At 41.5% G+C, this 72,089-nt stretch overlaps 1 protein-coding gene across 1 annotated transcript; it reads left to right on the top strand.

The window, feature by feature from the left end:
* Positions 1–26,660: 26,660 nt before the first annotated feature.
* On the top strand, positions 26,661–67,102 carry LOC108708721 (fibroblast growth factor 9-like). Its single transcript, XM_018247733.2, has 3 exons — positions 26,661–27,739; positions 53,174–53,277; positions 65,287–67,102. The coding sequence occupies exons 1-3, from the start codon at positions 27,463–27,465 to the stop codon at positions 65,530–65,532; spliced, it is 627 nt and encodes a 208-aa protein (XP_018103222.1). The 5' UTR covers positions 26,661–27,462; the 3' UTR covers positions 65,533–67,102.
* The last annotated feature ends 4,987 nt before the right edge of the window (positions 67,103–72,089 follow it).

Genomic DNA, 72,089 nt, shown 5'->3' with positions numbered 1-72,089 from the left:
ATGTTTTCACCTGACTCTGGTTATAAACATAGAATTGCAACACAAAGCCACAAATAAAGAGAATAATGCTGACTTTAGGAAATGTATGCAGGGATGCATTCAAAAAGTTAGATCCATATAACTCAATGTAGCAATAGACATTTTGGATCTTGTTAAAACCCATCTCCTGTTACCTGCTCAGGCCTTTAAAATCAGACATGTATTAAATGCATATTCTGCAGGGCTTCAGTAGCTTTAATTTAGTTGCCTAGTTTGCAGAGAGAAGGGAGTCCAGCCATGAGTTACAAAACTTGCCTCAGGCCATACTTCTGCAAGGAGAGTCAGCTCTTATGGAGCACGAGAACTCAGCAGTGCCCCTACAAGTTAGGTGAAAAGCTAATGGGGGATAAAAAGGTAAGTGGTGTATTCAATGTTGCTGGCAAGGGGGGTTAACAACTCACTTCGTACAATTTCCCTTTCCACATTCCATTTTCCACAACAGGGAAATATCTGCACCCAAAGTAGCAAAAAAAAAAAATAAACAACCCAAAACAGCTGGAAAGGGAAAGTGCCAGAGGGGTGAGGTAGCAACCCTAATCTCAGCAGGGTATAACAGAGGCAAAGGTCTACTTAGATGTAAGACAATGTGTAAACTCAAAACCAGTGTAAAGACACGGCAGACCTGATGTATAGATTTTTTTTTACCTTGAAACCAGAATGTGTACGGCTGTTGAGGATTTTGTGATTTGTAGCTGAACAACAGCTGGAGGGTGACAGGATTTGCCTGCCTGTTTTATGCTCTTTTTTTCTCTCATTTTCAGGGTCTCTGGGTTCCTACAGTGCCTGGGGCCTGAGCAGTGGTGTAACTATATGTTACTGAGCCCCACAGCAAATTTTAATTAGCACCTCAAAATAATTGACCTATTGTACCAATAAATGACTCATTAATATGGGTCTCACTGGTCCCCCTACACTCCTGAGCCCCCCTGCAGGGTCCGCTTCCTCTGTTTTTATGCCCATGGGCCTGATAAACCATGTTTTTGCTGTTTGTATTCTTTCTCCTTCTAATTGTAGCTCCCCCCAGCCTGGGAAGGTTGCTGCTGACAGCAGACAGATTAGATCTGGACATCTCTGCTTGGGTTGCAGGCTGACTGACCCCTGATGCCTGACACTGCTCTGCCCTCTATAGTCAGCCACTGGACAGCTAAATAAACACTGGGACAAATCATTTCTGCCGCAGAGCTAAAACAGGTTGCAGGTTAACCCTGCTGGCTCCATAAAAAAAGTCCCTGTGTCTCCATGTCGCTGCCTTTTCATGTTGTGGATGTTATGTACACTTCACCTCAAGCGACTCCTCCTCAGCATCTGCTAATCTTTCACATTTCGCAATGCTGTCTTCCCAGAGCCGTCACTGCCTCATTCCACTGCTATGTTTATATTGGACAATAAATTATTCAAGCTATTTCATATAAAGTCCAAGCACAATTAAAATGGGAAAGTGATAAGGAATGTAATCACTTAGGCACATAGCAGTAAAATGCACACAAAATTGTGCGCACCTGGATGCTATTCACAAAGATACTTTGCTCCAATACATGTTCCTTATAACAGGTGCCTACCTTCTATGCGGCTGTTTAGCCTGCTCTGAATAATAAAGGGTGCAACAGACACAAGGGATCCCTGAATTAAACACCTGCCCTGAGCTGCCTATAATTCCTGGGACCCCTTACTGTAGTTGTTGCTGGACCTTTTCAATTTAAACCTCATCCCCCTTGAAGGTCCACCTTTTGGACTAAAGGAGATCCAGTCACATAGTTGGGGACCACTGCAGTGGTGTTGAGCCTAGACACGCCTCTGGTTTGCCCCAAGTTATGGATACGAATACTACATGTGCTGCTGCTCCAAATGACGCCATTAACACTTAATAAACAGTTATTCCGCAAATTGTAAGAAATCAACCAAAGTAATAGCTGATTTTGCCCACATTGTTTACCTGCGTGCAAATTGCAGTGAGGCTGGAATTCTGATAAAAGAAATGCAATGTCCTATAAAGAGCATGGAGATTAGAGTCCACATTTTTTTCCAGTGTGTTGCTTAGGTAAAGCCTTATTTTCTCCAAATTTAGGACTGTGCTGCCAAGTATATAGGCTGGTTATGGTCCATCACTCCATTAAGCCAAGATCAGAAGCCCTCAACTTAGGGACCAAAAGGCTGACTCCCTTGAAGGTTTGAAGAATGAGCACTGGGGGGTTATTATAATCACATACCTCAAACCCCAGGCTGGTGCTACTCTTCAGTAAAACAATTTAACAAATATATATTTTTTATATTAAATACAGATGGCAACATGATCTTTGGCTTTTGAATACCTGTTTTGTGGAAGTCAACTACCCCATCCTGCTGCACGCAGATGCAGAAGACCAACAGCAAGAATAGAGTTAGTGCGGCTGGGTCATTTGAGATCACTAGATCCAGAATAACATTTTTTCTGGTTGGCTCCTCAACAACCTGTGCCATAAAATTGTCATTGTCATAAGTTTATAAACGTTTTCCCATTAACTGATCTGGCAATGCTGTTGCTCCAGTCAATATTTGGGTAATTTAAATCCCCCATTGTCATTATTTTACCCAAAATAGCAGCCTTTTCTTTTTTTTTTTAACAAAAGTTTCTTTATTTAGTTCAATACAGTACATTAACATGGATGAGATACAAGTTTACTCAGTGTATTCATGTAACACAGACATTATTACAGCATTGTACTCAGTTTACCATAGCCATGACATCCTTATACCACGTTTGTAGCTTCTATACCTTGTATGTACTACCCTAATTACTCTGCTACTAGATAACCAATAAACCTAACCAAATTTAACTTTGCACTGCTTCATTATGTTTGTATTGCACTCTACCTATGGTGGGGAAGGGTCTGAGTAGGCATGTATATTTTCCATTTCTGTTTAGGTTATCCTTGGAAACATTAGGGTAGTTGCCTTGGTTCTAATTGTGACTATCGTGTGCGTCAATCCAAGGGGACCATATTTTCTCAAACTTTGCCGGGCAACCTCGTCTTATATAGAGAAGTTTGTACAGTGGTAATGCATGTGCAACCTGCGTTTCCCAGAATTGTATAGTTGGGGCCTGAGGCGCCTTCCATTGCATGGTGATGGATTTACGGGCATAAGCAAACAGTATGGAAATCAATGCTTTCTCCGCTACCGTGGGAGCTAGATCCGCAACCTGATTCAGAAGCATACCCCTGGGTTCCACCATAATTGGTGTATCCAGCATGTCAGACATATACTGTGCTATCTCCCTCCAGAACCTTTGTAACTTATTACACGACCAAACCATGTGCATGAAGTCTGCTGGAGAGAGATGGCACCTGGGGCATTCATCCACCTGAGTTGGGGACATTTTGGCTAGCACACTAGGGGTAAGATAAGCTCTGTGTAAAAACTTATATTGTATCATTTTATCCCGGGAAGCAACAATATGGTCAAAAATAGAATCGAGGACCTCTTTCCAGGCGTCAGTGTCTAACTCAGGGATATCATTACGCCACTTCTCAAGTAGTTTACCCAGTGGAGACTTCCCCGCAATAATCAAGATGGCATAGAAACTGGACAGGTGTTTGGTGTGTACGTTAGCTAGTGCCCTTTTTTCTATCTGCGTAGGCTCTGTGTTCATTATCACCCCTTTGAACTGGGCTTGTGCGGCATGCCTCAGTTGGATATACCTAAAAAACATTTTATTGGGGAGATCGTACCTCTCTTTCAGGGTTTGAAAGTCCATTAGTTTACCATCTGACATTATATCCTGAATATACTTTATTCTGTAGTTTGCCCAGGCTTGAGGGTCCGGTACAGTTTGCATATGTGGCAATTTGGGGTTGCACCAAATAGGGACGAGCCCTGAGCAGTGACCCTCCGGTTTGGGGAGAAGACCATGAGCAGTGTTCCATGCCCAAACTACTTCTCTAACAGGTGTAGTTGCTTGTATTGCATATTTACAACCTCTATAGAGGAGATTCTTGAGTTCCTCATATGACCCAATATTTTGTGCCTCTAAGCGTGTGGCAGGATTGTCCAAGCAAGGGGTCACCCACCCTTTTGCTGTAGCCAGCTTCGCTGCTAGATAATACAAGAAAAGATTCGGGGCTGCCAACCCCCCTGCATGTGTTGGGAGCTGTAATTTTGCCATGGCAATCTTTGGTGTAGATGGGTGCCAATATAGCTGCGTAAGTAGACACCTGATTTTTTTGAAGAAAGTATTTGGGATCCTTACAGGGGATTGCCTAAATATATATGTAAACTTGGGTCACATTAACCTGGGAGAACTAGACGGAGGCCAATTCTTAGACTATTGGGCTTCTGTAGTGATACACGGGCTAGTGTCTAGAGATGAAACTTAGGTGCACCTGATATTACAATGTCTCTATGCATTTGTTACTTTGTGCTTCTTGAATATGCTATGATTTATGTACTGAGATGTGGTTTGCTATTTTTTTTTTTTTTTTTTGCCATTACACTGTGTTTTGTGGACTGTGTGAATGTACCTGATACCCCCCCCTTTTTCTTCTGTACCCCCCCACCTTGAAAACTAAATAAACACTGTTAAAAAACTTGGGTAACATTACCATTTTAAATAAATTAATGCGTCCAATCAGGGATAAAGGTAAGCGAGTCCATACTTTAATTTTCTGTTCCAGACCCTGCATCAAGGGCATTAAGTTTAACTCTACGAACTTGTCTGGGTCCTTATGGATGTTAATACCCAAATATTTGAAGCTATCTGTCCAGTTTAAGCCTTCTGGCAGTACCGGTAAAGGGTTTGGTAAGGGGTCTACTGGGAAAAGAGCGGACTTACTCCAGTTAACCTTAAGACCTGAATAAGAAGTGTGGACATTAATAATATCCAAAGCTGCCTCAAGGTCACGGCCCGGATTAGCTAGGTACAGTAAGGTATCATCTGCAAACATGGATATTTTTTCTGTTATCCCCCCCATCTTGAGCCCCTCTATCCTAGCTGATTGTCGTATCATGCAGGCCAAGGGTTCCATGGCCACTGCAAAGAGTAGGGGGGAGAGAGGGCAGCCCTGCCTAGTTCCCCTATAAAGTTTAAATGGCTTGGAAGAGTTGGAATTCGTGCGAATAGAGGCTTCCGGAGCACTATATAACATTTGCACCCATTTCATGAATTTTTCAGGGAACCCCATACACTTCATACCTGCCCACAAATATGGCCATTCAACTGAGTCAAACGCTTTTTCATTATCAAGGGTCGCTATGACCCTAGCGTTGGAGTTGCCATGATCTATCATGAGATTTGTGTAGAGTCGTCTGATATTGATGTCAGTGGTTCTCATGGGTATAAAGCCTGACTGATCAACATCAATGATTTGATAACTGTGTTGAGACGCCTAACCAGGACCTTTGCCAGTATCTTGGCATCACAGTTCATTAAAGAAATCGGCCTATATGATGCACCTTCAAGTCTTTGTTTGGTTTCGGGAGAACTATAATTAGGGCCTTATTCATGGATGCAGGCAGAGGTGTGCCCTCCCTAACGTCATTAAACAGTTTAACCAAGCTGGGGGTCAACTCCTTTTGATATGTCGAATACCATTCCATTGGGAGCCCATCTGCCCCCGGAGTTTTCCCCCTCGGGAAGGAAGCTATGGCATCTGCAATTTCGTGGGCTGCAATAGGAGCGTCCAGCAATAGCCGTCCCTGCATATCCAAGGTGGACATGTCCACCTTCCCTAAGTACCTTAGAATGTCATCGTAGTCAAACCTAAGTTTTGAGTCATATAAAGCTGAGTAGTATTCCCGAAATGTGTCATTTATTTCCCTAGGGACCGTTGTAAGATCTCCCGATCCCATTTTTATTACAGGTATTGTTGTCAATTGGTTGGGGTCTCTGCTTAGATATGCTAGTAGTTTACCACATTTGTCCCCTGATTCCAAGACATTAGTTTTGTGATACAGTATGTTTTTCTTAACTGCTGCGGTTTGGGCTAAAAGGAGTGCTGCTTGCGCCTTTTTCCATGCTATCATATTATCTGCGTTTGGATTAGCTACGTATTGGGCCTCAGTAGACTCTAATTCCTGCTGCTTCCCATCAATATGTGCCGTGGCCTGATTCTTTACCTGTCGTATCATCATGGAGTATTCACCCCTAACATACGCCTTTAAGGCATCCCATACTATGGGGTCACTTGCAGTACCTGAATTTAGGGACAGGAATTCCGTTATTGAAGTGGTCATAGGAGTTACCAATTCTGGGTGAGTAATCCAATGTTGGCTCAGGCGCCACACATTGTCCTGGGGTTCAGGACTGACCTGTAGACACAGACTAATGGGAGAATGATCGGAAATTCCCCTGGTCAGTATTTGAATCCCCGTAGTTGCACGGGCTACCTCAGGGGAGCCTAAGGCTAGATCAATGCGTGAGAGGGTATTGTGGGCAGAATTAAAGCAGGTAAATTGTGTAACCCCTTCATTTCGGGCTCTCCATAAATCAGTTAAGTGAAATGTATCCATCCATTTCCGCATTGCCTGGTCACTCCTAGTGGGTACAGGCAATCTGTCAAACTCCTTGTCAATTACATTATTGAAGTCTCCCATAAGTATTATAGGGGCCATAGGCAGTGTGGAAATTTTGTTCATTACGGTATACAGTATATTATCTACGAAGGGTGGTGGGATGTAGATATTGACAATGGTCCATTGTTTACCCATAATAGAGAGATGCAGTATTAAAAACCTTCCCCCAGGGTCTGATATGACATTATGTAGGGTATACATACATGATTTAGCTATGAGTATGGATACCCCTCTGGAATAACTGGAATATGGCGCATGGTATGCAGCCGCCATCCACGGTTTTTTTAAAGTCATGAGTTTGCTCCCATCTAAGTGTGTCTCTTGAAGCATTATGATCTGCGGGTTCTGCTTCCGCATGAATTTGTTAAACAGACCCCTTTTTATCGGATCTCCCAGACCCCTAACGTTCCAAGACATTATCTTAATGTTATACATTGACAACAATACAAAATAGAAGATGCAATATACTTTCCCATGCCCCGTCTGACCGGCCAGACCTCATCAGCTTCCTTTTTGTCCCAACCATAAGTAGATGTGCAGTGTGTAGAGTCTTTTCCCAGAGTTTTACAGTCATGTTCATCAAAGCAGTGCCGAACTCCCATTGCCCCCACCCTATCCACCACCACCCCCAACTCGTAGCAGATCTGAATCCCAGTAACTAAATGAGTGAAGAAAAGTGACATAACCAGAGTCTCAATGGGTAAAGACATGTAGCTCAGTGACGGACTTGGATTTGGTCCCCGTGCCGGCACCCTCACAGGATAAATGTGTGTGCATCCTAAGAGAATAGTCTACAGGTGTTATAGGGCCTTGTGAGCCCGCAATGCGCAGCGTTCATACTTATCTGCGGGGAGATCTCCTGGCATTATGCTACAGCCAAGTGTCCACCTCCTGAGCCGATGAAAAGAAGTGGGTGTGGCCATTCTCTACCACTCGCAGTTTTGCAGGATACAACATTGCGTAGGGCAGTTGAAGTTGTCTTAAGCGTTTCTTTACATCCGTAAATTTCATCCGTTGTTTACGGACTTCAATTGAATAATCAGGATATATGGAGATCCTGGAATTTTCAAACAGGAGATCACCTTTAGTGCGGGCCTCCCGCAGAATTTTATCCCTGTCTCTGTAGTTGAGTAGTCGAGCAATCATAGGTCTCGCCTGTGAGCCCGGTGGAGGTGGCCTGCCTGGCACCCTATGGGCACGTTCAATCAGGGTCGGACTGGGGGGACCGGGGCCCACCGGGACTGCTGGTCCAGGGCCCCCGCCCCCCTACTGCGCGCATGCGCGAGCGCACTTCTCGGCGCGCAAGCGCCGATGCGCATGCGCAATCGGTGATGCGATGCGCATCGCCGAAAACTTTTTAAAATTTTTTTATACTATTAGAGGGGGTCTGGCCCAGGGCCAGTCCGACACTGCGTTCAATTGTAAAGGTAGGCGAAGAAATTGCAGGAAAAGTGTCCTGTAGCCATTTTCTAGAAAAGCCTCTGGCTGATAGCAGCCTTTTCTATTTGCATCAGGAGCTTCGCCTCCTTCTCCTCACTTACACTAAGGGGACTAAAGAATACAATTAATTTGCTGGACTCTTTACAATTGGTGATGAACTCCACCCACAAGACTTCTGCCCCCTCATTTCCTAACATAACCCCCTCCTTTATATAAGCTTTTAAATCCTGCCTAACAAACAGACATACCCCTCCTCTGTTTCTATTGCCTCTGTCCCTCCGAAACAAAGTATAGCCACTGATATTTACTGCCCAGTCATGTGACTCATTCAGCCATGTTTCAGCCACACCAATCACATCATATTTTCCCTCCAGCACCAGCACCTCCAGCTCTCCCATTTTATCAGTCAGACTCTTTGCATTTGCAAACATACATTAAATACTGGTACCATATTGAACAAATGACATGTGGTCCTCCCTATCCTTAACAGTACCCCAACCAAATCTCCTCCCCCATTTTCCCTTCCTTTGGCCACTATCTCATCTAACCTGTCTTCAACTGAATCTTTTACTGAACCCTCCCCCCCACACCTAGTTTAAAATCTCCTCCAACCATCTAGCCATCTTCTCCCCCAAAACAGCTGCACCATCACCATTGAGGTGCAGCCCTTCCCTAGCAAAGAGCTTGTTGCCTACTGAGAAATCAGCCCAGTTCTCCAAAACCTCAAAACCCTCCTCCCTACACCAATCTCTCAGCCACACATAATCTCCCTACGCTCCCGCTGTCTTATCGATGCTCGTGGCACAGGTAATATCTCTGAGAAAATGACCTTGGAAGTCCTCGCCCTCAACGTTGCACCTAGTTTTTTTAAATTGTTCTTGAGGACTTCACCACCTCCTCTAACTTGGTCATTGGTACTTATGTATACCAATACTGCCAGGTCTTCCCCAGTCCCTCCCAATAATCTGTCCACTCGTTCCACTACATGCTGAACCCTAGCACCAGGCAAGCAGCAGCCTGTTCAGCATGAAGGGTCCTTATGGCAGATTACCCTATCCACCTTTCTAATAATTGAATCCCCTATAACTAAAACCTGCCTTTCCTTCCTTGCACTCCCCCACCACCCATATTAGAGCGACTGCCTCCCAGGGTGCTCTGAGAGTCAGTCTGCTCCATACATGTCAGTTCAGAGCTTTCCTCCCCAGCATCTTCAGCCAAAATGTTGAATTTGTTGTTTTGGACAAGCTGTTGACCAGTTCCCCTACCCTTCTGTCCCCTATTTCCCCTCCTGACTGTCACACGCCTTCCTCCCTCATTAGCCTCCATTGCCCCTTCTCCTCCCCCCACTCCACTAGCCCCTGCCAGTGGTTGCTCTGTGAGCCTCCTTTCCTCCCCCATGTTTGTCACTGCCCTCAGTGCTGCAAGTTCCCCCCTTAGAGTCTGTAGTTCAGATTCCAAGATGAAATCCCACCAACATCTCTCACATGTAAATACTGCATGGAACTGCTGCTCTAACACCACATACATGTGACAAGACACACACTGAGTAATACCAGTTTATCGTTACTCTGGTGGAAATTGCCTTAAAATGTTTCCTTGCAATCACTAACTGGACTTCTTAGCTTTTTCCAAATGATGTTTATAACCAAGCATGCCACGCATGTCTGGACTGAGAATCAAAATAGGCCCTGGCATTTCATGTACAAGGCACAATCAGCCCACACAGAGGCCCAAACAGCCCCCCACCAGCCCACTAAATAGTGACTGTCTATGGGACCTTATAGCAGCCCCTCTGGCATTTGCCAGAAGCCACAGATTGCCAGTCCGGGCCTGATGCCACGTAAAAGCAAACTATTTATAGTGTCTACTTAACAACACGGTGCACATGGTCAATTGCGTTAAGTGTATGTAAAAGCAACAAAACATGTTGTAAACAGAACCAGGGTAGTACAATCATCTATGTCGCTAACCCCATTCAGCATGAAATGTTTTATTAATCATCTACTGAAGTGTAACAGTTAAAGTGGAAATATGCTATATTTATATGTAGGCTGTACCTTCCAGTAAACATTAGAGCATGAGTGAATAGCTTATTGAATACACACATTACATTTTATATGAATTTAAATACGGGTATCGGATCCATTATCCAGAAATCCTTCATCTAGAAAGCTCAGAATTACGGGTAGGCCATCTCCCCTAGGACTCCATAATATTTAACTTATGGTGATCCAAATTACAGAAAGGCCCCATATCCATAAAACCCAAGGTCCTGGGCATTCTGGATAACAGGTTCCATACCTGTACTATCATTGCTCTACATTGATGATGGTGTCAGTGTCACTATTGTTTTTGGAGATTTTCTGATTTTCTGCAATTGAGGCATGGAAATGTTATTACCCATGTCAATATCCTTATGTATTTCATTTCATTGTTTGGATAAATAAGGCAGGTCATTTCTGGATGAGTGACACGTTATACAGCAGGAAGCAACTGCTATGGGCACTTTCTGGTGCTTCTCCTGTGCACAGAGTTTCCAGTAAAAAATAGAACTTCTATAATACCAAGAGAGGAGATGTGCTTCTCCTAATAAAGTAGTGCTATGTGAGACTAAAGCTGGTCATAGACGCAAAGATTTGATCATACAAATCTCAGTTTCGTATGATTTTTGGGCCGTGCATGGAGTGTCCCGACATTTGTCGTGCCATGGCGATCAGTCGTTCAGACGATTGGACAGGTTAGAAAATTTCTGTTAGCTACCGATGATATCTCTGCGTGTATTGCCGATTTGACGATATCAGTGGGAGACTGTCACCAGCTGTTGTCGGACCTATCTTTCGCACGATTGCTGGTCTTTTACTACTTTATTTGATCTGAATGGTTAGTGGCTGGTCGGAAAATGGCACCAAATGATTGTTCATCCGATATGAAGGTAAATCTGCACATCTATGGCCACCTTAAAGGAGATCTGCTTGTTTAGCGAAGTCGCAAAATGAGCAGATCTTTCCCCAATATGACCACCAAAGACAGGGTTATATCGGGCTATTCTGATTGTTCGGCCCTAGGGCCAAACGATTGGATTACAATGGTAGGAATAGGCGCTGATGGGATGAGGACCGCAGTGGAATATCAAACCTGCTCAATTGATATCTGCCAGAATTTTGGCCAGATAACGGAGGAGGAGGCCCGTTGGAACACAGCTAAGATGCCGAATTGGTCTAAAGGCCCAGAATCGGCAGCTTGAATCTGCCCTTGTATGGCCTCCTTAACTTTGCCTCATGGCAGAAGCATGACCAGGAAGACCAGTGACATCCTAGAATTTGGTTATTTAAACACTATCAGTTAGATAAACTAGCAATTTCTGCAGTAGAAACCTTCTGCACATTGCAACATGGATTTCGATATCTTACCAGTCATTTTTTCTGTATTTAGGAATGCCCAAAACAGCGGAAAGCAATCACCCCCTTTACCATAATCTGACTTGACTTCAGTATCCAGCAATAAAAAATGCCGATACCTCCTTATGCATCAAACGGGGTGATCCCAAGCTTTATTCCATGGTGCTCTCAACACTGTTCAACACATGATCTTGTGAACAGTGTTGAGAGCACCATGGAATAAAGCTTGAGATCACCCCGTTTGATGCATAAGGAGGTATCGGCTTTTTTTATTGCTGGATTCATTGCTGGCGTGTGGCTAGACCAGTGCCAATACCTGCATCCCCTCCTGTCTATCGATATTGACTTCAGTATAAGCATAGAAGGATTTTTTTTACCAGCATATAAACTCTTCCTTTTGCCGTTTGTTGTGACAGATTAGCAGAAATATATTATTCAGGAGGATTATATGTGCACTGGTAATCAAATGATCTACCTTTCAAGGACCAAACATGGAGCAGCTTTGATGCCCCTGTTTGCTTTAGAAATGATTTAATCAACAGTTAAAAAGTATGTTCAGAACAAGTCTTATCACTTAATGCATGTTAAACAAGAGGTTATACTGTCCTTTTACAAGTGACACTTTGTGTAGGGGCTAGGAATGCAACTTTCAGAACAACTTAATGGTAAAGTCCTCCCAGTGTTATTAGTACAGTTGGTTCTGTACTGGCCTGATGGTGTGTGTTCTTACAAAACTCAACACTTATAACAGACAATACCTTTAAAGATAATAAATGTTTTGGTTCAGTTGTCATCTGATTATTTATTCCTTCCAACTTTATATGTGAGCCTTCCAGTAAGATGAATGTGAACATGAAATGAATGAATGCGTGGAAAACAAATGACACTCAAAAATCTCTGAATGAATTATTAATGTTATTAATCAAGTATATAGTACTGTGTAATTGTGGATATTTTACTATGTTTATGTGATACCATAACACAAGTTGTATGGAAAGTGAGCTGTTGTACATATGTGGGTGCACATGTGCATGATAAGAAAATTTTCCTTTATACTCCATGTAATGATCAGCACCCCTGCCTTTCTTACCTGGCCATCTCAGATATTTCCCAGTGTAGTCACTGTCTTTATTTGAAGCCTCCAGAAAAGCCCTACTGACAGCAGGTAAGAGACCCAACCTGGTTAGTGGGATTTAAATGTATAGAAAATGAAGAAATCTAGTCTATGTTCACAGAAACTAATTTAGATAGCCATGTAAGTACTTTAAGTAGGAGAATGAGTATCTAAAAACAACCTCTAGTCCTCCTGAAATTCCAACAAGGCTTATGTTAATTCCAGATTCCTCATACTTCTACAGATCTTCCTTTGTACAGATGTTATGATCACAGTAATGTGCAACACAGGCAGCACTTTATTTATGGAGGAAATGCAGGTCCTTGACTCCTTTCTGGAGTACCTTTTGTCATATGGCCCAGGAGACCAACACGCACTATTACCTTCAGGAGTATCAGCTCCTGGACCCATCTGCTGCCATGTGCTGTGGGCACGTCCTGATGTGGTATGTGTCCAGGCATGTGCAATGACCTTGGCACCGCTGGAGGATGTACAGACGTTATTTGGTCTCAAAATAAGTAGTCATTTTCTTTATTGCCCAAGCTGGCTCTGTGTATGCAGGCCATTGCCCAAGCCCTTCTGTAAATAGCTTTTCTGCCCTTGACCCTGGCTTTGACTGTACTTCTGTTTGATCCCTATCTGTACCGTGACTTTGGAACAACCTCTGCTGAATGTAAGATCCTTGTCAGTCCAATAGCAGAAGGTTCCAGGGCCCCAAAAGGGTGATGGTGAAAACCGAGTTTGGCAGGGGTCTCCTTACTTTTAAAGGTTGCTATTAGCAGTCTTAGGGCCTCCTCTCTATAGTCTGTGACACCTTTGGCCTGAGGCATTGACCAAGTTGCAGGTTGCAAAATGTGAAAAACAGAGTTGGTAGCACCAGTTTTTTTGCACTATGCCCTGCACTAGCCATTATTTGGGCACATTAAAATGACATCTACTCAAAGATGGTCTTCCAGATCTGTAGATCTATAGCTGATCAGGTCTTGGTAGGCTATTAATAGGAAAGGCCAGAAAACCCTGTCAATCTAGAAGTGTTTAGGTGTGTAGTCCGTAGCCAGCACACAGTTATACTTCCCTGAGACTAGGCTTGTAAAATCAAAAAGTTTATTCAATAAAGAACACAGACAACTCTGCCTGACACATTGAACAAGACAATCAGAGCAATCATAAAACAAGGTAAAAAATAAAGGAAGGAGAAAGAAATGGCCACCCACTGTACAATGTACAAAGCCTTATATTTATCTAATAATCAAAAAGATAAATTGATTAAATGAGATGTCAGATTTACTATACATGCCACTCAATAATGTAATAGAAAAATATTCATGACTGGAAGCATCTCCTCATTGGTAACCTCAGGTCAGTGCCCATAACACCAAATCCAGATTGCCCTTGGAAATGCCTGAACACATTAGTCTCACTTTTAGTTCTAATATTAGAAATGCCTTCACGTACGTATTCTTAAAAAGACCTACTTATCTGACCTACATATTCTCTTTGACAACGGTTATCAGGCTTCGAATAGGTCTAAAGATCTAATTGTCGTCCTGGGGCTTAACGGATCAGTCTAATTTGCCCCTACGCTTGGTCAGAGAAATCAGAGAAAGATCTGCTCCTCTGGTAACATTGTCCAAAATGTGGCCAGTTCTAGTGATAAGACAATCAGGGATTTGTGTCTGAATCTGTGGAGTAATGGTAGCTGTAGATAAACAGATAAAGGTTTAATCTCCGTGTAGATAAGGAAAGCTAATTCGCAAGAAATAGTCTGCAGACCAAAACAGCATTGACATAGAGTAACAGGCAGAGAAACCAATGAATAGCAGGTATATTCCCTAGAAAACAAAAATATTTGCTAGGATAATAGGAAGGATTAAATCCTGCACTGGGGTCTTGTCCAAATGGGAAGGAGTCGTACCACAATAGCAAGTTCCTACAGGGGTGTACATTGATATATAAAAGACTGTATACATTAACATTTTTGGATACTTAGAAGGAGACCAGAGCATAGATTCCAGTGAAATATTCTGATGACCAGGCCTATTGCTCCCAATATTTTCATTCACTGGTCTGTTCTTTACGGCAAGCTACCAAGAAACACATTTCTATTTTATAGCTTCTTGCAGAGTGCCTTATATTATTGTTTCTAGGCCATCTTCCATAGAGGCCATTTAAATGAAATAATCCCTCTAATAATAAAACAGTACCTTGTACTTGATCTCAACTATGATATAATATATCCTCATTGGAGGCAACACACTCCTACTGTGTTTAATTAATGTTTAAATGATTTTTAGTAGACAACACATGAAGATCCAAATTATGGAAAGACCCCTTATGCAGAAAACTCCAGGTTCCGACCATTCTGGATAATACGTCCCATACCTGTACTCAAAGAGTGATCTTATTCAGGTGCAGTAACTTGGAACATGGAATCAATTCTCAAAGGGGTTGTTCACCTTTGTATTAACTTTTAGTAAGATGTAGAGAGTGATATTCGGAGACAATTTGCATTTGGTTTTGATTTTTTATTATTTGTGTTTTTTATTCAGCAGCTCTTTAGTTTGCCGTTTCAGCAATCTGGTTGCTAGGGTCCAAATTACCCTAGCAACTATGCATTGATTTGAATATGAGAATGGAATATGAATAGGAGAGGGCCTGAATAGAAAGATGAGTAGCAATAATAATAAATGTGTAGCCTTACAAAGCATTTGCAGGTTAGATGGGGTCAATGACCCCCATTTGAAAGCCGGGAAGAGTCAGAAGAAGAAGGCAAATATTTAAAAAACTATATAAAATAGATAATGAAGACCAATTGAAAGGTTGCTTAGAATGGGCCGTTCTATGACATACTACAAGTTAACTTAAAGGTGACCCATTTATTGAATTAGAAACCCTTGTCCAGCCAGCATGAAATCTGGTCAACGGTCAACATGATAGAAATGCTCTAATAATTACAATCCAAAAGGATGAGACTGCAAATACAGATATGTTATCTGGAAACCTGTTATCCAGTTATCAATTACAAGAAGGCCATCTCCCATAGATTCCATATTAATCAAATAATTCTAATCTTTAAAAATGATTTCCTTTTTCTCTGCAATAATAAAACAGCACCTTGAACTTGATCTGAGTTAAGATATGATTAATGCAAAACAGTCCAATTAGATTTAATTAATGTTTAAATGATTTAAGGTATGGAGATCCTCCTTATGGTAAAACCCCAGTTCCTGAGCATTCTGGATAACCGGTTCCATACCTGTAGTGGGAAGACATTTTACAACTGTAATTTATATATGTTGTAGGGCAGCAACAAGTGCAGGATCTTCTATAGTAGGAAACTCCAAGCCTGGATGTTTGGAACTCCACAGGCTGGATATTGCAGTTATAAAAATTGAATTACTCCCACACACATTTAACAACAGAGGAATATCATATACAGTAATTGACTTGAGGAAACGTGATTCCCTAGAAAAATCCTTTTTTGTTGTGTGTTCCATATGGTTTTAAGGGTTTACTGGGATTCATATTAATACATTTTGAAGTTTTCCTTTATCTGTTTCAGCGGAGAAGGGGAGTGGAAGGGGTTAAATCATTTGAGAACGTCCTCTTCACCTTGAGTTATCAGTGTTACATCTTCTAGATTGATAAGGAGCAATTTACCTTGAAAACTGAGATTTTCAGTCGATAATAGTCGTCAACAAAAATACCAGAAATCTTTGAAAACAAACTGTATTAAGTTCCCAACATTCATTGGTACAGACTAAATAAATGCCAGGGGGGTATATATCAGATGAAGGCTTCCCTGAAAGGTTTAATATGGAGTAGTTATTCCTAGCTCTGCCTGGTAGATTCTATACAGGCGGAATTATAGAATATTGTTTCTGTTAGTTTGCTATCAGTTGCTGGCACAAAATGTGTCAAAGGTATTCATTCTTTAGGTTAACATGCCTTATACTAACCCCTTTATTACTCAAATTATACTTTAACAAGCAACCTATTGCAGCAAGGAACACCTACCTACATACAGGGAAGAGGGCGTTTATCATCGGAATTATTCTTTCCTGGTTCATAGATTCCTAGGGGCTCATTTACTAAAGAGCAAATTGCGTTTCTCTGACAAATTTTGGCTAAAAAAGACAATTTGCAACCACATGCCTATTTATTAAAGAAAAGTAACACACACTAATAAATTAACTTGGCGCCGGAGAACTTTTCGCTCAGATGAGTAATCGTAAATCCGCTTTTACAAAAGAGTGAAAATTTCAATTCTTTACCCTTTTCACCAAAATCTATTTTTCCAGGTTCTGACTGGCGAACAGGGCCGCTCTATCAGAATCTTGCCTCAGGCGGCACGGAGTGGCCAGTTACCAAGGGCGGCAAAAAGCCGCCTCTGGTAACTTTAAGAGACGAATTTCCGTTTTTTAAAACGGAAATTCGGCTCTTCTAGTGCAGCGAGCTCAATAGCGCTCAATGCACTAGCAAAGGGGCACGATCGTCTCACCAGGATACTGAAGGAAGAACACCACCAGGAACAGGCAGGCCAGGCCAGCACAAGCAGATAGAATGGTCAGACAGGCCGGAATCAGGATAGAGATCGTAGAATAGTTGGAGGACAGGCAAAGGTTTCAGGATTGAAGAGGTCAACATTGTTTCAGACACTCAAGGTCAGGGTTGGAGAGATCTCCGTAGTTTCAGGCAGGCAAGGTCAGGATTGGAGAGGTCAGAGTAGTAAGCAGGCAGGTAAGGGTCAAACACAGTAGATCAAACAGGAATCACAAGTACTAAACACCCAGGAACAAGCTAATTGATCCTAACAACGGGCAACTTGCTGAAAACTAAATTCCCCTTAAATACTGTTTGAATTTTGCGCCAATGCGCGTGACGTCATCACGCCGGCGTATAAACAAGGAAGCGCGCCGGTGCGCGCGCCATAGAGGAACCGGCAGAGCAGGAGACAGGAGCAGCGCGGCGGGCGTCCACGCCGAAAGAACGGCGTTGGACCCCGCTGCCCACTAGACCACCAGGGAAAGGTTCCCTTACACCTGTATTCCAAAAAAGTCATAAGCAAAAGTCAAAACGTTGGCGTTTTTTTCATATTTAAAGTGGGATTATGTTTACAAGTTGTAACTGTAAAAAATATTTTATTTACACCTTTTTTAACATTTGCAGCTCATGCCACATTTGTTTTAGGGTGGGCTCATGACCTAGGACAATAGTCTTCATTTTGGACATTTTTAATAAAAAGTGGCCACTTCCAGCTATTTCACCATCATCACTAATAAATACAAACATATGACCTTTATATACCCAGTAATTTCAATTGTTAAGTAAGTTAACAAAGTTTCGCTAGGAAGGATGTAACTCAAGAGAAAATGTAAGAAATTTTTACGCCAATGACTCATGGATGACGAAAGTACGCCAGCGGTCTCTTGCCGAGATCTAATTGCGCTTTTTGATGAATATGCACAGTGTATTCGTCCCTTAATAACGTCTGAAGTAGTTGTGCGAAGTCTGGTGAAGACTTCAGAAGCAAAAATTTGCATGTAAGTAAATGATCCCCCTAGTGTTTGCCGCACAGAATAAGCATGTAGCTGGCGTCATAGTTACATAGTTAAGTTCAGTTGCAAAAAGGCTAGTGATAGGCTGAAAATTGGCCTATTGAAATATGCAGGTCAAGTATCAACTCCTACACTGGCATTAGTGTCTTCTCCTGCTTGCACCCGGAGCAATTGCTTTAGCCTATCCAAATTCAGGCCCTCTGTATAAAACCCAGTGCACATATATACACATACTTATACCGACCTATCTATATACAGTACTCTAATAAATTAATTATATATACCAATATCTATTCTAATTGTAGATTTTAGTATCACAATAGCCTATGATATTATACATATCCAAGAGATCATATCCAAAAAACTTCAAAATTCAACCATCGAATAGGGTAGTCTGACATTCGAAGTCGAAGGATTTTTAAGATCGTACGATTTTACAAAAAAATCCTTTGACTTCTCAAAACTTAGCCAAATACTGGCTATGGGTTCTAGGAGGTCCCCATAGGCTAACATAGCAATTCAGCAGGTTTAAGGTGGTGAAGTGTCGAAGTCGAAGTTTTTTAAAGAGACAGTACTTCGATTTTCAGATGGTCGAATTTCTGAAGTATTTTCAAATTGAAATCAAATTTGGCCTATTCGATGGTCGAAGTACCCAAAAATTACCAAAAGTCTTTAACAGAATCTGCCATCAAAACATCACCTGACTCCACCACCATCATCATCCACATCCTCACCTCCCTTGTTCTTGGTGAAGAACCCCCTAAGCTGCTTCAAATGAAAGTTCTGTTCCTCTAGTCTAAAGGGGGGGGTGCCCCACTATTTGGGGATGCCCCACTATTTGTCTAAAATAGTCTAAAATGTAATCATATCCTCTTCCTCCTACCTTGAAAGTTTACTCTCTTCCATCCTTTTAATCTTGTCACACAGACTAATACTTTCACAGCAGCCTGAACACAAAGCATCTCTTGAAACAAAGCACAAACTTTTTAGTTGATACACATTCGTTTGTGCCTTATATATCTAGCCAGGTCCTCTGCTGGTCTGTATACAACAGTATAGATGCCACATTTAGATTGTAAGCTCTACGGGGAAGGGACCTCCATCCTCTTGTCTCCTTGACACTTAATTTTTATTGTAACTGTACTTTGTATGTATTTGTATTGTTTTTTCTTCTTGTATTTATTATTGTAATGATCCCCTGTTTGTTCCATAAAATTATGATTATTTAAACTCAAAACTACCTTTGTTAATGGGGTCACTGCTGCATCTTTGCCTGTATCATTCCATTTTTGGAATTGCCAGCAAAATGGCACTCATAGCACTTAGTTTTCCGAAGTCGCCCGAAGTTTCCTCGTGAGGCAACTTCAGAAAACGAAGCGCTCCGAGTGCCATCCTGCTGGCGATTTAGATTCTAACCAGTGGGAAGGCTTTACGAGATTAGTCGCCTGAAGAAGAGGCGATTTGTCACTGTGCTGGGCGACTAAATCTATGCCCTTACCCTAACAGTCAGACCTGATTTAACATCACCTTATTTTACATTTTTCCAAAGTCGCCTAAAGTTTCCTCGTGAGGCAACGTCAGAAAATGAAGCGCTCCGAGTGCCATCCTGCTGGTGATTTAGATTCTAACCGGTGGGAAGGCTTTACTGGGAGATTAGTCGCCCGAAGAAGAGGTGATTTGTCGCTGTGCTGGGCTACTAAATCTGTGCCCTTACCCTAACAGTCAGACCTGATTTAACATCACCTTATCTTCCATTTTTCCAAATTTTCTTTTTTTTTTTTTTTTTTTTTTTTACAGTGCGTTTATGTTCTCATGCATTTCAATGGGAACATTTCACAGGCTTTTAAGTCAGGTTTCCTACAATTTAGGCCAGATTTAAAATTTCACCTAATTCACTTCCAATTTTTTCCCATACACTTCAATAGAGTTTTCACATGTTAAACCGTGAGTTGCATTTTTCTAAATGGGATTGCATCTCAAATTGAATCTCGCAGGTGACTTTTCACATGATAAACATCTCACTATATTGAATCTGGCCTTGTATGTCATCATTTTGGCCCGTTTTCATTAAAATCCCCCTTTATCTCCCGTGAATGTTAGATTTTGTCTTTTTAAGTCATTTTTTACAGTTTACACTATTCTTACAGGAAAATTCCAATTTTATGTACCCCCATTTTATTTTTTCCTGAATTTACTTTTGTTTTGAAAAGAAAAAATGGTGGTGTGTTTAGCCCTGCTTCTGGAATCAAGTAAGAAAACATTATCCAAAGAAAATAATAATGTGGTCTTGTCAAAAAAAGACCTCAAGTCCAAGGGTTGCCAAAATTTGGCAATAACAATATAAATTAGAAGAGACTCTAAAGTAGTAATGCAGTAGCCCAAGTAATTAAAAAAATTAAAAAAATCTTTATTAGGACATGTGTAGCCTAATGCGTTTCGTGCCAAATGGGCACTTACTTATATGAGTAAGTGTCCATTTGGCACGAAACACATTAGGCTTTTTTCATTTTTACTTTTGTTTAGTCTTGTTTTCCTGATTTTGTTTTTCCTGGTCCCCCGGTGAAACGTAAAATCAGGGTTCAAATATATATATATATATATATATATATATATATATATATATATATATAGGAATAAAGTACCCCCTCTTGTAATAAGGATATTATAAGTTACCGAGGAGTTTCATGACCATATAAAAACACGATGCCGAAGGCTGAGTGGTTTTATACAGGTCATGGAACTCCGAGGTGACTTCTAATATCCTCATATTTTACAACTGGGGGTACTTTATTTATTATCATACACAAGTTTCAGTGAGTCATGTGACAGAAATGACATCAGAACTCACCGTTTATAACTGATGACATCAGAACTCACCGTTTATAAGGATATAATTTACAAAATATTCATAGCTTTTGTGTATATATATATATATATATCAGAGTGTGGCTGCTGCTGCTGTCTGAATATATATATTTGCTGCCAGGTTATTATTTTACTGGCCAGCTGGTAAGAGTGATACTTGTTATTAAGAGGAAGAAAAATAACTCTTAATAGGAAGGATTGTATATTTTCTAGATTATTTTATTATTTTATTTATTTATTAGATGCAGTTGCACTTAGTCACTATCAGCTTCATTGGCTGAATTGTATAACAGATGCCCGTAGGATTGGGATTCTGCAGTCATGACGCAATAAATGACAGTGTGGCAGCAGCAGTAGCAGCAGCAAAACAGTGACTATGAGACAAGCAGCGGTAATGACATACTGTTACCGTGTTCCCTTGCTGCTTTAAATGACGCCAGCAGTGCAGTTAAGGTGAACTGCATGAACTTTCATTAGTTTGAAGGTTGCACAGATAGACAGTCATACACTGCCCTAAGGAAGACAGAAGTTATACAACATCAAACAACAGGGGCCAACGCTAATTTTAGGGGAAGGCAGAAAGGGCATCTGTGCCCCCTGCAGGAGAGGTGCTTGTTGCTAATGGGAAAATGAAGATTAAAGTACAAAGGTGTAGCAGATGTTAGATACAGGTATCCGTTAGCAGGAAACCCGCTATCCAGAAAGCTCTGAATTACAGGAAGGACATCGCCCACAGACTCCATTTTAATCATATAATTCAAATTTTAAAAAAAACATTCTCCATTTTTCTCTGTGATAATAAAACAATACCTGGTGCTTTATCCAAACTAAGATACAGGAATGCTCGGGACCTGGGGTTTTCCAGATAAGGGATCTTTCTGTAATTTGGATCCCTATACCTTAAATCTGCTAATAATCAATCAAACATTAAATAAACCCAATAGGCTGGTTTTGCTTCCAATGAGGACGAATTATATCTTAGTTGGGATCAAGAAAATGGAAATCATGTTTAAAAACTTGAATTATTTGGATAAAATGGAGTCTATGGGAGACAGCCTTTCCGTAATTTGGAGCTTTCTGGATAACGGGTTTCCAGATAACGAATCCCATACCTCTATAGTTAATCCTTATTGAAGGCAAGACAATCCAGTTAGGTTTAATTAATGTTTCAATGATTTTTTTTAGTAAACGAAAGGTATGGAGATCCAAATTGCAAGGGAGATCCATTATCCCCAGGTCCCGAGCATTCTGGATAACAGGTCCCATTCCTGTTATCCAGAATGCAGATCCCAGGAGACCCCTTCAGCTACTGCAGTTGTCGGTAACAGCTGGAAAGCAGAAATTTCTGATTTGAATAAAATCTTTTACATATTCATCACTGAATTACAGTTTTCTGTAATATCTGAGATACATTTTACATTCAGGAACAAGGGGTAGGCAGAAGAGGCGCTTGCCTAAGGCTAACGGCTGACTTGGCCCGGCACTGTATACATTTATGTACTTGGAGCTTGTTTGGCCTGATTTAGCTTTTGTTTCTTATTTCCCCCACTCTACTAATTTAACCCTTTTACGGCCATCAGGATCATCGTTGCATGGCATTGCAGAACTACTGTATAAGGCAAATAGCACAGTGCAAGAAAATCAATGCCTTTAAAGGAACAGTAACATCAAAAAAATGAGAGTATTTTAAAGGAATGGCAATATAATGTACTGTTGCCCTGCACTGGTATACCTGGTGTATTTTCTTCAGAAACACTACTATAGTAAATAAATAAATAAACACTATAGTATAGTGGCTGTGTAGCCATGGGGGCAGCCATTCAAAGCTGAAAAAGGAGAAAAGGCACAGGATACACAGCAGATAACAGATAAGACCTGTATTATACAACAGGATTTTTCCGAGCTTATCTGTTATCTACTGTGTATCCTGTGCTTGAATGGCTGTCCCCATGGCTACACAGCAGCTTGTTTATATAAACAATAGTAGTGTTTCTGAAGCAAATACAACAGTTTTACCAGTGCAGGGCAACAGTACATTATATTGTAATTCCTTTAAAACACTTTAATTTTTTGGTGTTACTGTTCCTTTAATAATTTGGCCCTCTCTTATTCCCTAAATGAACACCTTAATGTTCGCTGATGATATTAAAATCCGACATCACATCTCACCTACTAATCAAATTCTGTTTTTTTTTGATTGACATAATTCCTCTCTACGGGTGTAGATAGAACATGGAATCAGTTTTGGTGTTGTTAGGCCAGAAGATGGTGGCAAACAGTGGTAGAACAATTACTGTCTTCCATCGCTTCTGATACTAGTGAATGAAATGCACTGTACTGGACATACACAGAGCCATGGCAGGGTCAAAATACTCACCTAGGGTGACCTAAATGCAATTAACCTAAATAAATAATTGCAAAACATTGGAGTAAAATTAAAGGGGGACCGAACAACTATTTTTTTGCATAGTAAAAGAAAATATCACGTTAAGCAACTTTCCCATATACATCAATTACAATAGTTATTTCTGAATGTAATTACTATTAAAAGCTATTATATTTATATTCTCTGCACTCCTGACCCGATTTTAATCGATCGATCGAAGGATTTTTCTTCTATCAAAAAAACCTTAGAAAACTGATGGGGAAGGTCCCCATGGGCTAACATTGTACCTCGGTAGGTTTAAACTGCCGAAGTATGTAGTCGAAGTTTTTTTTAAAGTGACTATCGAATGGTCGAATAGTCGAACGATTTATAGTTCGAATCGTTCGAATCGAAGTCATAGTCGAAGGTCGTAGTAGCCTATTCGATGGTCGAAGTACCCACAAAAATACTTCGAAATTCGAAGTTTTTTTAACTTCGAATCCTTCACTCGAGCTTAGTAAATTTGCCCCGTGTCACTGTTTTATGAGTCAGACCCAACAGAAAGGAATAAACAGACGCTGTGTTCAATAGCTATGACATTTCATTTTAATTTTTTAAATTAGTTGGTAAAATTTCAATTCTGTGCTACTATTTTTTACACCTCTTAATAAATATACTCCTTAAATGTCAGTTCCCTCCTACCCCTCTCCTACAGAGCACACCGAGGTACTTTGATGTGAGTTTAATAACTAATGGTCACCAAAGAGCTGACGTTCTTGGCCGCTCTCAGATGAACACAGTCCTGTTGCAGATTTACAAACTGCTGGCAGTGTCACTATGTCTGCCTGTTTGGAACAAGTAGTACATGATCATTACAGACAATGGCTTGGACTGGAGTCAGTTTATTATAGAGTAGGCTAAGCTCTAAGGTGCAGAGAAACCTGCCCCTTTAACTGCTGGTCTGTATCAGTTGCAGAAGGATGCTGCAACATGGGCACTATGATTATTATAACAATGCAAACAAGGCTGTTTAGGGGATTCTGGGAGTTGTAGTTCATCAGTTAGATATATCTCTATGAATTATTTCTAAGCAGCAATGACATCCTACCTGTGGCCTTCCAGCAGCTGCTGCACTTTAAGCATATATTAATGGCACCTTAATAGAACACATCTAAAAAAAAAAAGTAAGGGTGCAGAAGGCTAAAGTTTGTCATATACCATCAGATCCGCTTGTTTAGCAATGCCACCTAACAGGCAGATCTCTACTGGGTATGGTCACCCACACGCTGGGCTGCATTGGGATCACTCATCTGTTGGTCCTGTTTGGCAGATCCTCCTGAGACCCCAATATACTAAGCCAATAAGCTGCCAACTTGTTCTGGAGGGGCCTAGTTATTAGCTTTTATTGGTCAGTTTAGGGCCAGCATAAGGGTTCAGACTTTTAAGAGTGGGGGACTTCAGTCTGCAGCCCTCAGGCAACTACTGAACCTGAACTACAGATTCCCCAGTAGAGCTAAAGTTGCTTTCACAATTTAACATGTCATCAATGAAAAGTGCCCCTTTGGTGTTAGGACTCCGTGCAAATGGCCTCTCTACTCAAGGGCCAAAACTAGGGTTAGGCAGCTGCCTAGGGCAAAACTTGAGGGGGGGAGGGGAAGAGAAAAATGACAAAGTCCTATTGCTTCCTCTGCACCTTCTCTACATGGAGCACTGTGGATGGGGGTACTGCAGTCAACATTGGGGAGGTGATTGCCAAATTAGCAGATGGTGGGGGTAAGGAGAAGGGTTAGGCTGTTTAGTTTGGGTGACCTTGAGCACCCATATCCAGGCCCAGACTGGCAATCTGTGGGTCCAGAGGGGCTGCTTTAAGATAAGGATGCACTGACTCCACTATTTTGGATTCGGACGAACCCCTGAATCCTTGGTGAAAGATTCGGCCGAATAACGAACTAAATCCTAATTTGCATATGCAAATTAGGGATGGAAAAACATTTTTTTACTTCCTTGTTTTGTTACAAAAAGTCACACATTTTCCCTCCCCCCTCCCTAATTTGCATATGCAAATAGGATTCAGATTCGTTTCAGCCAGGCAGAAGGATTCGGCCACATCCTGGATTCGGTGCATTCCTACTTTAAGATGCCACAGATGTCATAGACAGTCAGTATTTATTTGGCTGGTGGGCAGGGACGCTCCGCCAATGAGGCGAGTTGAGGCACTCGCCTCAGGCGGCAGCGCCCCCTGGTTACCAGGGGCGGCAAAAATGCCGCTCCTGGTAACTAAGAGCCAAATTTCCGGTTTTCAACCCGGAAATTCGGCTCCTCTAGTGCAGAGATTGCAATTGCGATCTCTGCACTAGCGACGTGGCAGCAAAAGCAAAGACCGCCTCGGACGGCAAATTGGGCAGGATCGCCCCTGCTGGCGGGCAGGGCCGCCATCAGGGGGGGACAGGGGGGAGAGTTGTTGGGGCCCCGAGGGTAAGGGGGGGGCCTGCCACGCTGCACTTACTTGATTGCACTCACTTACCTGTTGTGTGGGGGGGGGCCCTGGACACCAATTTTTGTTTACCGTGTGGGGTCCTAACCACCAATATTTTTTAATGGGGGCCCTGTCCCAAATGTTTTTTTTATGAAAGGCCCTTACCACAAATGTTTTTTTATTAACATGTGGAGACCCTATCCACCAATGTTTTTTTGTTTTTTTTTACTGTGTGGTAGGGGGTGGGGAGGGCCGGCTTGTGGGTGGAGCTTACGGTGGGCACAGCCCAGGAAATTTTGACGTACGGGGCCCTGTGATTTCTGATGGCGGCCCTGCTGGTGGGGGCTGTTTGGACAGACCCTGCTGTGGCTGCAGGGGGGCCTAGGAAATATAGGGGCCCCACAAGGCCCTAGTTCATATACAGTTTCAATAAATATTGGTGAAACAGGTAAATCTCTCCAAATTTTTGGGGCCTGAAAAAGAATTTGCTGTGGGGCCCAGTAATATCTAGTAACACCACTGCCTGGGCCCCTGAGCAATCGCAGGCTCTGCTTCCCCTTTAACCTCCTTGTTGAGTAGCACATACAAGACCCTGGGGTAATAATCCTGTGAACGTATCACAAAGCAGCCATGCAGTTTGTCTCTTTAATAAGCGCCCATCGGGCCATTACGCAGCTCGTCTATCCAGGTAAAAAAAAAAAGAAAGATACACAAGAAACCTACACTAATCTTCCAAGGACTTTAGACTGCGCCTCTGTAGGAGCCATGAAAAGAGAGAGAAGGAACAGGCAGTCGCGTGTGGCAGTTAGCGAGCGGGCAGTAGGACCCTGAGGCAATGAGCGCCTGAACTTAAACCCAACCCAATGCCTGGCTGCTGCGCCACTGTGCGAGCTGGATGGAGAGGCTCAGTCAGGAGCCGCAGCCTGAGAGCTGGAGACTTCCCAGGACACCCGCCTGCACAGCAGCAGCAGCAGCCTCAGCACTAACACCTGTTCCCAGGCAGCAGCAGCCCATGCGCCTTCCTGATCCCTCCTGCAGCAGCAGCACCTCTGCAAGCAAGACCCCTGCAGCAGCAGCAGCACCTGAAAAGTTTCCTCTCTATTTATTCAGCTCCCTGTTATTATTTCATGCCCTCTCTAGCTGGGGATTCATGCTGATCTATGCAGTCTGGGATAGACTAATAACAGCGCATGCCTTTCTCTGCTGTCAGGAGCCAGAATTCTGACGTAGCCTATGGTGTGTGCATCTTACACACTCACCAAAAAAAAAAAAAAAAGAGAGAGAAATCCACTGATCGCCTGGCTAATTAAGTTGCTATGAGCATTGTGATCCCTGAGCAAATGGGGAAACTAGGGATTTTAACCCTGCCTGCCATTGGATGGACTGCAGAGCTGCCAGACTGCTGAGAGCTGTGGGATAATCATGTGGAAGGAGAAAGATGTCAGTGTGTGAGCTCCTCAGACTAGCACAGGCTTGACCTTGAACCTGCCAGCACAACCTGTACTTTTATTGATGCACTGAATGGATTGATCTCCCTAATCTCTCTCTCCCTGTGGATACAGTATATATATATATATATATTTTATACACACACACCTGAGCTCATTATCTGCTTATTCATCATCAGGGTGAGAGAGAGAGAGGAGAAAGAGCTTCTTCTGATGGCTCCCCTGGGTGAAGTTGGCAACTATTTCGGTGTGCAGGATGCAGTGTCTTTTGGGAATGTCCCCGTGTTGCAAGTGGATACCCCTGTGTTGTTAAGTGACCACATGAGCCACTCTGATGCAGGGGGGCTCCCCAGGGGCTCGGCGGTCACCGACCTGGAACACTTAAAAGGGATTCTCCGAAGAAGGCAGCTCTATTGCAGAACTGGGTTTCATTTGGAAATCTTCCCCAATGGGACTATCCAAGGGACCAGGCAAGATCACAACCGATTTGGTAGGTATCTTTTCCGCCACCTCCCCTTCCCTGGTTATTCCATAGGCTGCAGCACTCCCAATGCAGGTACTGGCTCAGCAGCTGGGATGCAGCAGCCGGCTTAAAAGGCTGCATTTGGCCATGCGGCGGCCATGAGGGGTGGAGATGAGAGCTACTTATGAGAGCATGTTATAAAGTTTCATTGATTGCTTAGACTGTAGTTGGCCATGGACCAAAGCAGCATTATATACAGAATTCAGCAGATATTGGGGGCACTGTCCCATCGCATTCATTCAGGCACGTCTGCAGTCCTGCAAGTGTTACTTCACTACAATTCCTCTGAAAGTCAAATTCAGTGGAACCTCAATTTTACATCCCCTGATTTTAAGTTTCCCCTCATTTTACATTGTTGTTTTGTGGTCCCACCTATATATTATGCATAATACATTTCCCTGATTTTACATTTTTTTGGGGATTTTACAACATCCCTACTTTAAAGCTGATTACCTGTGTGCAATGCTGTATAGGAATAAAGATCATGGGCTGTTGGCATCACAACTGACTAAATGCAGGCGTATACCATTTTATTACATTTCAGTGGGTGCAATTTATTGATTTGGGTCAAGTTGCCACATGGCATATTCATGGGATTTAAATTCCTATGTGGATTTTATTTGCCCTTAGAAATACTTTGCGCCCTATTAATAGGATGGGATTTTGGGTGAAATGGGTGAAAGTCGTCCATATACCTTATCAGGGGTATCAGACACTACAGTCCAATTTTAGAAAGGTGTGGCCCCTGGGGGTTATAACACGGCAAGCACAAATGGTTCAACCATTTGCTTTTCCCAAATTCCTGGGTGATTGCCGTTCTACCATCAAGGTCCCATCTGCTGTATGGATAGATAAAGACACAGGACTAATTTTAAAGGGCATGCCTTGGATTTCATTTCTATAGGGTGCTATTTGTGACTCCGCATTAGGAGCTGGAGACTGGAGGGCGCACCCCCCACCCGTATGCTTTTTTAACTCCTTCTCAAGCTGAAAAGAGAGCAAGAAACGTTATTCTGCATTGCTGCATTCAGCCAGACCCAAATCAAAGTACTGCAAAGCAGTGCCGGGAGTATTTATTAAATATTTATGCCCACCCACCTCTCCGCAGGGTAATATATAACTGAACTAACCTGACTACTGTATTTTCATTTTAAACTCAGTACTATACACAGTATAGAACAAAGTGCTGATGGGATTCATGTACTGTGTCAGGGGGGCGAAATGAATACAGTATAGTGCAGCGATGTGGCCCCTAGGATTTTCCTAAATAGAACTCAAAGCTTTGTTAGTTAAAAGTAGACCCCCGATCTCACTGATTGCTGTTTTATATAGAGATAATGATGATAATGAGCCATGGGCATTGACTGGATGACCAGGAAACTCTCCATCATTCAAGGAAATAGTTGTCTGGACTTTTTTAGTTCAAGCCCCTTATTCCTTTGCAGGTCAGGGACCCCTTTAGGGCAGAGACACACGCTGCTATTTCGGGAGATTAGTCGCCCAGCGAAAAATCCTAGATCTCTAATCTTGTTATGCTCTACGGGCAGAGACAGATGAGAAGATTTGGGAAGATTTAGTTGCCCGGCGACTAATCGCCTCTTCTTCGGGCGACTGCCTTCCCGACGGCTACAATGTAAATCGCCGCGGGATGGCAACTCGTAACGCTTCGTTATCCGCCTCACAAGGAAACTTCGGAAAACGAAGTGCTCCGAGCGCCATTCCGCCGGCATTTAAGATTCTAGCCAGTGGGAAGGCTTTTCGGGGAGATTAGTCGTCTGAAGAAGAAGAAGCGATTAGGCGACTAAATCTCCCCGAATCTTCTCGTCTGTCTCTGCCCTTAGAGCGTAACAAGATTAGAGATCTAGGACTATATCAGGGTATCTGCCATTGCTCCAAGAATATTAGAACAATAAATGAGTTTTTACCTTAGATTTCAACCCTATTGACATTCATTCTGGGCTTTCAGGTATATATACACATAGATTTTTACCCCCTCCCAAAAGAAATCTCACCTTAAAGTTGAGACCCCCCTGCCTCTGATCCATGAGTTGGGAAGCATTAGGGAAAGTCACATTTGAGCAGTGAATGATCAGACCCCCAGCTGACAGGAGCCCTAAGGCATGTGATAAGGGGACAGTTTCAGCTTTGCGGTTGAACCACAGTTTCCAGCACTTTGAGTGAAGTTGCGATTCAGCCGCAGCCTTTCATTCACTGCTGCAAAGTATCAGGGAGTTTGCCGGAAAGCGCACCCTGGATTTTAGCGTCTAGAGTCGCGTAGCGCCTGTAAGGGAAATGGGGACGGGGTCGCAGGATTCAGAGATCGCTAGATAAAGTGCTGCCCGTTGGGCAAGAAGCAGAGGCGCGTGTGTATATCGGCCGCTCCACGCCCCAAGCAGGTGTCTCGGCCTCTCCGCCCTCCTCCCTCCCTCCGCCGGGACAGCAGCGCTGGAACTATCGGGTCCTAAAGAGCCACGGATTGTGCTAAAAGCGCTCGTTGGCAGCTTGGAAAAAGCGTCTGGTAGCGGCGATTTTACGAGAGGGCATCCCCAGGAAGGGCCCCGTGTGGGGGCAACGCTGAATACAGTTACAGCGCTATTATTATGGGTAGTATATCCCGAGGGGTCTGTCCAACCTGCAGCCTTCTAGGTGGTCTAGAACTTTAACTCCCTGTAGCATCGTGGTGCAGTGTCGGACTGGGATGCCAGGGGCCCAGCAGAAAACTTAAGTCTAGAGGCCCATTCTCTAAACTATTTCTCCTCTTCCTCACCTCACTCAACCTCTCTTTTGCAAGTCACATTTCTTTCTATTCTCTTATTTATTATTCTTTATCTATTTAGCCTCCCTGTTCCCATACAGAATGTATTGACCATGAAACAGTCCAAATGGTTAGAAGCAGGAGGGCCTGCTGACACTTGGGCCCACCGGGCCCAGCAGGGAACAGTTAATCCAGTGATAGAAGTGATGGGAGAAGGTGGCACGTGTAACAGTGTATGTGGCATTTTGCTGCTGGCAGGGGAACAGTTAATGTAATGGTAGAAAGAGTGTAATTGCAATTGCTGGCAGGGGAACAGTTAATTTATTGAGAGGAGGTGGCATTTGTCAGATGTAGGACGTTGGCATATACCGCAGGGTTAAACCTCTGGTGCCATGTGTTTCTGATCTCTGATGGAACAAGACATTTAGTGGTTAAAGTTGGGCACAGTCAGATTGTTATAAATGTCTCTGGCGATGAAATGGTTTAAGCTAATGGCTGAATCTGGCATAGAACCCGTTAAATCTCAAGGAGGGACAAGGTTGGTTATCGGTGCTAGAAATGCTGAATGCTGGGAGCTGGCACTTTTGCAAAGTGGCAGTGTTAGTAGATGCTGAAGGCTCTTTGGTATGGAAGCGGTTAAACGTGATGGTGGGAGATTCATGTTTGATTGGAAACGGTATGAGCCTGCTGGCAATAAGCGTTTCTGGCAGGGGAAGGGTTAAACTGGCATGTTGTTGGTAACGCAACCCCTTTGCCTCTGAAAGTCTCTGCATTGTGTCTGCATTCCTCTCCCCCAGCACCTGCGTCTTCCTGTTTCGGGAAACCAGGGGGAAAAGAAAGTTTCCCCCTCTGACTAAACCAGCAGTGAACGTGTTAATGTGCTGAACACAAGATCATAAAATTCTAAAGCCCGCCTCCCGTTAAATGGGAATGTCACAGTATTATGACCGGGCGCTGCTGATTTCCTTGTTCTGCTGGTATGCTTTTTATACCTGGGAACCTTTAACCTGTGCGTCCCCTGCTTTTACTGAACTACAACACTCCTCTTCGGCGCTGCATTCTGGGAGTTGCAGTTCAAGTCCAGAAGTTTGGCAATCTCTTGCAAAGGCAGGGGTTAACTGAAGGGGATTCTCTTTACCTGTGTAGAAAAGCAAAAAAAAATTCAAATTCTGCCCTTCATTGCTGCAGCAATAATGACTCTGCTCTGCGTTTTACATCTGTATTTCTGCTAATTGGCTTAAGTAATTGCCACCGTGAAAAAAAAATCCTTAATCCTGCATGTGACAATTAATTAATAACTCAGATAACAGTGTCTGGGGGGTGTATACTGGTAGCTACAAACTTGCCTTTGATAAATGACTAATTGCCTCTGTTTACATTGGGTCGGGTCTGGGATTGGGGGATTAAAGACAACTGGGAAACTGGAATAAATATTTAGTTATATTGTGGAACATTTAACCAAAGGGGCATGGAATTAGGACATACCTATCCAGGATGAGATTCCACTTTTTGATGCAAATACCAAAGTTTAAGAAAATAAAGAAAATCTACTATACGTGTATGGGATCTTTTATCTGGAAACCCGCTATCCAGAAAGCTCCGAATTAAGGAGGCATTGTTGCCCCCCTCCATTTCTGTTTCATCGCACGGGTATCTGTATGGCAAGTGGCAGCTGAATAGTTATGCCAACCACATGCTCTGAAATGTGTTACTAGTCTTCTGGACCATTCAATGACTGATCACTGTAAGTATGAAATGATTGTCTGCTCTGAAAGTCTATGGGGCATCCAACTGAGTGACACTTTCATTAGTGGAGTCTGACTATTTGTATTTATGAGCATCTTAGATTGTAAGCTCTTTTGAGCAGGTCCCTCTCTGATCCTATTATAGTTCCATAACCACTATTTGCTAAATTATTATAAATAATTGTGATGATGATAATTGCACAGGTATGGGAGCCGTTAGCCAGAATGCTCAGGACCCAGGGTTTTCCGGATAACAGATCTTTCCATAATGTGGATCTTCATACCTTAAGTCTACTAGAAAATCATGTAATCATGTACACATTAAATAAACATTTTCCTTTTTCTCTGTAGTAATAAAACAATACCTGATACTTTATCCAAACTAAGATACAAGAATGGAACCAGAATGCTTGGGACCTGGGGTTTTCTGCATAAGGGATCTATTTGTAATTTGGTTCCCTATACCTTCAATCTGCTAATAATCATTTAAACATTACATAAACCCAATAGGCTGGTTTTGCTTCCAATAAGGATTAACTACATCTTAGTTTAGATCAAGAACAAGGTACTGTTTTATTATTACAGAGAAAAAGGAAGATATTTTCAAAAAAAATTGATTATTTGGATAAAATAAAGTCTATGGGAGACAGCTTTCTGGATAAGGGGTTTCCAGATAAAGCATCCTATACCTGTACTTAAATCCGATTTACCGACCTTGAAACCAGTGGCTACCATACTAAACCAGTCCAGTTTATTCTTAAAGTACAACTCCATGTAATTAAAGATATATTAAGTCCTGGAAATTCATGATGGAATTTGGCCTCTGCTCTGAAGAGCTAAGAAAGTGAAAGTTACTGTTGTGTAATGGCTGCATGAGAGCCTGCTAATAAAGCACTGTTATACTCTACTCATCCTCGGCTACCCAAAACATAACACTACAAATCTAAAATAATAGCAATTAGACACTAGTAGAGCCCCTAACTTGTTCCGTGGGTGTGTACTGTACAGCACTGTGGCTTTTCTGTAGCTTTATTTACGTATAAAAAATTGCAGTGTGTGTAATAATATGTATGCTGTGATAATTATAATTGCATTTATTCTGTGGCAAGTCAGCTGGTGTTCGCCTACTAATGCCAGTGTCTCCTGGCTGCCTTTTGGGACAATCTCCTTGAAAGAAGAGTCATTGTAAATTCTCTCTCTGCCAGAGGCGGGCCCCTTGCATCAGCAGAACTACTGCATGCACAGCATTAAAGAAAAAAGGCAGGTCCCTGCAGAAAAGACGCAGCCAAATGAAGAGGTGACCTCGACTGCCTGGTGTATGGCACGGGCGCTGGTTTAATGCAGCATTTCATGCCCAAGGGATTAAATAAAGCTTGGCGTGCCATGCTGATTTTTGGTACTCGCTCTGCTCTCTGTAGCTCTCTCTCTCTCTGCTGCAGTGTATTGCAGTATAGCTTGGAGCGCCTCAGCACACAGAATCCTGGGACAGTTTCTGTTTTTTTTGCTCTGCCCTATAGTATGCACGTGTTCTGAGCTGCTTCATCACCACGAGGGAGAGGGCACAGGCAGGGCGCAGTTTTTCTGTCTTTCCTCATTTAAAGGGAGTTGTACTTTCACATTGAAATACTTTTTTTAAATCACAGATGTATGCAGAGATTTCTTAGTGCATTATTCTAACATAAAGATGGCCGGACCTCTAGGGAATGCAGTTTGAAAATATGGATAACGTATTTACAAAGGTACATAGCCTTTAGATAATGCTTGGTTTCTTTTAGGATGCATAATTGTCACTATTGTTTATTTATGTAGCACCCACATATTCTGGAGCGCATCTACAAAGATTATGCATCAGTCCCTGCCCCAGTGGCATGCAGTCAATTCTATCAGGAGACAGTTAACCTGCCTGTACACCAGAGTGCCCAGAGGAAAGCACGGAGAGAACATATAAATTCCTTGCCTTAGCTGGAATCAAACTTAGGACCCCAGCTAGACCTGGGCCTTGGTTCAATTCCAGCCAGGGTACTAGCTGTAGCTTTAACTATCTGTACTGGTAATTCATAACTAGAAGTTACTGGGCCTAGAGTCCTGTATCTGAAATGCCTGCTACTTTAATTTGGATGGAAACCCCCTTTCTCCTAACTATGGTTAGTGGACACCCTGTTGGGGGAGTCAGTGGGATTCATTGTCTGATCTGCCCACGTGTGATGTCACATCCTTTAGGGTTGCCACATTTTATATTTTTTTTTACTGATCAGCTGGGAGGGGTGGCAACTAGGGGTCTGTGCTGCAAAGGGGATGGTGCAATAACATAAGAGGGATAAATGAATTGATGGCATATTCAAGGAGAAACGGTAAATTTGTGGAGGATCATGGGCTCAGTTTAAGGGTATTACAAATTTACGGGCAACATAACTTTTGGGGTCACAGGAGCATGCTTGGGGATAGCGAGTCTCATACTTTATTGGGATGTGGGCCAGTAGCCCTGCAAAGACAAGTTTGAGTCAGTAAGTACAGGTTAGAATGTTATATGGAAGGTCTAGGTCAGAACTGGGCCACACAGCAAAATCCATTTAAGGCCAACTAAACTTTGTCAATAAGACATTTTTTCATAAACATATATATTGAAACCAGTACCCCAGCTTCCTATACATCAGGGGGCCCTCCAGAAGTTGCTTATATAGCTTCCAGCCTGCTACAGCCAATACATTCGTTAGAATAATCCCATTTTCAATGTCAGTTCCAATGGGAACATCAACAACATGAATAAATGATTCATACATAATAATGTTATGTGTGCTCTTAGTTCTCTTCTCTAGAAAATAATTCAATTGGTGCAAAACGCACCATTTCCCCACCTGCAACATGTTGATCGAATGCTGAGCGCCACTTTCTTTTTCTGTTTGTTGCCGGGACTGGCAGTTGCTTTCTTTAGAACTGAGAGCAGGATTAGCGGCATTTTTATTAGCGAGGGAAAATACTGACACCTCGGAGGTGTAAATATGTTCTGCCTATCACCTGCCCGGCACCTCGTATTAATCACGCAGCCTCTGCTTCTTCATGATGATTGCTCGGCGCTTAATATGCTTCTTTAGATTCAGCTTTTATGAAAGACAAACCTCATTTTCTGCTTGATGATTTTCAACGTCCCCTGAGTTTATCTTCTCCACAGCTGCTCAGAGCCCACTGAGCATGTGCGTGTCACAGACACTCCTAACAAAATCCAAGATGGGAAACTCCTGTCACAACCATTACTACTATAGAGATGCTGAACCTTAAGGCTGGGTCAATAAATTCAGTATATTACATACAGCATTTCTAGCCATATTCATTTTTAGGGTTTAGTTCTCCTTTAAAGATGGTTGCAAGCTGGATGACTACCATTGTAGGGGCCGTTGCAGTTTTTATATGCAGCATGCTGTCTCGAGTCATGTTGTAGCTCACTGATAAATAATGGGCTAAATCCCAAACTGTGGGACTGACCCCTGGGGGAGGGTTTGGAGCAGAGGCAAACGGGGCTCATCCTGAATGTCAGTTTGGTTTTTAGCCAAGAATATTCTGGGTCATTTACTAAGCTCTTATCTGTGGCCCAAGGTCTGTGAGTTTTTTCCCAATTGCTGTCCCATAAATTATATGAAATGTGAGCATGTTGGCAGAGCTATAGGTTTTGGACAGACTGTATCTTAACAGCATTCATATTTGCATACAGTACAACCTTGATTTTACTTTTCCCATGGGACAGTGTAAATTCCAGAAAACGTAAAACCAGGAGGAAAAAGACGCTTATGCCTGTACGGGACCATGGCAGCTTCCACTCATTCATATAAATGGAAACAGTCTGCTTGAAAATAAACCATCACAGCAAAACCAATATTGTACTTGTGTCACATTGCATATTTTATTTCTGATGATCTGAAGTATGAGTTTGTGGCATTATTTTCTGAGTTACGGCGTATAATGCAGCTCAGTGACCCATTTGACCAGCTTACTGTAATGTATTTGCTGTGTGTAGTACAAGTGACTCACAGGATGCTGCGGTGGCAATATTTGCTTAATATTATTTCTCATGTAGGTATGCTGAGATTGCAGAAATACTGTATGTAACACACAGTCTTAAGGGGATAATGATTTCATTTGACATGTCCTCAGCCACAAACTCTTTTGAAACTGAACAAACAAGGAAGGTTTACTACAAAGTGTACATCATTTTAACAGTTTTCCATGACACATTGTATTGTATGTAGGATGAGTGTTGAAAAGCTCAATATGGACCATACAGTATATTCATCTTGTGAGTGAACGTGCAGAGCCTATAGTTGCAGTGTTAGCCATGGAATTCCTAGTTGATTTTAGTAGCAGTGCAAATAGTAGCAGTGGGTATAATTGTCTCTGGGAAGGGAGTGTGACTGTGGGATAGCAGGTATAGTAGGGAGAGATGGTGTCTATAGTAACAGTGGGATAATAGTCTCTGGGAAGGGAGTGTGACTGTGGGATAGCAGGTATAGTAGGGAGAGATGGTGCCTATAGTAACAGTGGATAATAGTCTCTGGGAAGGGAGTGTGACTGTGGGATAGCAGGTATAGTAGGGAGAGATGGTGCCTATAGTAGCAGTGGGATAATAGTCTCTGGGAAGGGAGTGTGACTGTGGGATAGCAGGTATAGTAGGGAGAGATGGTGCCTATAGTAACAGTGGGATAATAGTCTCTGGGAAGGGAGTACGACTGTGGGATAGCAGGTATAGTAGGGAGAGATGGTGCCTATAGTAACAGTGGATAATAGTTTCTGGGAAGGGAGTGTGACTGTGGGATAGCAGGTATAGTAGGGAGAGATGGTGCCTATAGTAACAGTGGGATAATAGTCTCTGGGAAGGGAGTGTGACTATGGGATAGCAGGTATAGTAGGGAGATATGGTGTCTATAGTAACAGTGGGATAATAGTCTCTGGGAAGGGAGTGTGACTATGGGATAGCAGGTATAGTAGGGAGATATGGTGTCTATAGTAACAGTGGGATAATAGTCTCTGGGAAGGGAGTGTGACTATGGGATAGCAGGTATAGTAGGGAGAGATGGTGTCTATAGTAACAGTGGGATAATAGTCTCTGGGAAGGGAGTGTGACTATGGGATAGCAGGTATAGTAGGGAGAGATGGTGTCTATAGTAACAGTGGATAATAGTCTCTGGGAAGGGAGTGTGACTATGGGATAGCAGGTATAGTAGGGAGATATGGTGTCTATAGTAACAGTGGGATAATAGTCTCTGGGAAGGGAGTGTGACTATGGGATAGCCTCAGATGAGCTTCATGGTTATCTTAACCAGAAGTGTCCTCACATTAGATCACAGTGAGTTAGCTACTATAGAAACCAGTCTGAAATTGATATCCCAAGTTTCTTACCACTAATGCAGCAGTGGCTCTGATATTGGCAGCTTTATCTTCTGGATGTTCCACATGAACAAAGAAGATCCTCTTGCTGCTGCTGTAAGTCCGACTGATGTTCACATTATCCTCCATTAATCATTGTGACACCCCACCTTAGCAGTTCCTTAGAGGAGTAATGACTGAATAGAGCGAGGGGTTAGTAGCTACAGCAAAATAGGCAATAGCCTGAAAGAAATGTAAACATTTATATTTTCTTATGTTTACAAATGATGTTCATAAAGCAATTATAGTGCTCATGTTGAGTCCTCTGATATATCAATTTTGGAACTATGAACAAAGCACGTAAAGGAAGATCAGGTGAAAACTTATGGACACTCAACAAAAATCCAGTGCATTACACTCGTGTATTGAAAGCTATTTTTCAAAACGACCTGATAAATTAATTTAGATTTAAAAAGGTATTTTTTATGTAACAGGGTCAAGCCGTTTGTTTATGGTCCTCTAGTTGGTGCGTAGGTTAGTTTTATAAAGTGCCACCCTATTTTGAGGGTGTTTTCCTTTCAGCCCACACTTTTAGGGGCAGATTTATCAAAGGTCGAGGTGAATTTTCAAATGAAAAAAGTTAGAATTTCAAATATCGAAATTAATATGTACTGTCTCTTTAAAAATTCGACTTCGACCATTCACCATCTAAATCCTGCCTAATTGCTGTTTTAGCCTATGGGGGTGGGACTCCTAGAATCTATTTGGAGACAATTGGTGGACTTTGAAAAATCAAAGTCTTTTTTGGGAAAAACTTCGAATCGCATTCGATCTAATGCGTTATTCCTTCGATTCGTATGATTTGAATTTGCGAATAAGGACCTATTTGATCGAAAACTAACCTATTTGACCAAAAAACTTCGACTTCATTTCGGTTGGTCTTTTTGAATTTTTTAGTTTTTTTCAATTCGAAATTCGACCCTTGATAAATATGCCCCTTAAAGTGACCTATCACTTTCTCATCTTTCTATTCACACTGTCCTATTCAATAGTTTTTATTCATATCCATGCATGGTTAGTAGGGTAATTTGGACCAAAGCAACCAGACTGCTGAAATCGCAAACTGGAGAGCTGCTAAAAAGATAAATAACTCAAAAAAACACGAAAAATAAAAAAAAAACAGTTGCAAATTGTTTCAGAATATCACTCTCTTTTTTAATTTTAAGGGGAACAGCACCTTTAAGCAAGTAATGCTCAGTATATTTTTGTAAGCTTTAAAGGAGAAGTCAACCCATTAACAAAAAATATAAACCCTTTTTTTGTTAAAGGGTTGAATTCTCCTTTAATAAAAAGGTGTATTTAGTGGCACATACAGCAGATGAATAGATTAAATAATAGGAGGGATAGGAAGGAAAGGGATTGTAATGTTTAGCGTGAGTTTGTAAGAACAAACAGGCTTGTAACAAGTTGGCATCTGTAGAACAGGCATTTTGGGCAGATTATTGTCTTTATTCCGCTGATTGCGCATTTGTCCTTTATGTGCTGTACCGTTGTGCCCATGAGATGGGGCTTTGGTGAGGCACAGAGAGATCTTTAGAGATTCACGGGGACTTGTATAGACCTGTTGTTTTTTAAGTGCCTCTTTTTTTGGCTCAGCATTCCTAGCTTTGTTGATCTCGGGCTGTCTTAGCAATTGTGTGGTATTAAAAGAAAAACAAAAAAAAAACGGTTTTCAGAAGAAGTAAAAAGAAGAAAAAACATATGAATGTCAGACCATAATGGAAAAATAGACTGGATTACCTCCATGTAATCTCTACCTAGAGGGCTGACATTCCATTCGCATTAGGCCCATAGGGTAAGAATCATTTGATAGCCTATTCTATGTGTCTTAGATAAATCGCGGTCCTGCATTGTTCCTTGTCTGACACCCAATTAAAATGACAATATTGTTATTCTTTCATCTTTGAGTTTATTCCAAGAACCAAAAACCATTGGCTAATCTTTTCCCAGTGTTGGAATTTATGATATCAACTATGAAATGCAGATTGACTTTTGTTATTGGTAACATTCATTGTTTCGCTTTCAGGAAACCTTCCTTCTCTTACAGTAAGTATCGGCCGGTTTCTACAACAAACGGGTTCATGTAGATCTGAATACAGATAAGCCCGTGTCTGAGTGAGGTCAATACTGCAGTGTCCAGTTTATGTTGTTTTATTTTTCAGCTATGATCAAAAAACCCTAATTTAGGAGATCGCAATCTCAGCTCCCCTGGCAGAATGTGTTTTTTGGCTCTGAGGAATAGTGAAGTGCATTGCGGTGCAAGCAGAAAGGTATGACTGTAGCAAGGCATTGTGCTTTTTGATGTTAAATTTTTTCCACGTGAATGCGTTGAGTGGAGACATTGAGGTATGAAACACGGCTATACAAGTGCACTCAGGTCACAAAGGAGTTTTCTATATCAGCACCGATGGAACCATGTGACTTTGTTGCAAGGCGTTTCATTTTTTATTAAATCCGTTGCGTGACGAGCAGGATATTGGATGTAATATAGGAAAGGGTGAATGGCACCTGCTAAGTGATACAAAACTAAGACTGTCAGTCTATGTGTCCTACAAAGAAAACTGTCAATCAAGACTGGGCGAATTGTTGCCAACAATAAAACAGCATGGACACAATGTATAATGATCACCTGGTTGATCTCAGTATGTGTCTCTTGTTTGGAAATGTTTATTGTCTGTGCTCTGCTCTCAGGTGAACATCTGGCGATACCCAGACTCTGCTTTGATCCACTCCCAATATCTTAATTAAAAAGTTAAAAAAATCTCTAGCAAATCCAATTTAAAAATGGATTTTTTTTGTTTCGGTCCACCAGTTGATTGTTAATGGTCAAAGTCCATTGAAATGATTTAAAATAGGAAAATCTTAGGTGACCCCCAGTGTTGTGTCTAAGCAGTATGAAACGGGGGGGGGGGTGGTCTGGGCCCAGGGGGGGCTGCCTTATCAGGGGCCCACACACAACCGGTCCCCCTGACAAGTTCAGGGCCCCTCTTCAGCATCCATTCGTAACCCGCCTCCACCCTGCAATTTTCTTCTATCGGTCAGGGTGGCGAGAAATCACCAGGCAGGTGGGAGGGGATCTGGGCCAATGGGTTTTACAATGGCTGGGGCCCACCGGGTTTTTTCCTGGTGTCCCGTCAGCCTAGTTTGACCCTGTGTCTAGGGGGCAAATTTACGAAGTGCAAAGCGGCTAACGCTAGCGCAAATTCGCCATCTTGACGTCATTTCGTTACTTCGCCGATTTACTAACAGGTGCTGGCGTAAATTCGCTAGCGAAGTGGACTTACTCTAGCGCTACTTCTCACCCTCAAGCCAGGCAAAGTTGCGCTCTGTTGATGGGACGTAACTACGCTAATTCACTAACATTTTACTGAATGTTACCTCTTGCGCCAGACTTTATTTCACCAGGTCACACCAGGCAAAGTTCAATACAATACATAGGAGTTTGTCCAAATTTTTTGAAATTTCTTCCCAAAAAACGCTTAAGGGTGATAGGCTGAAAAACAGCGTAAATTTGTTTGAGGGTACCCTCCTTCCCCCCTACATTTCCTAACATATGGCAACTCAACGACACAGTGGGCACAAGTGTAGGGCAATAGAACACCTTTATTTTATTTTTTAAAGGTTCCCTGGGCATGTGTAGTGTAATGTAGTTGCTGCGGCATATACGTCCATTATATTTTAACTTCGCGCCATATGCAAATTAGGCATCACTAGCGTAACTTCGCTTTGCCTGACAAAATAACGGTAGAGCAACTTCGCTACCGTTCGCTTCCCTGAGCGCAACTTTGCATTTTAGTGAATTTGCGTAGCGCTGGCGAAACTACACCTGGCGAAGTGCAGCGAAGCTGCCGATGGGGCAACTTAGTGAATTTGTCTCTAGAGGGGTCTTTGATAAGCCATGAGATGATTCTGATAAATAAATGCCAGGTCAGCCCATGTATGAACATCTTTATAGTAGTTTGTAAGGTCATAATCAATACCTGGAATTGTATTACCTGGAATCACATTTATTGGGTTATACAAATAATTAGTAGCGCTTTCCATCACAGTAATTTCCATTTCTTATGTTCCACTCATCTCTGAAATAGCTTTTTATTAAACGAGCCTATCTTTACCGGAAATGAAGAATCCTATAGTAGACTATGGACATGGCAGAGCCATTAAATCCTATTTATACTGACTTAGCTCAACCTCCTAATGCAAAGCTCTGACGCTGCTGAAATTCAGACTTGAGTGCAGTTAGTTTAACTCCTAGGACTGAAATATTCTATGAAACTGCCTTGGACATGTACTGTATGTGTAAGTGAATCTTAAAGAGATTTTTTTTCTAGTTGATATCGTCCACTATATAATAATGCAGGCAGTTATAGCAGAGAATTTGGAGTGTACAGGCAGCTTGTTGAACAGTATATTGGGTGGACTTAACAGGGAATATGACTTTACTAAACCTTTTTTTGGTATTCCATATAAAACTGCCTATTAATGTTAAAATTCTAGGATGCTGTTATAGATGTTTCTGCTGAGCATAAACACTGCCAAGGTGAAAGCAACCTACACAGTAATTTCAAAATGATGAATATTCACCCTGAAATTGCACAGTTCTGCCTTGTTGACCATCAAATGCAGGTTCTAAGCTCATAGGACCCTTTCAATGATCTACCTGTATGCTTCATTTCCCCCTTGAAGCCTTTTGCTGAATCAGTGCCTGTAAGGTGCTCCATGCTTCCAGTGGCCTCAAAGCAGGTGATATTTTTTGAATTCCAGGCATGGAGGCAATTTTTAATTGCATAAAAAACAGGTGTACTGCCAATCAGAGCCTCCTGTAGGCTGTCAATCCACATAGGGGCTATCAAATAGCCAATCAAAGCCTTAATTTGGCATGCTTGTGTTGCCCCCCAACTCTTTTTACATTTGAATGTGGCTCAAAGTTAAAACATGTTGGGGACCCCTGCTATGCATAAAGGATGTTGAGAGTGACAAGCTCAAGAAAAAGTGAAAGAAGCTATGAGAGAGCACAGCACAAGGAGACTTCTTTCCAGGTAATCAAGGTCAGATAATGACTCTGTAGTAACACATAGTTACTGATTCTGAGCTCATTGCTTGGGAATTGCAAGTTGCACCGTAAGTGTGGTGTTGCAGGCAGGCTTTGCTTTACTGCTTTAGACTAATTCCATTTAGGGTGACTTGCACAACGGTTGACATGAAACCACTGGGTGGCAACACAAATACAGTTAGAATACAGATAGAACAGAGTTCTGTATGAATGGACATCGCTTGTAAGTCAAAGGTATGGAGCAATAGGCCAGTGGTGTGCTCGGCCCAGTAGCAAATTAATTTTAGGGCCCCCAACATATCCAGAGATTGTCCTGTTTTACCAATATATATTGAAATTGCTTATTAATGAGGGCTTTATGGGGCCTCCTATACCATCTGCGCCCCCCTGCAGCCTGTTTCCTCTGTAGTTATGCCCCTATATGCTTCTCCCTAAAGCCTGGTCACCACCCAACCCTTTCTGTAGGTCATACCTTCTTTGAAGTTGCTTTTGGTCAGCTTTTAAGTTCTAATCTTGGCACTGATCTTGCAGAATTAAATATTCACATAGGCTCCACCAATCAGAAATTGATGTATAGCTTCTCTGTTCTATCCAGGCATTAAGGTGTTTGGCACAATGTACTTTATAGGTCTTGTGTCAACGGTGAAACCTGGAGCAAAGAACAGAACGATCTACTTCGAAAACTGCCCGTTCTCAGTTTATGGGGACTACCAGTCATTGTCATGAGAGTAGCTGATTTGAGAACTTTCAGGGGTACTACTACCTTCTGAGGTCATTCCTTTCTGTCAGATTACACAAACAAGAATGATGGTGGCAGGGGGAACGATTGCTACTCTAGAGAGAACTACTCTTCTGCATTAGAGGAACAGTAATTCTGGTTAAAATACAGGATATTTGGCGTAGGGACATCCTAAAACCTGAAAAAAGACCTGATGACAGTAGTTAAGGAACCCTGTCAAGCTTTCATATCCGTTGCTGTTGTGCGACTACATATCTCAGATCAGCGGACGCCTGACTTTTGGCTGTGGGATGCAGGGATCTGTCTTTAGCGAAAGCAGAAGATCCGCAGGTTCTCCGCTGCTGCTTAGGTCATTAATTAGGGAGACACACAATGCATCATTGTTTGTGAGTTAATGGGAATCGTTCTCGGCACTGTAGCACTAGGCAGTTGTTTGATATACGTGCAGGTCCTTGGATGGCTTTTGTTTGTGAAACTGGCATCCCATCAAAAGCTGAATAAATGAAACCAGCAACCCATAAAAAAGCTAAAAAAAGTTTGCTGCTCATCATTTATCTTGAGCAAAAATGGAATGACGGCATATTGAAAAGGGAAAGTGCAACCTAAAAGCAGGGCTTAATCTGTCTTTAAAATAGACAGTAGCTTGTCTCGAAACATGTAGTGTTAAATAAAACACAACTTTTGCAGCAATTTACTGCGTTGGATTGAAGTTCATCACACCTCTCGTTTTTTGCATTATCTGCTTTTTTGGACGTAAGCATCGTGATTGAACTGGTTGAATCCATTCATCTTTACATATGAGGGTGTAGTCATTGTGCTGCAGCCACCTTGCCTCATTACTGGCCCTGACTGTTGCCCCTTTTGGTTCAGGAATTTGCTGAATTTTATCGATTTTTGCAGGATTTGAGTTCAGCTGAACATTTAACTTTAAAAACTCTGAATATGCTTTTTGTTTGCAATTCTTTCATGAATTTCAAATCTGAATATCCAAATTATGGGTTGGAATCAGTTATTTGGCTGAACCCAAACTGAATTTGGGGCATCAGTACACGAGAAAGAATTGGGTTGACCAGTTCTGTTAACCAGTTTTGTGGGTGATACCTTCATGCTAGATGAACAGTAGGTATCGGATCCAATCCTACTATTCACTTAAAACTGGAAGTTTTCATTTCAGCTGAGGCATCCAATGAATAAAGATATCATTCGAGATAGTCTGAACTGTATGTGTCTACAGGTATGGGATCTATTATCTGGAAACCCACTATCCACAAAGCTCTGAATAACGGGAAGGCCATATCCTATAGACTCAATTTTATCCAAATAATCCAAATTTTTAAAAACTATTTTCCATTTTTTCTGTGATGCTAAAGCAGTATCTTGTACTTGACCCAAACCAAATATAGTTAATCCTTATTGGAAGCAAAACCAGCCCATTGGGGTTATTTAATATTTACATGATTCTCTAATAGACTTAAGGTATGAAGATCCAAATTAAGGAGAGATCCGTCACCCAGAAAACCCCAGGGCCCGAGCATTCTGAATAACAGGTCCCATACTTGTGTCAAAATGTTACCCTTACCAGTGTGCTAAATATTAGGGTGATGTACCATGTACCAGTGATGTACTATGTACCAGTTTGATTCAGATAACTACTTGTGTAGGGGCAGATTTCATAGAATCCAACCAATCCGGTGCAGTGATTTAGTATGGGAAAGTATTATTCGTTCAGCTGTTTACATTACTCCTGTACGATAAGATTGCACTTGGCGGTTTAGCAGAGTGGAATTGATAACCACAGTCAACAAAGGCAAATCAGTCGAACAAGAATAAAAAAAATCCATAAAAATGTTATAAATATTGACAAGTTGTGAAATGGAGGAGAGAAAAGAATATTGCCAAATCACGGTTACACTTTAGGAGCTTTTCATCGAGTGAAATAGTTGTGGGAATGCAGACCAAACAGCTGACATTGCACTAGTGCAGATAATAGAGGTATGTAGATGCACTTTTACTGCTCACAAGCAATCATTATTTACTTATAGGAATGTAACAAAGGAAAAAGGCCATTATCTGCTGTAATGAATATCTTTCTGTGTAATCAGTTATCCAGAGTAGTTTATTGTAAAGCTTGTGCTCATGTGCGATCTGGGAGGGGACCCAGTTCTAAGGGTAGTCATGATCGGGTCACGGATTGTACATGTTACACAGCGGGTACATAAAATATATAGGCAATAATGCACCTGATTGCTTTTATTTTGGATATGGGGTCATGGACCTCTTCTAATATATTTTAATGTGACTTTTATGGAACTTAAAATCAGGGATGCAACAAATACACTTTTTTAGGATTCCAAATCCTGGATCCTTTGTGAAAGATTCTACCAGACCAAATCCGAACCCTAATTTGCCTAATTTATGATGAAAAGTCAATTGATTTTTTTTGGATTCAGATTCCAGGCACTTGGATTTGGCCGCATCCAGGTAGCGCCTGAAAGGATACCAGGGGTGGCAAAAAGCCGCTCCTGCACCCTTAAGAGCCGAATTTCTCTTGTACTATTGCAAGAGAGCGCAATTGCGCTCGCCGCAATAGTGTTTCTGCCTCCCCTCCCGACACGTAAGCTGGTGAGGGGGGGCGGCATTGCAGGAGCCGCCTCAGAATCGGCGCTGGCCGCATCTGGATCCTGCTGAAAAAGGACGAATCCCGATCCGAATCCTGGATTCGGTGCATCTCTACTTAGAAGTCTTCTTTATGTTTTGCTGTTGTGGTTTTGTTGGTGGCTTTCAGGGTTTATAATTCTCAGCTACCGGGACCGTCTTCGGCCCAGTTTCTGTAAAGCTGTTGCTGCCAAAAAATCTTGCATCAGAACAGGGGCAGAATGTGGAAGAAAATTAAAAAAAAAATAGAGTCTGACTTACTTTTAAGATTAATATGAATTTCCTTAACTGTAATGACACTTTGGACGCTTTATTGGTCAAGCTGTCAGTAGGCAACAAAGCGTACAAAAATACCTTTTCATTGTTTCAAAGAGGAATAATGCAAGTTTAGGTATGGGATCCGTTATCCTGTAACCCATTATCCAGAAAACTCCAAATTAGGGAATGGCCATCTCCCATAAACTCCATGCTATCCAAATAATCCACATTTTTTAAAATGATTTCCTTTTTCTCTGTAATAATAAAACCGTACCTTGTACTTGATCCCAACTAAAATATAATTAATATTTATTGAAGGCAAAACCAGCCTATTGGGTTGATTTAATGTTTACATAATTTTCTAGTGGACTGAAGATCCAAATTACGGAAAGATCTCTTATCCGGAAAGCAGGGGTCCTGAGCCATCTGGATAAAAGATCCCATACCTGTCAAACACTTTAAGTGCACAATTGGATGAAATTGTATGTGATTCAAGTGTTTTACTTTTCTCTGCAATGGCAAATATATTTTTGTCAGTTTCCTATGGGAAACAAAGCTCCCTGTGTGTCCTTGCTTGCTCTAAAGCTTTTTAGAACCTGGGGAAAGCTGCACTATGCTTTTCATAAAAATCTGGTACAAGGAGCAGAATGCAGCCTCAGGGGCGGAACTACTAAGGGTGCTGGGGTTGCTATTGCACCCAGGCCTCCACTCCCTTGGGGTCCTCTGAATGCTTGTGGCGTTGTGAATCCATGAAAACTGCCTCCATGGGGGGCTGCCTCTGCCTGCACCCAGTCCCCGGTGCTGATAGTTATGTTATTGATTAGCAGGCACAGGGCAGGTGGAAAGGATAGGTTATGGGTCCTTCGCCACCTTAAATTGCCCATTTGAATGAGATGAAAATTAGGAGGTAGAGGGGAATGGCTACGTGCCTCCTCTCACCCTTCTTGAATAGAGCTATTCTGCAAAATGCAGTGTGAAAAATACAAAAAAAAATCAGATTGCTGCCTTTATTACACTTTGCATACTGCGTTCTGCTTTGTAAATAACCCTAAACTCTGTATACCTAATATCATAGTTTGTGCCTATGCCAAGTCTACGACATTACTTGCCAGAAAGAGACCTTACCGTGCACCAATGCCATAGTCATTTACCCCTAATATGAAGCAAATTGAGGAAAGGGAGCACTGACTGCTCCAAAAGGTACAATATCCCAGTAGCATAACAAAGGCAGGTTGGGTATCATTATTTATTATGATTATACCGTATAATATATATAAGAACATTTTTATGGTTCAGGTTTGTGTGAGAATCACAGCCCAGGGCAAATGCTCTCAGCCCTGTCCCAATAGAGAACCGCCGATCTCTTATAGGAAAAAGAATCCCCGTTGTTGTTAAGTGAGCAGCACCCACAGGGAATTAACATGTATGCCCTGGAATGGCATGCTGCAGTGATCAATGTAAATATAATCCATTTCATCTCTTGTCTGCGTGAGCTACGCATGTTTGTCTCTTGGGATCCAGCCCATAGTTTATTAGATTTATGCACTTCATGGCTGTTATTGGTGAGAGCATGGAGTATTTTGTAAGAGATTCAAAATTAATTGTGTAAAAATCCATGTAAGTGCTTTTTTATGAGGCTCGAGAGAGGCCGCACCATGTAATATTAGAGTGAGTTGTTTTACTGTAATATGCGCATACATTCTCCACCAATTACTAGACACATATTTTTCTTCTACAAACAAAGGAATAAAAATTGATAAATCCTCAAAAAGCTGTTTTCACCCCCCTCCCCAAATTGCGAATCTCTCATCTGCCAGCAGAACAAAGCTTTGCATTAAAGGCGGCTATGGAGCAAATAACAGAGCTCTTCGGAAACACAAAGGGCTCAGCAGATATTTGGTCTACTAATTACTGTTGTTATTTCCTCTGATAATAACTCTGCGTGCATATGGAAGTCATAGCATGTGCTACCCGTGGGAGGGGGTGCCTTAAAGCAAAAGTTAATCATTGTTTATGTCATGTTATAGGAACACTAAGCAAGAAAAATCCGTTGCACTCCAAAAGGAGTCGACCCAACAAGCTATTTAAGGGTCAGTTCTTGCAGAATTCTACAGGGCATGGATGTATAGTAGTGCACAGTCTAAGAAGTTCTAGGAATGATATTGAGAGTGCTATTTATGGCACTGATAATTCTGGCACCCTGGTGATATCCCAATATGCTCCCATACTGCTTGCCCAAGCTTCCGTTTTCTCTTATTGTAACTGCCCAAAGAGGCTGAAAATCAATGTATAGTGCCTAACAGCCAGAATTGTTGTTGAACAAATGGGTCCAAGCAGTGGCTGATAACCATAAGGGCAACCCAGGTGATTGTCCTGGGCCCAGACAGGCTAGACAGTGAAAAATCACAGATAACTATTGAAGTTCAGGGGTTTGAGGTCGACTAGGTGAATGTCTGGGTGAAGCTGGGTCTGGTCTTGGGAGCTCTGAGACATCTTGAGGGGTAGGCATTTTTAAATAACTTGGGCTTCATGTGTCTTATATACGGATGTCTATATCTGGTCTCTGGGTGCTGGAGCCCAGTGTTTCCAAATCAGTGACTTGTGAGCAACATGTTGCTTACCAACCCCTTGTATGTTGCTCCCAGTGGCCTTAAACCAAGGGCTTATTTTTGAATTCCAGGTTTGGAGGCAAGTATTGGTTGCATAAAATCCATGTGTACTGCCCAACAGAGTCTCTTGTAGGCTGACAGCCCACATAGGGGCTACCAAATAGACAATCATAGCACTTAATTGCACCACTGAGGAACATTTTTCATGCTTGCATTGCTCCACACCTCTTTGTACACCTAAATGTGACTCACATGTAAAAAAGGTTGGGGAGCCCCGCTATATTCAATTTCAGAAACCAGCAGCTAAGAGTTTTTTGTAAGGTATATCCTAAAAGATACTTATAATCTGTTTCTCTGACATGGTGATACCTTTGCCTACCAATCATCCCCCATATTCTAAGAATCCTCCCTGAATAGATCATTGTGGGTCAGTTAACGTCTGTGGAGCTTGTCACTCACTGCAACCATGCATATATAAGTTAAGTATTTAAGAAGAGAGGGTTGAGGTCAACTCCTTTAAAGACAGTCCATTGATATTTATCGTCATTGATTTCCAGTTGAATCAACATTAAAGTGTAAGAGCTGAGCTTAATGTGCTAGCAGTCACAAAGTGGGTGTCCTTTTGTCTGGGGAGATGCGTAAGCAGAGGAAGACTAAGAAGAACCAACAAATTTAAGGAACAAGTTTAAAACATGAGAAGTATTGCCCTGCTTATTGTTTATAAAGAAATGGGAATCATCCTGTGGGGATCTACAATGAACTTGGTGCTCCAGATCAGGGATCCCCAATATTTTCTACCCGTGAACTACATTCAGATGTAAAAAGAGTTGGGAACAATGCAAGCATGAAAAATGTTCTGGGATGGTGCAAAATAAGTGCAGTGATTGGCCATGTGGTAGCCCCTATGTGGACTGACAGACTACAGGAGACTCTATCTGGCAGTACATCTGGTTTTTATACAACCAAAACTTGCCTCCAAGCCAGGAATTCAAAAATAATCAGCTGCTTTGAGGCCACTGTGAGCAACATCCAAGGGGTAGGTGAGGAACATGTTGCTCTGGTTAGGGATCACTGCTCTAGATGATGCTGATGATCACTTTAAAATCTGGTGTGGTCCATGTTGATTCCTTGTTGCCAGCAATGTAAATCGAAAGAGTGGGCTCCTTCGCTGAGATGGGTTAAGAGAGCAGGGGCCCTGTAATTTCTACATTACTAAAGCAGGTCTAGGGAATAAAAAATCAGCACAATTAGCATCATTTCCCCCAGCATTTTAGCCTGATTATAATTATACCTGCTGAATAATTGGTATCGGACAATATGGGTTGATAAATCGCCTGCAATAAAATGGACTGCAAGGTGCCCATGTCTAATCGACACTGTTAGACCTTCTCGCTGCTGAAGGCCACGTTGCTACTGTATGTGATAAAGACATACTTAGAAATTATCTTTAGTGGTACTTCGGTTCAGTCACACTATTTATTTTCTCATTTCTTGGACCCGGATCACATCTTGCTCTGATCAAAGCAGTGACACATATTATCATCACAAGCATGTGGTGCCAGGAAACCTTTAAACCATAGCTTTTATTTAATGACTAATGAATGTAAAGGGTGCACGCTTGCAGCGTTCCTCGGCTGAAATCTCTTAGTAGGTGCACAGATGTGTCTCCGGCTCTTAGATTAAACGTGCAAAGTGCATGAATCATTTATGAGAAGACAGAGAGGCAAGTAGAAGTGGTGACAGTAAGGAATTATAAAGTGTTTCCTAGCAGGATATCAAAGTGTTGTTTAAAGGCTGCATTATTTGTCTAGTCAACAGCCAAAAAATCTGATGTAATACCAAAGGCTATAGGAGTGGTTTGTTTTCAAGGGAACAATCACTGGTTTTCAGGTAAAACAGAAACTTCTTTCTTTATTTTACAAGTTATTGTGCATCCTTTGTTTTTGTGATTTTATCCCATAATTCCTGCTATGCCAAAGGCGAGGTTTAACAAAGACTTTGCCACTGCATGCTGAAACTGGGATTTGCTAACATGAAGAGGTTGGAGGGGGGGTCTTTTAAAAGTAAGAACTTAGACAGAAGACCCTATGGCTGCTGTGATTCCAAAAACTCTCACAGAAGAGATATTAACCTACTGATCTAAGGAAATCAAAACTGGGCCTTCTTTTTCAAAACAAAAACATTTCGGCAGAAAAATTCACCCATTTCTACTGGCCACTCCTGAAGTGTTAGATGGAATTTCCATCAACATTTTTTGTGATTACTTCCACAAGTTTATAGCTGAAGCTCTTCACACACAAGGAAAACTGATCATTCGATTTGGTCATCTGCCTACTTCGTGATTTGGTTATCTTCAGTCAGCCAGTTTGGTCATTTTCAGTTTGTGATGTGGTCAGCCAATGAGGCCATCTTCATTTGAAGATCTGATCATCGGGTCATCTTCGTATTGTGATCTGGTCAGCCAGTTGAGTATCTGCACATTGTATCTGGTCAGCCAGTTGGGCGATCTTCACATTGTTAAGTGGTCGGTCAATTAGGTAATTTTTACATTGTTATCTGGTCAGCTGATTGGGTGATCTTCATCTGGTCCATCAGTTGGGTGATCTTCGCATTGTTATGTGTTCAGCCAGTTAGGGCATCTTTAAATTGTGAACTGGTCAGCCAGGTGATCTTCACGTTGGGATCAGGTTAGCAATTTGCTCAGCCAGTTGGGTGATCTTCACATTGTGATCTGATCATCCAGTTTGGTCACATTTAGTGGGATTTAGGATATTTTGTCTGGTTTGGATCCAACTGGCTTTGATATTTAACTATTTGGAAAATCTTTCAGTGACCTCTCTGACCTCCCCCAAACCATTTGTTTGAACAAAATTTCCATACCCTTGCAATGTATACTGCCTAAGTGCCACATATCTGGTCATCCAGTGACTGGGTCAGATGATGTTGTCTATCCATTTGTGGTCAGTTCAGGGTTTTATTGCACATACGCTATGGGTCTAGGGACTTGTTTACAAAACTCCATGACGGATTGAATCTTGGGACAGTTTTGGGGTAGGTAAAATAAGGCATTTACCATGAGTACCTAATTTTAGCGGTGCCCTTTGAGGATTCAAGCACAGATAGAACATATTGTGTAGAGGTTTTAGTGTGTAGATAGGAATGCCTGACCTAAGCTGCAGCCCTGTAATTGTTGGGGTTGCCTTTAAAGAGAAGAACTTGTTAACATCTGCAGTCTATAAACTCAGAGATACTGTGCAACGTGGTGCATTCTGCCTTGAGTGCCAGTGCTAAGCTCATTAACACAAAGAATTGTCACACCTCTTTGCATATCTGTTCTGCTTCCATTTGTTCCATTCTCTTTGCATGATGCAAATATAGGACATTGCACTGTATTAATGTATTACTTGCTAATTCAGCAGGGACTGGAATTAAAGATAGAACACATTTTACTGCACAGTCACACCACTATATTAGGCAGGAAAGGCAATATAGGATTTTCTTCCCTTTGTCTGTGACACTTTTCTGTTATCTGCAATGCATCATTTCTGGCACGTGGAAATGTAACCACTCAGTGGGAAGGGAACATGTGGGCTGTTAATAAATAGTCACTTATAGAAATACAACCTATTACTTGCACTTACATTTCAGTTATTCATATCCAGTACTCGCTAAACATTGTTGTATTCTTTTTTCGCTATATTGTGATTTGATTTGGTGGTTGTGATGCTATCTTGTGTTCTACCAAAGGTCTACGAGTGCCATTGTCCTTATGAAGTGCTGAGTATAAATTAATGAGCGGAAAACAATCAATTGATCCTTTTATCTGTGACATTTTTGAATTTGGGGAAAGACCCGGGCATCTGTGACCATTGCAAACAGAGACTTTACTATATTTTAATAGCAGATAGGTAGAGATAAGTAGAATTGTTAATGCCTACAATTATTATTGCCTAAATTTGTTTGAGACTTTTTGTTTTTCAGGATTTAGTTGCCATCTAACAATACCATTTAACGTGTAACGGCCAAGTACTTTGTTCCTTCAGGCCATACCACATTTTCCATGATTAGGAACAATACCAGTCAGTAACCCACTCTGTTTGCTGAGTTTGAGAGGCATTGGTTGGATCCCAGTCAAATATATGCTAACCCCTTGCTCTTTGTTTTGTTTTTAGGGATTCTAGAATTTATCAGTATAGCCGTGGGCCTGGTCAGCATCCGAGGTGTGGACAGTGGACTGTACCTTGGGATGAACGAGAAGGGGGAGCTGTATGGGTCGGTAAGTTCTTACATTTATCGCTTCTGTTGAACATTTTTTTGTTTTTGCTAGGGTACTGTGCAGGTGATGTTATCATGGCCCTCTTTATTTGTGGTAGGGCCACATTACCTATGTACAGTAAGACCAGTGGCTCACGAGCATCAAGTTGCTCACCAACCCCTTGAATGTTGCTCCCAGTGACCTCAAAGTAGGTGCATATTTTTGAATTCCTAGTTTGAAGGCATAAATACCAGGTGAACTGCCAACCAGAGCCTCCTGTAGGCTGTCAGTACACTTGGTGCTACAAAATTGCACTCTTTTTTGCACCACCAGAATTTTTTTATGTTTGCATTGGCCCCCAACTCTTTTTACATCTTAATGTGGCTCATGGGTAAAAAAAAGATTGGGGACCCCTAGACTAGACTATGGCCCATCAGCCAATAGCAGATTAGTAGTCAGCACAACTGTAACTCTCTTCTTTGGCTGGGTGCACGTCCTCCAATGGCCACCTCCCACTGGCAATACTGGCGAAGAAATTAGTACAGCACCCACTGTTTAGAATAAAACGGCCTTTATTGGACCAAGGGCATTACATTATTACATTATTACATTTATTGGACCAAGGGCATTATGGCCCATCAGCCTACTACCTTCACACACATCTTCAACTTCATAATAATTGTTTTTACCATCACGCTCTACTTTGACAAGTATCCCCTACTCTTTCTTCTCTCGACTACTATTCTAAAGGCCCTTGCTACTGCTAAAGGTTGTTGACCTATGAGTCTATGGAGGTCACCGCAAACTGAAATTTAAATGTGTTTTCAGACAGTCTCCAGTGTGACCTATCACATAAGATATCCTGAAACATAACCCTTTCGTTAATAACAAAATGTAAACAACATAATTACAGAGTAATCTCTCAAGCATAGAGAAAGACATGTGTGGCCTGTTGGTGAAGTGTTGTCCATTGTCTTTGAACCAGTCTGTGAAAATGTAGAGGAGAGTGAAAAGCTAATGATGGCATGAAATATTGATGGGTTAGGAAAGGCTGGTGCTGCTCAGTGAGTTAATGGTTGATAGATGCACAAAAGTTAGATGTGTGCTCAGAACCATAAATCAAAGCTGTCAGTTTCCTGCTGGGATCTCCCCCATACACATTCTCATTCATGTGTCTGCTGGTGTCCGAAGGGTGAGAGCCATTTAGGCCTGGTCAGAAAGGGATGTGACACTTGCATAATATAGTAGCCTGAGGGGTTCGGCAACAAAGGGAAAGAAGGGTATCTCCACAAGACATAACACTGGCCACACGAGGCATAAAAAACTGACATAATCTTTTTGTCAAAGCCCACACCAAAAGCAGGCCAACAGAAAAGGATTTGCAAACATAGCAATTGTCCCTGATGAGTCTGCTAAATGGAGGTCAGATAGAGTCAGTCTGGAGATGATTGTAGGATCCAGCTCTACAATAAATAAAGGGTTGTGTTTGGAACCTGGGCTAGGAAGCATCCATGTGCTAGTCAGGAAGGCTGTTTTTTTTTGCTGAAAATTAGACAGATATTAGTCGGGCAGGTTTCATTATCCTACATAAGTATTATCACGGTCAGACTGGGATCACAGGGGCCCACCAGAAAACCTTAGACCGTGGGCCCACTTTTCAAACTATTATACCTCCTCTCCTCACTCGACCTTTTTATTCTCCTAGTCTCTTTTCTTTACATACTATACTCTATTCTTCCATAAAGTCTCGTTGTTCCCATAAACAAATAGTGAATGACCATGAAATAGGCCAAATGGTTAAAAGCAAGAGTTCCAGAGTTTTCCTGGTATCCCGGTGGGCCAGTCTGACACTATAGTATGATGATGTGTTCCTCATCCAGTGGCCTGTCTCATGTCTCATCCTCTATATTTGGATAGTTTAGGATTGCCTTTAAAAACTTTGTGTGTGTATATATATATATATATATATATATATATATATATATATATATATATATATATATATATTTATTAAGCCAACCGAAATGTTGGCTTAATAAACCTTTACCGTTATTCATTAGATAACCCTTTTTCTTGTTTTTGTGCAAACCCTGTGAGTGCCAGACTCTATATTTATAATATTCGCTTGAGCACCCAGGTCTCTTTATGTACATTCAAGGTGTGCAGCTTGTACCTATGGCTTATATATATATATATATATTAGGTTGCACAAAATCCTAATTTGCATATGTAAAATAGAGGCGGGGAGGGAAATTGTGTGACTTTTTGTCACAAAACAAGGAAGTAAAAATGATTTCCCCTTCCCACCCTTATTTTGCATATGCAAATTCGGGTTTGCGAATCCCTAAATGCATCAATCATTAGCATTCATTTAGATGTGTTTAGCTTTAGCTAAGTCCACTGTTTTCTGTGATTTATGTTGGACATACATTAAACCCACATCTTGCCACTGGTTAATAGGTATGCTCAGTGTCGGACTGGGACAAGTGGGGCCCACCCAAAAACCTTTGACTAGGGGCCCACCAATTAATCTTACACCAGGGGCCCACTCTTATTACTACTATTATTCTTCTTCTCCTCACTCACCTCTATTCTCCTAGTCTCTTTTCTTTACATACTATAATCTATTAGTCCATCTATTTAGCCTCTTTGTTCCCATAGAAATGGCCATGAAATAGGCTAAATGTCTAGCAGCATGAGGGCCCACTGACACCTTGGCCCACCGGGACTTTTCCAGGTATCCTGGTGGGCCAGTCCGACACTGGGTGTGCTGCAGGCTGTACTGATTTCAGTGCAGTTATGCAGATTTCATCTGAACTCATTGCTAATTAGTCATTTGCCGTGTACAATTTTACCAGTGAGAACGGGATGCGGTGGCAGTTTGAGTCTTGATGCAACTTTTATTGATTCTGATCCTGTATCAAGGGTGTGGTCGAAACCAGTTTAACACTCACCCAGCATTTTTCTGATTTTTATTCAGTATTACCACTCATTTATACAAGCAAACACAATGAGAGTCATTTCTCTTCACTGGTGTGAATAATTTGAGCAAAGTGTTGGGCCTAGAAATTCCAAGCATCTCCTCAACGTTCCAAAATATTAACAATGGTCATATTGTGCCTTAGCCATTGAAATTCAAAGTTCCATTGTGTTAGCCAGCAGTTTTCTACTTGTCACTAAAGAATGGCAAAAAGAAAGTTATATCTGCCCTTCATTTTCTCTTATTTAAGAACATGGATGACAGACTAGCTGTTATTAATTCCATGTCCCAACAGCATTCAGTCGTAATTCACGAGAAGTGGAAGGAGTTAACTCTGGGATAAAACACCTGCTCTGGCCTAGAACAAGTAATTGGGGCATCTACAACGTGCAATGAACTGTATTAAAGGGTAAATCTAAAAAAAAATAGGGCTGACCTGAACATTTTTTCGGTTCTCCCATGTAACATGGGTGTAGTGGCTGCAGTAGAAACTTTATCACCAGAAATGTATTTCAGCAGAACAGATGCTATTGCTGTCTACGTTAATAAATGTCATATTATGAACACGAACCCTGTAAGGAGAGAAAAGCTCTCGGCCTCCCTTTATAGCTGTGCGCTTGCTATTGTAAGGTTAAGAGATTCCTCTGGTGATGGTAAATAATTCATTTTACCATAATGCAGATAAATAATTGACATTGTCAAATAGGCCGGTGATCACTGTGAATTCAAAGAAGAGAAAAGAGCAAACGCGTAAGGAGCATCGCATGGAACCTGGCACAATGTGTCAATTCTGGGCGATCATTTATGTTCATTATTTATTTATTGCAGGAGACGTTGCGCCTGATTTTCATAATTACAGTGTCAGCTGGGGTTGCCATTCCACTTGATGGGGAAATTGCTGTCTTAAATAAATGCTTGCTGTCAGGGGCAGTTAAATCAAATGCTATTTCTGTCCCTGTGTATTTAATATGCTGATGAGTAAAAAAATAAATGCGGATATTATTGAAGTTTTTGACACTTGTTCGGGGTTGGATTGAAATATGGGATTAACATGCTAATGTAGCCAATGGATTCCTTTAAGGAAAAAGTTCAAATAAGTCCAATAGATTTCTGTACCAGGTTTGGGAGGAAGAGGCACGTGCCTAGGTCTCAATGGTGGGGGGGTCACTAGGTACATATCTCTTCTGCCCACCTACCCCTAGTTTCAGCCCAACTGTAACACTAGCTGAGGGTGGATTTGTTGCACAGGTAACAAATAGGCGTCTTGTCACTACCCCACACCCCGCTCATCACATCGCAGTGGTGGGGTTGAACGGAGACCTGGGCTTGCCTTGGCAGGTGCTAACTAGGGTTGCCAACTTTTGGTTGACCTAGGGTGCTACCTTTTGATTGGAGGTGGAAATGGGACAGAGAAGGGACACTATGCTGTAAATGGGGAGAGAGTTGGGTGCTGGCAGCCAAAGCGAAGGCAAAATCTGAAAAAGGTGGTTGAAAGAGATAATGGGCAGGATGGAAGGGGAGTATGGAGCTAAATTAGATTGGATCAGGGGCAGGCTGGATGCTAGACAAATAGGATTTAGGAATCTACCAGTAAGTACATTGTAGGTTAATTTGTAATTCCGGCCCCGGCCCTGGCTAGTATTTTACCAGCTAGGCCGGTGAAATACCAGCCGGGTGGCAATCCTAGTGCTGATAGGCCCATGTGGAACAATAGGACAACTGCAAGGAGAGCTGTAGTGCAAGAGCTGGTGGCTCACGGCATGTCCGGAAGCTGCTGTGAATTTAAGCAATAGATAAACTATATATATATATATATATATATATATATACTGTCCAACTGAAGGTCCACAGGCCATTTGTGGCCCTTCAAGAGATTTTTATGTCCCCCTGCAGTGCTTAAGAGTGGCATTGACTTTTAGATTACACAGTCTGCAGCTTCAGGGAGTGGCCCTCAGGGTGGCCTATATATAATATAATTCTTCCCCCCCCCCAGCCCACCATTGGTCACATGTGACTAAATTCATTGCTGGTCTTGGGAAGGGGGGGTATTCCTTTCTACTGTGAGAGGAGGGAGTGGACTAAGTTCCGGTGCCTAAATACCTTAGGGAGAACATACAAACTGTATAAATATAGCCGGAATCAAGCCCACTATAGGGTAGCACAGATAGAGCGCTGGTGAGAATCAGACTTTTGACCCCAGCGATATGAGACAGCACTACTAACAATTGTGCTACTGTGTAAATTGTATTAACTGTGGCTGATATTCAAGGAAGAAAAGCAATAAAATCTCGTTAATAGCGCTCATTAATGTAGTTGGCCTAGAAGCGGTGTGATTTGTCTGGAGAGAGGAAATGATAGCACTTTAACTATGTTTGATAGAGTGTAGATAATGGCAAAGCTCAAGTCTTCTTTTGGCTCCAGTTACCATGTTGTAGTTGTAGGGGGTGCACCCACCTGTGCAAACTACAAATACCACACCTGGATAAATTTAATAAATACAGTTATGGGACCTGTTATCTTTAATGCTCGGGACCAGGGGTTTTACGGATAAGGGATCTTCCCATAATTTGAATCTTCATACCTTAAGTCTACTAGAAAATCATGTAAACATTAAATAAACCCAATAGGCTGGCTTTGCTTCCAATTAATTAAAGAATAAGGATTAAAATAAGGAATAATCTTAGTTGGGATCAAGTACAAGGTACTGTTTTATTATTACAGAGAAAAAGGAAATCATTTTAAAATTTTTGAAGTATTTGGGAGATGGCCTTTCTGTAATTCAGAGCTTTCTGGATAATGGATCCTTGATGCTGCAGTGTGTTCGCTTGAGATAAAAGCATCTGTGTACTTAACCCACCCCCTTGTAGGTTAAGTACACAGATGACTGTATGTGGTGCATTTAGCCCCATAAAGGAGTGTGGATCATCTTACTAAGTTACTGCAACTAATATGCACTTGTGTAGTGTCACCCTTTTAATAAAAAGGTCAGACGTATTCCATAACAGACGTTGCCACCTCCAGTCTTCAATCACAGTGCAGGATATTCCCAGAGGTGACAACTAACCCCATGTTATTAGGGTCATAATGATCCACTCTGGACCTTATTTCATATTCCAATTTAAAGAAACAAGGATCATTATCAGCCTAATGAGTTCTCTGTATTCCCAATGAATTGAAAAAATATTAACCATAACGGCGCAACTATTGCAACTAAAGACTATGGAGATGTCCTAGACTGGGGGAGGCTGCTGAAATGGGAGGCCAGGCTCCTAAAAGATGCCCAGTGCTTAAACAGAATTTCTTTATAATAAGATGTGCACCTGGGCTAGTTATTAGGCTTGACTCAAGGCAGTGTCAAAGGGTAAGTTAATTTAACCTTGCGTGGAATGCCAAAATAACCATTTTTGTGCAAAAGCATCCTTTCATTTTTCTCCCTGGTAGACAGCGTCTAATTTAGTGGAGGAGCGGAAAATTGATTATCCGAAGACTTAAAAGAGCGTGCATCAAGCCGTGACCCACCTTAAACACTTTCACTGATTTGGTTTCAGGGTAGAAATGGTTGGAGCATCAAATAAGAATACTTTAGTAGTGCTGGAGATTTAACACGCATAAAGTTGGCATTCATTTAAGTAAAGTGTGTTTTAGGCCAAGAAATGGGTCAGTTGTGCCCTTGGATCAGTTACACCAGAGGGGCAACATGTCCTATTTTATAAAGGCCTTACCTTAAGTATCTTCCCTGTGTTTCTAATATCTATTGAAGAAGGCTTCTCTACCTATTGGGAGCCCTGTTACATTGATTCATTTTTTCAGCACTGGATTTGCAGCAAAATTACTAGGGATGCACTGAATCCACTATTTTGGATTCGGCCAAACCCCCGAATCCTTTATGAAAGATTCGGCCGAATACCGAACCGAATCCGAATCCTAATTTGCATATGCAAATTATGGGTGGGAAGGGGAAAACATTTTTTACTTCCTTGTTTTGTGGCAAAAAGTCATGAGATTTCCCTCCCGCGCCGTAATTTGCATATGTAAATTAGGATTCGGATTCGGTTCTGCCAGGCAGAAGGATTTTAACAATCTGGTTGTTAGGGTCCAAATTACCCTAGCAACCATGTATTGATTTGAATAAGAGACTGGAATATGAATAGGAGAGGGGCTGAATAGAAAGATGAGAAATGCCAAGTAGCAATAACAATACATTTGTAGCCTTACAGAGCATTTGTTTTTTTAGAAGGGGTCAGCGATGCCCATTTGAAACCTGCAGTGAGTCAGAAGAAAAAGGAAAATAGCTATAAAACTGTAACTAATGAAAACCAATTGAAAAGTTGCTTAGAATTAGCCATTCTATAACATACTAAAAGTTAACTTAAAGGTGAACCACCCCTTTAATATGGTAGTGTTGGCAGGAACCTGGAACCCCAATTCAGGGATGTTTCACATCAATGAGGCCTGCCTTGTGATAAGCAGGTGAAACAGCAATAAAAAAGGCAGAGAACTTCTGCTTTAAGGGTTCAAGCACACAGGCAGATTCTGGGAGATTCGACTTCCTTGTGTGGCAAATTCGGGCGACTTCGGAAATCAAAGCATTGGCACTGGCGTTTTGTCATTATAGCAGGCGGCAGGCAGGGGGAAGGCAGTTTGGGGAGATTGTCGTCCCGCAGAAGAGGCGATTAGTCTCCAGGCGACTAAATCTCCCCAAATCTGCCTGTATGCTTGAACCCTAAAGCAGACATGGGCTCTTTTATCCATAGTGAATGAAACCTAGGTTTTGCAGGTAAGAGGTATTTATGTAATGTAGAGCCCTGAGGCTATTGACCAATGTAAACCTAAAAAAAAAAAGTCAATAGGATATTTTAGCCAGACTCCAGATGCAATCGCTCATTGAATGATGGGGTTTCCAGATATTAAATGACTTCTAGTGAATTTGCTGCGAATATGTATGTAGGGTTGCCAACATTTTAGTTCTTGGAAAACGGACAGGGTGTGGTGGATGATGTTGGGTAGTGGACCAGTGACGTGGGGTGCGGGCTGGTGACATTAGGGGCGGGTCTGTGACGTCGGGGTGGGGCTGATGATGTGGCGATCAGCGATTGGCTGATAGCCATGTCATTAGCTTCAATGTCCTGTCCGGATTTGCTCATTTGGAAATCCGGACAGGCACTTTACACCAAAACAGCCTTTCCAAAAACCAGGTTGTCCGGGTGAAATCCGGACAGGTGGCCACCCTACAGGTATGGAATCTGTTACCCGGAAACCCATTATTCAGAATTCTGAATAATGGGTTTCTAAATGACGGAAAGGCCATCTCCCATAGATTCCATTTTATCCAAATAAATAAATTTTTAAAAATGATTTACTTTTTCTCTGTACTTGATGGAGCTTAATCCTTACAGTTAATGTGTTGCTCTTCCTGTTGCAATATGTCTCCTGACTCTGTATAAATAAAACATTTGCAGACGAGCACATTTTGAGCAACACGGTCACCATGGCAAGCGTCCATGCAAATAAACAACTTACTTAGCGGTTGGCTGATTCTCCTGCTATTGCACATTTTTTTTTGTCTTTTACAATGTTGATAAAACAGTAAGTCTTTTTTTTTTTTCTCCAATTTTCTGAAATTCTTTTTTATCATTATACATCCCCATGTGATTAATTAAATGAACATTATGCACGAGGAAGGATAGAATTGCATAAGACCTACAGAACAGTACAAAGACTGATCAGCTTCTGTTACAATACAAGTGAGGCGGAGAAAGGAATCTGGCAGCAAATCTTTCTCTCCTCTTTCTTTTACAATTTCTTAAAGTCACAACACATTGAAGTAGCAGAAGCAGAGCAAGGGGTAGATTTATTACAGGCTGTGTGTGATTTGATCTCAACTTAAAAAATATTTTTTCCCGCAGATAAAGACTTTTGTGTGATTTGTCATTTTTTTTCTTGCCCAAACAGCTTGGGAACTTGTACGTGAGCGTCTCCCATAGACTACATTTTAAACACATAATTCAAAATTTTAAACATGCTTTCCTTATTCTCTGTAATAATAAAAACAGTACCTTGTACTTGACCCAAACTAACATATAATTGACCCTTATTGGTGGCAAAACGATTGTCTCTAATTTGGAAAGATCCATGGTCCTGAGCATTCTGGATAACAGGTTACATACCTGTATGCTAAAAACCAATGGGACTTACCAGACAAATTATTCTGGAATTGCTAAGTTGGATTCCTAAATCCATTCAGTAGAAGCCCATTCAGTAGGAACCTCTGCAGGAAATTAAGCTAACCGTGCAATGACTGCAGAGAGAGTTCACACAAGATGTATAATGTCACTGTTACCTTGACTGCAAATGTTCAGGTGACAAACAGAGCTACGGATCAGCATCACTTGCCCCCCAGTATCACTGTCAACCTTAACAAATTACTGTGTGGGCCTCCATACACTCACCACTTTATACAGTTGTTGTCACCCTTTTGTGCTCATTTTGTGTAATCAGACAAGTCACCCTACTTTAACCTCCCCTCAGCTGTCAGTAATTTGCACTGAATGTCACCGTACTCCTTCCATTCAAATTCACCAAAATCTTGAGAAGCAGTCGGACCATGGAGCATGGTCAGGTGGTATGGCTGGTGGTGGAACGGGCATGGCCAAAACCCACCACAATCTGAAGGGTTCCAGGGGGGCGTCCTTGTATAACTCAGTGCAGCACCCTGATTTTTTTCCATTTATCCTTTCCAAAATGTGTTATTTTATGTGATAGTTATTCATCCAATTCTTCTAGACTGTGTTTTTCACTCATTCCAAGTAAATATGTAGAATGAGGCCGCTTTAATATATATATATATATATAGTTCAAAAATAAAAGGAAGCACTCACGGCATTAAGGTTGTTAGAAGACCTTTACTGAATCATATAAACATCAACACATTTCGGTACCTCAAGGGACCGTCATCAGGATGCCGTGAGTGCTTCCTTTTATTTTTGGACTTTATATTGAATTGGGTTAGCACCCGGCGAAATGATCGAATGGCGGAGGTGAGTGCCGGCAACCAATGGCTTTATATATATATATATATATATATATATATATATATATATATATATATATATATATATATATATATATATATATATATATATATATTATTATATTATTATATATTATAGTTTATATATGCTGTTGTATTAAATGAACATTTCAAGACAGCAGGAAGGCACACTGTAACACTCATATAACAGAATTCAGAAATGTATTTAGATTTCACGTCTATAAAGCCTTACGCGTTTTGTGCCAAAATGTGGCCACATCATCATAGGCTGTCATAGTGCTCCCTAAGGTCTGGAGCAAGTGCTCCTGAACCTGCAAGTCTATTTTGGTGAGTTCTACCCTTATTTCTGATTGTGTTAAATGGTGCCTATATGAAGAACAATTTTCCACTGTGGACGTTTCAAATCTCTGTGGGTGGGAATAAAGAAATGTATTTGCCAGGACATCTGAAGTTCCCAGACTACATAACTGTGTGTTGGAGAGTGTGAGGGCACTGACACCACTAACTCTTATCAATATTAGGCTAAAATTGTAGTGGAATGTCACGAGTCCCCGCTCGCACGAAATGCATGGGGCAGACAAGAGTTTAGCTGACAGATCCAAAGCTCTAAGAATGATAGAATTAGAAGCATTAAATTCTACACATGGTTGTCCTCTGAAATACTAGAAAATTCATAGAGAGATCAATGGAAAGATGAAAATTTGGAAATTGTATACGGCTGATCTGTATTGCACTCCGGGCCGCCATGCACAAACTATTCCTCATGAGCTTCACTAAAGAGGCCCAAGGACATCTTAACACTGCTTCATGGGACACAATAGTTAGAGTGAAAACAAATCTTAACTGTTCTTATATTAAAAAACTGACCAGAAACGGTGTTAAAAAATTAAGAATAACCTGCTCTGCCCAAACCAAGGATACTTGGGAGTAAGGTAAGATGGCTTTGTAGTGCTGTGTTAGTTCTACCCAGGCTGGTGCAGTGTTTTCCCTAAAAGTATCACAAGCCCCAGGGAAAAACATATTCTCCGAGGGTGTTTACATCAGGATTTCCTTGTCCTTAAATGCTGAGTCTTCCATAAAAAAAACACAGCAGGTATAACACCCAAAAATGGTTTGGGTCTAAGTGTACAGACTCATTATTCATTATCCGGAAACCTGTTATCAGGAAAGCTTGGAATTGAATTTATCCAAATACATTTTTAAAGACACTTTCCTTTTTCTCTGTATAAATAATTAAATAATAAAACAGTACCTTGTACCTTGATCCAAACTAAGATATAATTAATCCTCATTGGAGGCAAAACCAGCCTATTGGGGTTATTTCATGTTCACATGATTTTTCTAGAAGATCCACATTACAGAAAGATCCACTAACTAGAAAACCTCGGGTCCCGAGCATTCTTGTCCCGTGTTTCAGTGTTTAATACAGGGAAAAATAATAGATGTAATTTTTGCAACACTGGGGCCCAGTGGTAAATGCTTCTTACCTTCCTGGGTGGTTTAGTTCTAATCAGGGCACAGTCTGCATTAGGATTGAATCTTGAATAGTGATGGGCGAATTTATTCGCCAGGCGCGAATTCGTGGCGAATTTGCGCGATTCGCGAAACGGCCGTGAAAATTCGCTGACGAAAGTTTGCCCGGCATCCAAAAAAAATTGTCGCCGGCGTCCAAAAAATCGGACGCTGGCGTCGAAAACGGGCATCAGCGTCAAAAAACGTTTTTTCGCCGTTTCGCGCAAATTCATCCATCACTAATCTTGAATTCCGTACAGTCCAGAAACCTAGTGGTACATTAGAGGACTTCTGATGAAATTGCAAGCAGTGTGTGTATGTGGGCATGCAGTTGGCAAATTAGATTGTAAGCTCCACAGGGCAGGGCCTGATGTGAATGATTTAGCATTCTCTATATGATGTGTCCGAGCTATAGATATGAAAGAGAATAATAAGAATCAGTTTCAGAAATATAATGCGACTATTTCTCCTTCTATTTTCTCTGCAGGAAAAGCTGACGCAAGAGTGCGTGTTCCGAGAGCAGTTTGAAGAAAACTGGTACAACACCTATTCCTCTAACCTTTATAAACATGCGGACACTGGGCGGAGATACTACGTAGCGTTGAATAAAGATGGGACTTCGCGGGATGGGACTAGGACTAAACGGCACCAGAAATTTACCCATTTTTTACCGAGACCCGTGGACCCTGAAAAAGTACCTGAACTTTATAAAGATATTTTAAGCCAAAGTTGACAAAGACAATTACTTCACTCGAGCCTTTAAAAAAAACAAAAAAAAAACAAACAAACATAAAACAAAAAAGGTTACCACTATAAAAGGTTTCACGCGGTGAGTTCTTATTGATTAGCCGGGTCATCACATCAGCTACACTGTTGCCAAACTTTTGTCGCATGCATAATGTATGATGGAGGCTTGGATGGAACATGCTGATTCCGTTCTGCACTTAAAGGTTTGTCCTCCTGGAAGAAAGGCTGTGTCCACTCGCTTGACTTATTACAAGGCTGAGAACAAAAAGATATATAAATCACACTGCGAAGCAAGGAGGAATGAGGCCTGATGCATGCTGGGAAATAGACATGCTTATACATTTTTGATCAGTTTTTGCCATACTTCAATTCATCTGGATTTTTTGGCTGAAGGCCTGCTCAAGTGTACGCGCATTTACAAAGGCATGGATGGGTGCAGTCTTAAAAACAAAAAAAAAGACTTTTCAGTTGATTGCTTGTTGGGTTGTCGTTCCTAACAAGCATCAATCAAAGACCTCTTAGTAAAGAAAGTAGAAAGGAAAAAAAAAAGCAAAAAAAATAAAAATAAAAAACACAAAAAAGTTAAATTTATTTATAGAAATTCCAAAGGCTACATTATATTTATTTTATATATTTATTTATTATATAGAGTTTATTTTTAATGAAATATGTACAGGCCATATAGGCATTTTCGAAGCTTTAGGCTCTGTAAACATTAAATGTTAAAGGCCATTATAAACCTGTGGTTAAAATTCATGCAAGTCTATTATTATGGTGCATGGATTAATGTAACAAAATAATATCAAAACCAACCTATGTGACCCTAAAGGTGACAATCTACTTTGTGCCCATAACTTTGTAAACGTATGAACACCGTTCATGAAATATAGGGGTTTATTCTTAAAGCTCCAAAGTGCCTGGCTGTCCTGTGAGAATCCATGACCGCCATATTCATTTCAGTTGACCTAGAGGGCATTGTGGCCTTTGGTGCTTACAGAATATACTTTTTTGAAGTTCTACCATTAGATAGCTGCTTGCTTTTATCAAAGAACAGATCTGGGTTGTTTAGAAACTCCACCCCTTGCAATCCACAGCTGTTCTGCAATAGGAATCTGTCAGCTCCCAGTTTAGGAGATCTGTCTTTGGGAAGGTTCAAGCAGGATTGCACCGAAGACTGTACTTACTGTGGCCCACCAGCAAAGCAGAAACTGAAGGTAGAAAGAGTGTAGAGAACCTTAATGATAATATCCACTGAATTGTGGCTGTGGGATAGCTGGTATAGTAGGGAGAGTGCAGTGCCTATAGTAGAAGTAGAGTTATCAACCTCTAAAAATGGATTGTGGCTCTGGGATAGCAAGTTTAGTAGGGAGAGATGGTGTCTATAGTAGCAGCGGGATAATAGTCTCTGGGAAGGGAGTGTGGCTGTGGGATAGCAGGTATAGTAGGGAGAGATGTGCCTATAGGAGAAGTATGGATATCAGCCTCTAAAAACGACCTCTGGCTGTGGGATATCAGGTACAGGAGGGAGAGATAGTCCCAATAGTAGCAGTGTCATAGTTATAATAAATAATAATTTTTTAACCTTGTGGCCCAGACAGGCACCCTTAATTCCCTTACCAAAAACTGAAGAGAGATTGGTTTGGCTCTTCTAGAATCAGGAGCCCCTGCAAAGTCTGTTTTGCCACCACTAAGCCCGTAGCTTCCCAAATTTCTACTCTGCTTCTAGTCTGTCCTGAGCTGGGGGGTTGTTAGTAAAAACCTTCATATGTTCACATTTTATTTTATTCTGCTCTGGAATATCATGACCACATACCATAGCAAAACCCACAAAACTCTGTCAACACCTGTGCTGTTATCTCTAAAATGTCCTGTCAAGCAAGTGGCTTATGGAACTCTAAACACCCTAGTATCTCCTTGGCTGTTCAAAGGTACCTAAGGTTTGCTATATACGCTTATATATTCTACCAGTTAAACATATAACAGATGAGATGGTTACTTATTCTCTTTAGTGCTGAACCTCAGAAGAGCACCATATCCTCCTCAATGTTGTCATAGTTAAATGCTCTGTGCAGTAAAATTGTAGGTGCCTTTTCCACAGGAACGCAGAAAATGTTGATGGGGCTGGCTGATATAAAGTGGCTGAAGGGAGTCCCCCAATTCTCACTAAAGCTCATCAGATATGAAAAGGCTGGCCCCAGGTTTACTGGTTAATTCTAGTACGTAAACTTGTATTTCTGTGCACTGACTATCTCCACTATCTACACCACAAAATACAGTTCTTCCTAGGGGGTCATTGTAACATCTGCTATTGAAATTGCTTTCAGCGTGAACTGTCATAATCCATTAGCACCCTTTTCTAAATAATTTGCAAAATGATCCTAATAAATCTTTATGAATAACTACGAGGGGAAAAGTATTATACTTTATTTTTTGTGGTTGTTTTTTTTTTTAAATTTTTCTTTTGCATTAGCAAAATAACATGCACCTCACAAACTCTGGGTCATTAGGCAAAAAGGCTGAAATGTATGGTACATTTACAAAACAAAATGTAATATTTTTACAGCTACAAAATATATGAATAAATATTTATTTAAAAGTGTTCTGAAATGTGTAATTGGACATGGCCTGACATTGCAAAAAAAAACAACAAAAAACATTTTAATGGTACACGTGTCACAGTCGGATTCAATACGTATTTGTGCAAAGATACAAAATATTTGTGATATTAAGGAATTGTGCGTGAGATAAGAAGAGATTAGAAGGTAATTATCTTAAGGCATGAAAAGATGTTTTGCCAAGAGAGCTATGAAATTGTAGACTTTTCTTGCTGAAGTATCGGCTGATACTGGCGTCAGGGACAAAGAGTCGAGTGTAATTGGGCTGAAGTTAATAACACTGGTAAATGGTACCTTGAACAGTCTGCTAAAGCAGCAAGGAATATTATTTGCTCATAGTAATGAGTTAACAGTCCAATTACAGGCCAGATGTCAAGGCAGGTGGCAAGCTGAAACAAAGTCCTATATATAGGTGGGGGTAGGCAGAAGGCAAATGCAGGGTCCTGTCCAAGCCAGAATCAGGGCAATAGTCCAATCAGTCCAGAGATAAGAACCAAGAAATTCTCAGGAGTTGGGCAAGGAATAGAGACCGGTCACTGGAAGTAGGCAGGACTCAGTGACCAAGCGGGAACCAGCCAGAGGCTTAGAAACAGGACAGGGACTTTGAAACAAGGCAAGAACCTGCTTGGGACTCGGGAACAAGGTAGGGCTCATGAACCAGGCAGTGACTTAGAAATGAGTCAGGGTTTCAGGAACCAGCCAGGGAATCAGAACCAAGGCAGCCAGGGACGGAGGAACCAAGCAGGCATTCAGGAACAAGACAGATGCAGGAAGCAGGCAGAGATGCAGGAAGCAGGCAGGAACCAGACTGGGACTCAGGAACCAGACATGGACTCAGAAACCAGTCAGGGAATCAGGAACCAGGCAGGGACAGAAGAACCAGGCAGGTGCACAGAAACAAGACAGGGACTAGGTAACCAGATAGGGACTTAGGAGCAAGGCAGAGGTCTCAAGAACCAGGCAGAGACTTAGGAACAAGACAAGGACTTCACAGAAAAAAACAAGTACATCAGATGAAAAAATGCTGGATCAAGCAGGGGACCTTGATCAAGAAACTAAGGGGCTGATTTACTAACTTTGAGTGAAGGATTCGAAGTAAAAAAACTTCGAATTTCGAAGTGTTTTTTGGGCTACTTCGACCATCGAATGGGCTACTTCGACCTTCGACTACGACTTCGAATCGAAGGATTCGAACTAAAAATCGTTTGACTATTCGATAGTCGAAGTACTGTCTCTTTAAGAAAAAACTTCGACCCTCTAGTTCGCCATCTAAAACCTACCAAACTCAATGTTAGCCTATGGGGAAGGTCCCCATAGGCTTGCCTAAGTTTTTTTGGTCGAAGGATAATCCTTCGATCGTTGGATTAAAATCCTTCGAATCGTTCGTTTCGAAGGATTTAATCGTTCGATCGAAGGATTATTCCTTCAATCGAACGATCGAACTATTTGCGCTAAAATCCTTCGACTTTGATATTCGAAGTCGAAGGATTTTAATTCCCAGTCGAATATAGAGCGTTAATTAACCCTCGATATTCGACCCTTGGTGAATCGGCCCCTAGGTGTTGCAAGAGGAAAGGGTTACGTAAGCCCTTAATTGTTAGATCACTAACACACTGGCTTTATTGAGGAAGTGCAAACATGATGACGATGAAAAGAATGTCTATATGAATTACTTGACTTAACAGGGTGATGCACCACCACATTGTCACACAGTCCAACAATTTGATCTAGAAAGATCCTGATATTTGCATAGTGTTAAGAAAGGGTTAGATGCGTGTACAGATAATATTACTGTTATTTTTACTAATATTAGTAAAAGCTTGCAAACTTTTTTTGGTGCAATAAAATTAAAATCAAATATTGGGACTTAAATGGAAAATCATCTTCACTTGTCAGGTCTGATATCTCAGGTAGTTCACAGCCTCTGAATTCCTATTTCTTGACTAGATGCTGTGTAGCCTGATGTCTCATTGTAGTGGACCCGATCACATCATGGTGCTCCATAAACTATTTTTACATAAGGAATTGCTTTTTGGGGAATTGCAAATTATTCACTGTTATCATTACTCTAGAAAACATCTACATCAAACAGTGGAGAGAATAGACCCACTAGGTCTAATCTTCTGTATAATTTAGGAGCTATATTCGTACTTTTGTATCTTTCTGGCTCCAAAGCTACATAGTAGCAAGCCATGGTTTGTATGGTTTTGGAATACACTTTCCCTGCAAAGCAAGTTCAGTGCACTTTGCACCCCAGTCACACCATTGATATCTCAGATACATGTCATCATATTTTCAAGATCTCAGCAAGATCTCTTTAGAGATCTGCAATAAGCAGAACCTTCATTGCAGACTTTTTTCTCCAAGACCTGACATGCATATCTTAGTCAACACCCAGGCCTCACCCATTTGAAACATCGATATCGAAAGGTCATTGCAGTTACAGATGACTGCAGATATTAGTGTCATATGACTCTACAGAATTTTTTTTTTAACATTTAGAAGTTTTATCCTGGAAAAAAAAACATTTTTAGACTCATTACAGAATTGTATGTGGAACAAGGAGTTGAGCCTCAGCAGAGTTGCAAGCAGTATATGCACTTATAGGTGGATGCTATTGTAGTTATTAATTAGTAATTAGGCATTGGTGGTCATGGGCGGTAGTGCTGTTTTCTCCACTACAGCAGTAATACCAGGTGTGAATTTGCCACACTTAATTTAATTTACAGCTAGAATACTAATTATAGATGCACCGTATCTATGATTCTTGGATTTGGACAAGTATGGAATTATCCATAAAGGATTTAACTGAACCATGTCAAAACCCTAAGTTGGAGTCCTACGCGGAACCAATTTCTAAGACCCGTTGCCCGCGAACCCGAAACCGCTAACCGCATATTTACTTTGATCCGCTGCCGACCCGGACCCGCAACTGCCTTATCTGCAACCCGCCAACCACCATCAAACAGGAAGTGATGGTGCTGCAAACCAGAAATGATGTCATCAAAAGTGGGTGGGGACAGAAACAAGTTTTGTAAAACTTTAAAAGGAGTAAAATATAACAATATTACATAAGATAAGAGATTTAGATGAGACCCACAACCCGACCCGCAGACCCACATCTATACCCGCACCTGAAAATCCTCCCCTCATTCCACAGGGTGCCCACTTTTTTTCCGGGGTAACCCACGGGTACCCGACCCGCTGCAGGGCTCTACCCTGAGTTGCCTATTAAAGTTTAAGAAACTGTCACCTTCAGTTGTCCACACATTTAAATACACATGAAATTAAGGGTTCGGATTAGGTTCGGCTGAACAGAAAAGGGCTAATTTCTGAAAGCAAGTCTAGGGGGGATAGTTATCAAATAAATTCCATTCTCCAGAAAAAACCCAGGTCCCGAGCATTCTGGATAACAGGTCCCATACCTATACTTCCGGGGTCTATAGGTGCAACAGACTTGTGCCTAAACAATAACACACTAATGCAGTTGTAATGCCGACGGGCAGAGGTGACTTCTTCCCTACTACACAAATATTAGCCACAATGTGCGACCATTTAACAAATGCCCATGCAATTGAATTCATTTTGAATACAATTGCAGTAAATGCACCAACACTGTCAGCCAGAATGAAACTGGAAGTGTTCGAAAAAAACAGCATAAAACGTCAAAATTTGGCGAATTGAGTTTCATATTGCAAATGTCCATTAAAGAATACTGCAGTTTTACTAAATCCTTTGGTGCAGATCTAATTCTAATATTTGTTTGCTAGCTAACATACTAGGAATAAACTGGTATAAACATAAGACAAGAGGTGATTTTGGCTCAAGAGGATGGCAATGCCTGCAAATGTACGTGTCTGTAATTACCCTTATGTTATTGGTCTATGCCGTTTATTGATTATACTATGATTATACACCATCTAGTGTT

This window comes from Xenopus laevis, chromosome 2L (assembly GCF_017654675.1).
Source record: "Xenopus laevis strain J_2021 chromosome 2L, Xenopus_laevis_v10.1, whole genome shotgun sequence".
Lineage (NCBI taxonomy): Eukaryota > Metazoa > Chordata > Amphibia > Anura > Pipidae > Xenopus > Xenopus laevis.
Note: the sequence above shows the minus strand (reverse complement) of the source record. Positions and strands in the feature narration are given on the sequence as shown.

Excerpts from the sequence above, each read along its gene's own strand:
- LOC108708721 (XM_018247733.2), top strand. The coding sequence starts at position 27,463 with ATGGCTCCCCTGGGTGAAGTTGGCAACTATTTCGGTGTGCAGGATGCA. Across the intron at positions 27,740-53,173 it reads GCAAGATCACAACCGATTTG|GGATTCTAGAATTTATCAGT; the intron begins GTAGGTATCTTT and ends TTTTGTTTTTAG. Across the intron at positions 53,278-65,286 it reads AGGGGGAGCTGTATGGGTCG|GAAAAGCTGACGCAAGAGTG; the intron begins GTAAGTTCTTAC and ends TTTTCTCTGCAG.